At 40.4% G+C, this 72,089-nt stretch overlaps 1 pseudogene; it reads right to left on the bottom strand.

Moving 5' to 3' along the window:
- Window positions 1–37,190: 37,190 nt before the first annotated feature.
- Window positions 37,191–55,667, bottom strand: LOC137500474 (piggyBac transposable element-derived protein 3-like; annotated as a pseudogene).
- Between the last annotated feature and the right edge of the window lie 16,422 nt (window positions 55,668–72,089).

The following is a 72,089-nucleotide window of genomic DNA, read 5'->3' as shown; positions in this document are numbered from 1 at the left end:
CACCTTTACAGGATATGCTAAGAAAGGGGAACAGATGGAAATGGAATGATGAATGTGAGACGGCATTTAATAAGACCAAGGAAATGCTGATACAAAGCGTCAAGTTGGGATATCCAGACTTTGGAAAACCGTTCATATTACAAACAGACGCATCAGGTATTGGAATTGGAGCAGTGTTATTCCAAGAAAATAAGGAAGACCCCAGAAGGAAAAGTTTTCTTGCCTTCGTCAGCAAAAAATTGCGAAATCACGAAAAGCACTAGACGGTTACTTAATTGGAGATGTTGTCGATAATTTATGCCCTCAAATACTGGCAGAAGATAATATATGGTTATCAAATTATTATGAGGACTGATCACAAAGCTTTGACTTTCATGTTGAAAACGACCATGGCATCCGAACGAATATTCAGGTGGACGATGTTTGTCCAGCAATTTGACATCAAACTGGAGCACTGTACTGGAAAAAGCAATTTGTTAGCTGACTGTTAAGTCGTAACCCGAATGCCGATACTTTGGAAATCCATCAGATTGAATTATTTCCAGAGGACCACGAATTTTTAAGAAAATTACGTTATATCCAGCAAGCCCAGAAAAGAGAAAAAGATTTAAGAAACATCATAGACTTTTTGGAGAAGAACATCAAACCCGGAGAACCTAGTTATAGAAGATGTAAGAGGAAAGCTTCACGTTACCAATATTTGGATGGAATATTGTTTAAATTCATTGATTCTGCAAAATCTGAACTTAGAGTTGTGGTGCCTCCAAAATTACAGAAATCCCTTATCTGGCATACGCACAGAATAACTGGTCATGGTGGTATTGATAAGACGTTTGCCACTATTCAAGAGAAATTCACTTGGGAGAAACTTCGAACCATTGTTCGTAATGTAGTCCGCACCTGTGATACTTGTCAGCGAGTAAAACCTAGCTCCCATCTGCTTCAGCACAGTCCTATTCCCATAATACCTACAGGGCCTAAACAGTTATTCGCAATGGACCTATTTGGACCCGTCCCGATCTCTAGGAGGGAAACCCGACACGTAGTAGTCACTATCGACGTATTTTCTATGTATACTGCCTTGTATCCTATCCAAAAGGCGAATTCCAAATCTGTAATCCGTCGGATAATCCGCAACCTGATACCTCATATGGCGTCCAACGTGGGGCCAAATTTGTACTACCTGCCCCGTTTTGCCGGGCAGCTCAGCCGGTAAGCAAAAGTCCCAGAGGCGGAACGTTCGCTTACAGGCAACGCTAAATTATTGAGGACAGGGACAACCTAAGGACTGACGACAAATGAAAACACTAACAAAAGGGGTTTTAACATTTATGAAAAAAATTATTAGCACTTTCCAAATTCCATTAATATTTTTCAAAATCTTGAATAAAAAATAATTAGCTCTTCCCTGCTGGAATTCACCCAAAGTTCTTCATTAAATTGTATTCTGCAAAGATACGAAACTGAGTCTTAATAAATCGCATTAGGAAATTAATTAACATATTATCTGAGAAAATCCTATCTCAAAATATCAAAAATCTGATTTTTCAAATTATTATTTAAATTAACAATACTCTGCGATTTATTTTTGCAATGAGTCAAATTTTTACCTCACACAAAAAATCAAATAATCATTTCTATTAATTAAATATTATTCTAATTAATTACTTATGCTTCAAATTATTTAATTAAATTATTTTGAAGTCCAATATTCAACTCATTAGATTTTTACTCTTGTGTCAATTGACCTAGTGTTGTGCACAACTCACAATAAAGACTTAAACTTCTCGCATTTTAAAGTTTTGTGAGCTTAGGTCATTGACGCGATCCTTGCTTAAGTATTCTCCCTCGAAGCAAAGATCCTAATCTATCTTATTCCGTCATAAAATTGCTTAAAGATTTATAATTGAGCCAAATATGCTCGCCCCAAAACAACAAGAAAATCGAAAACTTTACGCGCACAGCGTACACATATCATGACGAAATATCACCACGAAAATCACATTTACAAAATATCAGTCATTCATCCATCTCACATTCAAGCTTTGGTCCACGGTAATATTATCAAATAGATTTATCGAAACCTATCTCTTGATTTTTAATTTTAAATTTTCTTTGAAATATGAGAGTTTCTCCCGATGACGATATGAGATATGGGCTACCATTACGATCGTTTTGCGTGTGATTGTAACAGGATTATCACTTTTCCAATGAAATAGATTCCACAACGATGTTCCAGGATAATTTTTCAGTAGAAATCATCACTAAAAATTCCATAGAATTGCCTACAGTCATAGATAAATAAGCATTCGCGCATACGGTCTATGAGTCACGACTACGTTATTTTTAATCTCCTACCATCTCAAATTATCGATCCAATGCTCGAATAAGAGCGCTTCCTGCATTACATATGCCAAAGGGCAGTTTTCGGAAGACGTAAGTCTGTTGGTTGAACATGAATCCAGTTAGGAGTCTAGATTTTACCTCCAGGAGAATGTGATAATATGAAGAAGTGAAGTCGACTGACGTAAAGAGATTCATCCCTCGAAATTTCCTCAAAACTTCTTTAATAGCAGGTGCCGGGTCTCTTTCAGGGATTAGCTTACGGTTTACCTCACGATCGTCCGAACACAAACGAAGGGACCCATCTGGCTTGCTTACAATGACTAAAGAACTAAAGAAAGGTGTACTAGCTTTCATTATAATCCCATCTTTCTCCATGCCTTCGATTAATTTTTCTACTCTAGAATGGAATTTCTCCGGGATTGGATATGGCTTCTTCTTGACAGGAGTCCAGTCAGTTGCCACCAATGAATATTTAAAATCTGGAATTTGTTCTGGTTTGTCATCAAACAAGTTCTTATATTTTAATAAATTTCGAAGTTCCTTTTCTGTATCAGTTCCCTGAGCTGCCCGGCAAAACGGGGGCAGGTAGTACAAATTTGGCGCCCAACGTGGGGCAGATGTATAACACATCCTCCCCCTCGTGAGGAGGACACATTTAGATACGTCCACCTGGTAGGAGAATTTGTTATCTATCTTTAAGATGTGAGCGACGGGGAATGTTAGGAGGCACTTTACTCCCTTCTCATAGACAATCTGACCCGGGAGCCGTTGAGGGTATATGTACTCGAAGAGGGAGCTCTTAACCGTGGGGTGGTAGACGCCGAGATACAGCAATCCTTCTGTCACGTTAAAGAAAATCTGCTGAATCTGATAGGGAACTGGGTCTGGGTAGAAGTCCCGGTATAGCTGTGGGTCGGTGGATTCCAGCATCATATCGAGGGTTTGCCCGGGGAGTATAGGGTCTGGTGTCCCCCCGTTAATCAGCCGCTGGATAGCGTCGATCATACGGTGGGTTTTTATCCCCACGGTAGCTGATATCCCGGCGAGCTGATCGGTCCATGTGCTCCCTTCTTCATACGCCCGGATAATATCCGCCCGAGCCAAGGTGACCTCGTCAGCGAGATGTGCTTGCACTAATGTTATTCTATCCGAGATGTTGCGGACGAGCTCATGGCGAGCTTGCATATCTTGCATGATGTCGTCCATGAGCTTGGCGTCTGGTAGCTGCCTGAACCAAAAGGTGTCTGCAACTTCATACAGCCCGTATAAACTGAGCCCAATCACCGCCAGCTTTCCAGTTGATTTCCAGGGATGATTGGCGAAAGCACTTCTGATCTTAGGGCCTCGCCTCCCTAGCCACGCAGAGAACTTCCTAAATTGGCCGCCCAGGGATCTCTTCCTCCTGAGCTCTGTATGTGATTTGCAGAGGGTGTCAAACTGAGTGAACGGTTTGGTGTTTGGCCTGGTCTTCGAGATATTGGTGGATTTTCCTGGTGCGTCGGGGAACCCTCTGCAATCTGCGTAAGTTGCCACGAGGTCTTCCTGTAGGAAGACTGTGGGGTCCGAACGCGCGACATGGGTATTCATGACCAAGAATTCCTCAAGGACTGCACGAGCGAACAGTTGCGCATGAGAGGCGTTTGTTTCCATCCTGCGATCTAACTCCTTTGCGGGTATTCCGGGTTGTTGATTCTCCATCACGCGACGGAGCGGGGTCAGAAAATCTGATGGCAAGTTGACTTTGACCACCAGAACCTTGGTCTCCATGTAGTCAGTTATAAGCACTGGCCCGCCCCATAATGTGGCGGAACGGACCGCGGGGACAGCCAACGTCAAAGCGATCGCAGCCAGGCAGCCCACGAAGAAGGTGTGCATCTTGACTTCAGTTGAAGAAGACGAAGAGTAAGACTGCACAAGGGATATAGATGAGTAGATATATGTCAGCTGGCGGAGATGGATTCAGACCTAACCCGGTCAAGATTGAAGCCATAAGTAAATTTCCAAGGCCCATAAGAGTGAAACATATAAGGCAATTTTTAGGGATGGCCAACTTTTTCGCCAACCATTGCCCTAATTTTACGCAGACTGTCGCACCTTTACAGGATATGCTAAGAAAGGGGAACAGACGGAAATGGAATGATGAATGTGAGACGGCATTTAATAAGACAAAGGAAATGCTGATACAAAACGTCAAGTTGGGATATCCAGACTTTGGAAAACCGTTCATATTACAAACAGACGCATCAGGTATTGGAATTGGAGCAGTGTTATTCCAAGAAAATAAGGACGACCCCGGAAGGAAAAGTTTTCTTGCTTCGTCAGCAGAAAATTGCGAAATCACGAAAAGCACTACACGGTTACTGAATTGGAGATATTGTCGATAATTTATGCCTTCAAATACTGGCAGAAGATAATATATGGTTATCAAATTATTATGAGGACTGATCACAAAGCTTTGACTTTCATGTTGAAAACGACCATGGCATCCGAACGAATATTCAGGTGGACGATGTTTGTCCAGCAATTTGACATCAAACTGGAGCACTGTACTGGAAAAAACAATTTGTTAGCTGACTGTTTAAGTCGTAACCCGAATGCCGATACTGTGGAAATCCATCAGATTGAATTAGTTCCAGAGGACCACGATTTTTTTAGAAAATTACGTTATATCCAGCAAGCCAGAAAAGAGAAAAAGATTTAAGAAACATTATAGACTTTTTGGAGAAGAAAATCAAACCCGGAGAACCTAGTTATAGAAGATGTAAGAGGAAAGCTTCACGTTACCAATATTTGGATGGAATATTGTTTAAATTCATTGATTCTGCAAAATCTGAACTTAGAGTTGTGGTGCCTCCAAAATTACAGAAATCCCTTATCTGGCATACGCACAGAATAACTGGTCATGGTGGTATTGACAAGACGGTTGCCACTATTCAAGAGAAATTCACTTGGTAGAAACTTCGAACCATTGTTCGTAATGTAGTCCGCACCTGTGATACTTGTCAGCGAGTAAAACCTAGCTCCCATCTGCTTCAGCACAGTCCTATTCCCATAATACCTACAGGGCCTAAACAGTTATTCGCAATGGACCTATTTGGACCCGTCCCGATCTCTAGGAGGGGAACCCGACACGTAGTAGTCACTATCGACGTATTTTCTAAGTATATTGCCTTGTATCCTATCCAAAAAGGCGCATTCCAAATCTGTAATCCGTCGGATAATCCGCAACCTGATACCTCATATGGCGTCCAACGTGGGGCCAAATTTGTACTACCTGCCCCGTTTTGCCGGGCAGCTCAGCCGGTAAGCAAAAGTCCCAGAGGCGGAACGTTCGCTTACAGGCAACGCTAAATTATTGAGGACAGGGACAACCCAAGGACTGACGACAAATGAAAACACTAACAAAATGGGTTTTAACATTTATTAAAAAAAATTATTAGCACTTTCCAAATTCCATTAATATTTTTCAAAATCTTCAATAAAAAATTATTAGCTCTTCCCTGCTGGAATTCACCCAAAGTTCTTCATTAAATTGCATTCTGCAAAGATACGAAACTGAGTCTTAATAAATCGTATTAGGAAATTAATTAACTTATTATCTGAGAAAATCCTATCTCAAATTATCAAAAATCTGATTTTTCAAATTATTATTTAAATTATCAATACTCTGCGATTTATTTTGCAATGAGTCAAATTTTTACCTCACACAAAAAATCAAATAATCATTTCTATTAATTAAATATTATTCTAATTAATTACTTATGCTTCAAATTATTTAATTAAATTATTTTGAAGTCCAATATTCAACTCATTAGATTTTTACTCTTGTGTCAATTGACCTAGTGTTGTGCACAACTCACAATAAAGACTTAAAATTCTCGCATTGTAAAGTTTTGTGAGCTTAGTTCATTGACGCGATCCTTGCTTAAGTATTTTCCCTCGAAGCAAAGATCCTAATCTATCTTATTCCGTCATAAAATTGCTTAAAGGTTTACAATTGAGCCAAATATGCTCGCCCCAAAACAACAAGAAAATCGAAAACTTTACGCGCACAGCGTACACATATCATGACGAAATATCACCATGAAAATCACATTTACAAAATATCAGTCATTCATCCATCTCACATTCAAGCTTTGGTCCACGGTAATATTATCAAATAGATTTATCGAAACCTATCTCTTGATTTTTAATTTTAAATTTTCTTTGAAATATGAGAGTTTCTCCCGATGACGGTATCAGACAAGGGCTACCTTTACGATCGTTTGGCGTGTGATTGTAACAGGATTATCACTTTTCCAATGAAATAGATTCCACAACGATGTTCCAGGATAATTTTACAGTAGAAATCATCACTAAAAATTCCATAGAATTGCCTACGTCATAGATAAATAAGCATTCGCGCCTACGGTCTATAAGTCACGACTACGTTATTTTTAATCTCCTATTATCTCAAATTATCCATCAATATGTGCTGCATAAGAAGAAATTATGTTCAAAGACACACTCTCTTCCTTAACTGACTCATGTAATGGACACACAAATAAAATCCTATCTTAAGATCCATTTACAAGTCTCAAAAATACCAATAACAGTAAATGCAAACTTTGTGGACATTCAAGCCACGACCAATATTCCAGGCCAACATCTACTTCAATATAGCACACATTAATCACTTATAAGCACAGTAATAATTACACTCATGACCTTTAAACATTCTATTAGACCGTAATAATGTCAATTATTATTATTATTATTATTATTATTATTATTATTATTATTATTATTATTATTATTATTATTATTATTATTATTATTATTATACGCGCGCGGTCGCGTCATCGTAGGCTATGGTTTAGTGAAATCATAGATGACTCTATCCTCTCTCGAATCTATGGTAAACCACAAAAACATCAAAGAAAAATCCTAAATTCACAGAACACGTTAATATTGTGTCCCAAATAATTCAAAAATTATTCCATCATTATTTTATAAATTAATAAATGTTATCGCGTGGGTCAAATATTTTTAACACTTTCCTCGACTTATCATGGGACAGTGAGAACATGTCACGAAGCATTCACTCAAATAGAAAAAATTATATGTCCCAAATACACTCTCACACACATCAAATGTACCAACACCAGTGAAAGAAGAGTGAAATTCCTAACTACAAAGACTATCTGAAATGATCTCAAATATTCAAGCAAGGACTACGTCTATATAATTTTTACAACAGAAAATAGAGAAAAGTATAATTTAAAATCTTAGCTGTAGTAGACTTGGCTTCTGGACTCGGTTGATGATCAGTGAATATTTAACCAAACTCCATCTCCGATATTATTCTCCCCTGGGCTGAATTATGCCTCACATTTTAGTTACACATGGCTGCAGCAGGCGAGGAGTTAGGACAGTTACAAACTCCGTCGTAATGTTGAAGTTCCATTCTTCCGAAATAGTTCAGGACTGCTAGTGATCTTCCGTCCTCTGGTGAAAGCTGAAACTAAAAGGTTTGCTTTAGTAATAGTTCCCAACACACACTCGATTCTCCAAGCTGGCACAGTTTTTACGTACTTTAAATTTTCCTCAGATTTATAAAATTAAGGAAATCTGAACTGCTGCGTTTCCAATATTTTCCGTTTCTCAAAATTTCCTCAGAAGCAGAAAAATATCATCTTTCATCAAATGAATGCTTGTAATGTTCAACGTCGTATATGCCGTCTCCAATTACACATGCGCTCTTATAACACGATGACTTGTACGAAGCAATTATTCACGTAGACGACTGAAAACACAAAAGAGCAAACGAGCAAGATTCCCCCAGATACATGGGTATTTATTTCTTCAAGACGTAGGTGTGTTTGTTAGTTGAATTTTATTGGCTGAGATTTAGCGATCGGGCTAATCTTGCGATCCAATTGGTTAAATATCATGACGTCAAAATCTCAAAGTATTGATCGCTTTTGGTCTGGTAGAGTTCGTGTCCACGTGCTACTCATCTGATGTCTACAATAAGGCACAAAGGAAAACCCAGACTCGCTTACACGGCGGGGGAAAACCTGTTCCGCTGCGGGCTAGCAGAGACAGTGCAGAGTTGAAATCTCCTTCCTGGATGATAACTTTATGCATTGTTCCACCCCAGTAATAAAATATTCTTTCCATACAAACCAATAACCTAATAATTTGAAAAATCAGATTTTTGATATTTTGAGATAGGATTTTCTCAGATAATTAATTAATTTCGTAATACGATTTATTAAGACTGAGTTTTATATCTTTGCAGAATGCAATTTAATGAAGAACTGTGGGTGAATTCCAGCAGGGAAGAGCTAAATATTTTTAATTCAAGATTTTGAAAAATATTAATGGAATTTGGAAAGTGCTAATAATTTTTTAAAATAAATGTTAAAACCCATTTTTGTTAGTGTTTTCATTTGTCGTCAGTCCTTAGGTTGTCCCTGTCCTCAATAACTTAGCGTTCCCTGTAAGCGAACGTTCCGCCTCTGGGACTTTTGCCTACCGGCTGAGCTGCCCGGCAAAACGGGGGCAGTACGAAATGGGTTTGTGATTAGTAGCAGCCTGGCCGGGGTGTTTCCAGTAACCGCGCGTCGTACCCATGTGAGCAACACCTCGGGTCTGGCGTTGCCTGTGAGTTGTACCACTATATGAGCGACACCGTGGGTCTGCGTTGCCTGTGATTAGTATCCACTATGTGAGGAAAACCACGGGGCCCGTGGGACCGGCACCCGTGCCTAGTACACCTAGGTGAGGAAACTCATCGGTTTGCGTTGGCTTTGAGTGGTGCCATTGTGTTTGAAACACCATAGGTCTGCGTTACCTGTACGAAGTACAATACTTGTGAATAGTACCGTCTTGTGTGGAACACCGTGAGTTTCGCTACTTTGGATTAGTACCCCAACATGACAAATACCATGGTTCTACTTTACTCGCGACATGTACCATTCTGTGGGGCCTTAGACGTGGATTTTGCACCCCTTTCGACATCAAGCATCCTCGATTCAGGATTCTGCTTTATGAGTGGTCCCTTGGTCAGTAATAAATTATATATGATCCTTTTTTTTAGTTGAATCCACTAATCATCATATCTCTCTCTCCCCCTCCCTCCTTTGAGCACGGCTGGTGGCAGACCTTATGAGTTGCAATGTTGGGCAATTGTTTATCTGCAACAGATGCTGGTTCGTTTTACATATTGCGACCATGGAATCCTATACCAACAAAGCGAGTAGAACTGTAAACAAAATTTAACCTAATAAACTAAATAAAAGATTAAATTTGTAAACATCGCGTGTACTAAATATTGCATAGTCCATCATTTTGTCCTATCCTTGTACCACATCCGCAAGGTACGAAACATGCCACCAGAATTTTTTTCTGAAATAAATCCTGCTAACTACCAGTGCACTAATTTGGAAAATCATAAGTGAAAAAATAAGAAAAGCGAATGAATGAAGCGCGTAACTGACGCTGAGGAAATAAAATGTGCCAGTTGGTGAGGCCTGTTGCACTCTGGACAATGATTAATGGGTGAAAAATGAAGAAATTGTGCTAAGTGTTGCAGGGATGAGAGATGACAGGAGAAACCTGAATAAAGTTGTTTCTGTTCCGCTTTGTCCAGCTCTAATCTCGCATGGAGTGATCAGTCTTTCAACCACCGGAGCAATGATGGGAGGCCGACGTTTTACCAACTGCGTCACAGAGGTATCTTGGAGAATCTTAAATCGTTTAAAATCTTTAAAATAAAAATGCAGGACCATTTTAAAGGAAAGGAAGTTATTGCACGATAAGAAAGATAATAAAACGAAACTCACCTCAAAGAAAAATTCTCAGGTTGTATTTCTCCTCGCTGCTGTTGTTCAGTGAGTAGCGTTAGTCTGCCGAGTGATGCCCAGAGGTGACCCATTTATCAGCGACGGTAGCTGCACCCCCTCCCCCCTCGCACCCTGGGCCCGTTGACCTGGATTTTGGACCCATATGGACAACAAGAACCATCGATTTAGACCTGTTCTTTGTAAGCAGACAATTGATCAGTAATACTAATGTTTCAATATAGTTTCTGGGAAGGTGAGGAATTGCGGGTTGGATCCACTGACTGTTTTAAGTTCATAATCATTGTTCATCGACATCTTTTTGAATTCTAGCCAGTGGATCGATTTTGAAATAATTCTTAACCTTCAGTATTATGAGCTGGCTCTGCTGATTATGTTGAATTAATATTTGTCCTTTCATTCTTCATCATCGCGTTTTAAATTCTAGTCAGTTTATGAATTGTGTACTTTGAAATTGTCATTTCGTCTCGTTTCGTACCATTAGGGTTCGATGACCTGAATGTTAGGCCCCTTTAAACAAGCATCATCATCATCATCATCATCATCATCATCATCATCATCAGACCTTAGTGTATTTCCCCTGCTTCGGTGGAATGTACACGCTGATCTCTGTAACAGTGGCCATATCGCTATTATTCTTACATTGTTGAAACAAAAATCTATCGAAGCTCCTCCTCGATGGAACATTCACATTCCGATCGTTGAATCTGATTTACACAAATTTAAACAAAAAGCTAATGAATCTTAACCTAATCGGACTACGCGTTATTCACGTCATTTTAATTACAATAGGTGTAAATACAACATGCCCTTTACCTTGTGCTGGGCTGCATTCTCTCAGTCCCCGCTCCGTATTCGAATTATTCCATTGTCGACATCGTAGTTATATTATACAATACATCGCACACGCAAGATGGATCCATTTTTTTAAATTACAAAGCACTCGCAGGTAGGTTAAATCACACGCAATCTTCAAGCTTAAACTAGGACACAAATTATATAACATGAACAGAATTGCACATAAAATTGGACTTCCGTTTGCATTCAGAACGACTGGGATCTTGTACGCCAGGAACCTGCTACGCTGGCGTAGCGGGGGGAGAGGTGATACTCCCACGTGGCGCGTCCCAGGTGGCGGATAGGGGGGTCCAAACCGGCTTGCCGGCGGACTTGAGGGAAATAAAATACCTCTCGCGGACCAAACACACTACCCCCTGCGGGTGGGAGACGCACATGTAGAATACACCCGCGGTATCTCCTGCCTGTCGTAAGAGGCGACTACAAGGGGCGACCAGGAACCATGAAACTACTCTTGATTCGTACCATCATGCGCGGAACACCATGGGTTGTATGTACTTGCGAGTAGTATCACTAAATTGGTACGAAATATGTTTGTGATTAGTTGCAGTAAAAAGCCTGGCCTGGTGGATTCCAGTACCCGTGCGTTGTACCCATCTGAGCAACACCGCGGGTCTGGGGGTAGCCTGTGAGTTGTACCGCTATATGAGCGGCACCGCGGGTCAGCGTTGCCTGTGATTGGTACCCACTATGTAAGGAACACCACGGGAATACCGGCGCCCGTGACTAGTACACCTAGGTGAGGAACCTTACCGGTTTGCGTTGCTATGAGTGGCGCCATTGTGTGATAAACACCATTGGTCTGCGTTCCCTGTACGAATTGCAATACTTGTGAGTAGTACCATCTTGTGTGGATCATCGTGAGTCTTCGCTACTTTTGATCAGTACCCCAAAATGACAAATACCATGGTTCTACTTTACTCGCGACATGTACCATTCTGTAGGGCCTTAGACGTGAATTTAGCACCCCTTCAGACATCAATTATCATTGTGCTTTATAAATGGTCCGTTGGTCAGTGATACTCTAATTAACTACCTTCTTTTTGAGTCTGATCCACTGTTTTTGTTTGTTTGTTTTGTTTTTTGTAGGGTTGATGTCCATCCATTCATTCTTCATGACATTTTATTATTATTTTAGTGGATGAATTTGAATTTTTTGTTATTTCATTTCGTACCATTAGGGGCCGATGACCTCGATGATGGGCCCCTTTAAACAACAAGCAGCAGGATCTTGCACCCGAGGTTTGCCTTCCGTGCTGCTTGTTACCTGCTCTCCCATTCCTAGTTTGTGTGGTGGATTAAATGTCATTCACCTGCTACCGAAACAGAAAGGATACGTCTTGGCATGCCTATGTCCCGTTATCTGCAGTTGGCTGTTAGGTGCCTGCCCTTAAACTTGTACAAACTGGTCAACCTACTTTGTCATTCCACTGGCACAGCTGACATTGTCTTTAATGAAACGTCGTTTATCTCGGGGACATTACTGATTACACAAACCCTTGTTTAGTTTGTCCTTCTGCGCTTGTGAATTTCCTCATATAATTTTTACTTGTTGCGATATCTATAAATTTGCAACTCCTACTACAAAATCTGCATATGAGCTTGTAGTTTGAAGCGAATATTAATGTTCTGAATGCTATCACCCTGGAACACAGTAAAGTTCATCTAGGTGTGTCGTGAAATTAGCAGTTGAATGTCTATTGGGGAGAAATAATACTGAAGATTCTGCGAAATTGTGAGCGTGTTAAATGCCCCAACAGTTCATGACCTACACTGGATCGTAGCACCTTAAGAGTCTTCTAAGATATCCATCTCACATTATAACTCGCCGAAATACTTGCGGCGTCTGCACCTACAGTGGTCGTTTTAAATACACTTAAACTTCGCTTTCCGCGGCCCGCGACTTCCGTCACGCTCTCATCTGAAGATAGACTGGACGCTCAGGAATTTGAACTAAGCTGCTTCTTCGGTACGACTCCACCGTTCGTTTTGTAAATTTTGGAAACCACACCTCTGGAGTGACTCTTGGGAAGGGGGTGGCGTAGTGATATCATACCATGACGTCAATTTTTTTAAGTGTCCGCAGGTTAATTAATCACTGAAAAAACTCTAGTGACTTCAAAAACAGGTTTGGTCTTAACGTTGCACGAAAATATAAGAAATGATCGTTCATTTTCCCACAGATTTCGAAGCGTCACTGGGATTATTTCACTGATGAATAATGGCGCTTTCCCGCCATGAGACTTGGTCTTGCGGTTCGAATCCATTCTTCACAAACTTACGACGTAAATGCCGATAATTCATTAATTATAAAATAACTTATCACAAAACCGCACACATTTTTTTCAAAATTTAGTCCAAGACTCATCATCATCATCATATTCTAAAGGCTAAGCCTTGTCGCTGCAGCCACAGTTGTCTATCTTGAGCCAGTCTTTTCAACTCATCGTAGGTCTTGCACTTCATCCTCGGAAGCAGTTTCTTGAAGTAAGACACTCTGGGTCGTCCTCTTCCTCTGTTTCCAGCAATTCTTCCTTCAATGATATTACAAAGGAACTCCTCGTGCCGCAGAATGTGACCAATAAATTTTATTTTCTGTTTTTCAATTTCAGTTATCAGATTCCATTCTTCTCTTCTCTCTAAGGACTTCGGTATTGCTCTTCATTTCAGTCCAACTTATCCTCTGCATTCTTCTCCAGATCCACATTTCAACTGACTCTAGTTTTTTTCTTTTCTTGCATTCCTAATGTCCAGCTTTCGCAACCATACAGAAGCACCCTCCATACAAAGGTTTTTGCAAAGGCCTTCCGAGTCAGAAAATCTATCTGTTTGTTGGCCAGCAGATGCTTTTCATCTTGGAATGCTCTCTTTGCCATGGCTATCCTCTTCGTGACTTCTGATATGCTCCGATTGTCACTCGTAATCAGGGTTCCTAGGTAGCAGAACTGTTTCACTTGTTCTATCTTATCAGAGCCAGCATATTTCCTTTAACTCTCTTCTCCCGATCACAAACAACTCAATAATATTTGCGCTACGGCAGGGCGGTTAAATTTTTCAATTTTCTGATTGGCCGAAAACTGCCTCCAGCTGTACTGTCGTACTTGAACAAGGACCTAACCATTTTCATAGAGGGGTATCAGGTGTACCTCTGTCTCATGGGCTGTCTCCGTCTCTCATTAATGTGTGGCAAATTCCAACGTCCCTTTTCTCTTGGGAAAGTTCGGCTGAGAGTTTCACATTGTCGGCTCGTAAACTTTATTGATGAGGGCTATTAGCCCGGGTCTTCCTGGGACGTGCTTTTAAGCAAGTTGAGGGGATATATCTTCTCTCTGTGAGGTCTCTTTGTTGCAAACTTGTGAAATATATGCACTGATTTTACCATCTGCAGTGTTAAAATGTAGAAATTGATAATTAATTTATACATCCGGCTACTTGTCTTATGGGTGCAATACATGCATGCATACATACATACATACATACATACATACATTATCATTAAAGACTGTTACGCCTTTCAGCGTTCAGTCTGCAAGCCTCTGTGAATTTACTAAACGTCACCACAATCCTCTGTTTGCAACTACAGTAGTGCTGTGGCCTCATGTAGTTCTATACCTCTTATCTTTAAATCGTTAGAAACTGAGTGTATCTATCGTCGACTCGGTCTTCCTCCACTTCTCTCACCCTCCATAACCGAGTCCATTATTCTCCTAGTTAACCTATCCTCCATTCGCCTCACATGACCCCACCACCGAAGCCGGTTTATGCGTACAGTTCCATCCATCGAGTTCATTCCTAAATTAGCCTTTATCTCCTCATTCCGAGTACCCTCCTGCCATTGTTCCTACCTGTTTGTACCAGCAATTCTTCTCGCTACTTTAATGTCTGTTAATTCTAACTTATGAATAATATATCCCATGCCCACCCATCTTTCGCTCCCGTAAAGCAAAGCAAAGTTTGACTGAAAACAGACCTATGTATAGTTAGTTTCGTCTGGGATCTGACTTCCTTCTTACAGAATACTGTTGATAGCAATTGCGAGCTCACTGCATTACCTTTACTACACCTTGATTCAATCTCCGTTACTATATTACCATCCTGGAAAAACACAACCTAAATACTTGAAATGATGTACCTGCTCTATCTTTGTATCACCAATATGACATTCAGTTCTGTTGAATTTCTTACCTACTGACATCAATTTATTCTTCGAAAGGTTAATTTCCATACGATACTCATTGCACCTATTTTCAAGATCCAAGATATTAGACTGCAGGCTTTCGGCACAATCTGCCATTAAGACCAAGTCGTCAGCATCGGTCAGACTGCTTACTACATTTCCACCTAACTGAATCCCTCCCTGCCATTTTATACCTTTCAGCAAATGATCCATGTAAACTACGAACGGCAAAGGTGAAAGATTACAGCCTAGTCTAACTCCTGTAAGTACGCTGAACCAAGCACTCATTCTACCATCAATTCTCACTGAAGCCCAATTGTCAACATAAATGCCTTTGATTGATTTTAATAATCTGCCTTTAACTCCATAGTCCCCCAGTATGGCGAACATCTTTTCTCTCGGTACCCTGTCATATTATGCTTTCTCTATCTACGAAACATAAACACAACTGCCTATTCCTCTGGTAGCATTTTCCGATTATCTGGCGCATACTGAAAATCTGATACCTGGCAGCCCTCTGAAACCACAACTTCCTCTGAACTACTGATCGCACACTCCCTTCCAAGATGCCAGTGAATACTTTGCCCGGTATACTAATCAATGAGATACCTCGATAGTTGTTGCAATCCTTCCTGTTCCCTTGCTTATAGATAGGTGCAATTACTGCTTTTGTCCAATCCTAAGGTACCTTACCAAGACTCCACGCTAATCTTACTACTGTATGAAGTCATTTCATGCCTGCTTCCCCACTATACTTCACCATTTCAGGTCTAATTTCATCTATTCCTGCTGCTTTATGAAAATGGAGTTTATTTACTATCCTTTCCACTTCCTCAAGCGTAATTTCACCATCATCAATTTCCTCATCCCCATGAGCTTGGCTGTTCGCAACACCACCAGGAAGATTTCCTTTTACATTGAGAAGTTGTTCAAGATATTCCCTCCACCTTTCCAGTGTTTCCCTGGGATCTATTATGAGTTCACCTGAATTACTCAAAACACTGTTCATTTCCTTTTTCCCTCCCTCCCTAAGATTCTTTATTACTGTCCAGAAAGGTTTCCCTCCCGCTTGACCTTGCATTTCCAGGTTATTACCAAAATCTTCCCACGACTTCTTTTTGGATTCAACAACTATTCGTTTCGCTCTGTTTCTTTCATCTACGTACAAATCCCTTTCTGCCTCGGCCCTTGTTTGGAGCCATTTCTGATAAGCCTTCTTTTTACGTTTACAAGTTTCTGTTTCCAACTCTCGCACTGAAATCACCCATTACCACAATTCTTTCCTTGCTGTTTATCCTGACCACGATGTCACTCAATGCTTAAAAAACTTGTCAACTTCATCCTCTTCGGCATCCTCACATGGTGAATACACTGAGACATTTCTCGTCCTAATTCTCCAACTGACAAATCTACTCACATCATTCGCTCATTTATGTGCTTAACAGAAACTATGTTGCGTGCAATGGTATTCCTGATAAACAGCCCTACCTCATACTCTGCCCTTCCCTTTCTAACACCCGTCAAATACACTTTATAATCTCCTATCTCTTCCTCGTTATGTCCCCTTACCCGAATATCACTGACTTCTAGCACATCCAGATGCATACTCTTTGCTGACTCAGCCAGTTCTACTTTCTTTCTTCCATAAGCCCCATTAATATTGATAGCTCCCCATCGAATTTCATTTCGTTCGCCAAGTTGTTTCCAAGGAGTCCCTCGCCTGTCAAATGGGAGTGGGACTCCGTTACTCTCATAGGTCCGAGGCTTGCTTGAAATGTTCTGAGCTCGGTAAATTCATGAAGCAGGATGCTACCCTACTTACACATAGTCCAAGTGAGGATCACTTCTCTAACGGGTTATGGACCACCGGTGGATTGTATAGACCTAGCCGCCTGAGCACAAGGAGGGCCATGACTCAGAATATGTCCGGGATGCCCACTCCCATTCCATAGCAACTGCTACCCCGACTCTCAGGACCACCTACTAGGCCACTCAGCCGTTGCCCATTGTTCACAAAGTAGGACGTGACTACAGTAACCCACCCCATGAACCATCAGTATAGTATTTATTGAACATAACAGGCGATTAGCCTCGCAACCTTTATACACAATGCCCCTTTCCATGCACAAACAGCAAACAACAAAAGAAAAGAAACACGAGACTCCATGGATATGCCATGATGTCCATCAGATATTCCCTTGGGAGTGTCACCACACGCCACGTCCATCGTCTCCCTTTAAAAATTAAGAAACAAAATAAATACAAAATAAAAAGATAATGATATTAATAATAATGTGAGAAAGAACAAGCTAGCTGCCTACTAATACTGTCCGGCCGCGCCATCACCCCTTGCGAGAAAAAGGCCACTCTCCCAGTGATGACACGACCCGCCCTACCCGTGGGGCCCAAAAGAGGACGCCAGCTAGCCCTACCAGATGACAGTGCAGTTTTCTCACCATTCCATTTGCTCCGGCCATGTGGGGCTGAAACCGCTCTCGTCCTGTACCCCGCCTCTCTCACTCCTCATCACACATATGTCTCCATCATTCTTTGGGGTAGCCCCGTCTTACCCCATCCTCTTACGAGTATGTCCTCCTCTTCCTTACCCATTTCCTATACATTAAAAAAACAGCACATGCCTACCGATATACAACTAAGTGCCATCCTACTAACGTACTACAATTAATACTAAAAATTAATAATAGTAATCAACAAATAATAATCACAAATAACTACCATACAAATAAAATAATAATTGAATTCCCTACAATTCCAGTCCCAAATAAATCCAATCTAACCCTTGTCTATGCTTAGATTCTACACGTAGCAATTATATAATGCCGTTGTTACAAAATTCGCAGACATCAGGTTTCATCAACTATTAGTACATGTCCTTGCCTACATACCTATTGAGTTCGCATTTCTTGTCCATTGGCCTACTCTGGCTGAATTCTAGAACACAGTTAGTCAACAGTTACACAATCACCTGCCGTATCACGATCGATAAGGCCTCCTACAATTACAAACTCAAATCAGCACCCGAACATAGAACATTACACTCACCTTTCTTATTTCCAATGACTTAAACACACTTCCATCTTTTCAGCCTTTACACAACCACTTATTCCTCCTATGCCTCTTCCTCTCTCAACTTTCTCTCACACTCTCTTTTAATGGCACATAAGGACCTTATGAACCATCAGTAGATACATAATGAAATTAAAATAATGGTCATATTTTAATATTTGCAGAATTGTACAATGGAATGATAAGACATAATAGCAAAAAATGACTGGATGAAAAATAAACTTCTTTGGCATGTCCAAGAAATCTTTCACACTTTATCCCCTCATTACGAGTCCTCATACTATAGATACATCATAAAATTAAAATTAAACTCATATTGTGGGGTTTACACAACTATACAATGAGATGATAATATATAATAGCATAGTAAATGACTGGATCAAAATAAACTTTGTTGCCATGTCCAAAAAATCTGATCCCCTGCGGGTGGGGGACGCACATGTAGAATACACACACTCATTTATTCATTCATTATTTATATACCATAAACCATTTCCGTATCTATGGAAAGCCAGGGGAAACGGACAAGCCCCCTACACGTAGTGCCCCCTGACCTTTGAAATAATTAGCTAAATCCTAAACTAAAACAGTCATATACACTATTTACAGGTAAAAAAGTATTGCCTAATGTATACATATTTTTCATTTATACAACCTTTCACTCCCTCGTTCATTCTTCCACATTTTCACATGCATTTTCTCACTGTATGGGCTTCCTGTATTTAACTATATTTACATTTCTACATTTAATGTTGGTGGGTAGGTCGTTCCAAACCCGCGCTGAACGAGCAAGGAAACCTAGTTTGTAAGGCTTCTCGTCCACTGGAAGCGGAAACCTGCGAACTGCGAGTTCTGACGAATCTGGGCGAAGTCTGTTCGTCCGAAGTCGTGCGTACGCTATCGTCCTTTGGCTGCGTATTCCGCCGAGTTACTTAGCAGGTGTATGTGTGAGAAGATGGCCTCTACTGACGATTTGTGTGATCTCTATGCATTAGATACACCTCTGCTAGCGAGACGAAGAGCTCAGAAGAGGATATGGGAGTGGGTAAATCATATGTTATCGAAAAGGCAAATATTGGTGAATTTTCACATATATGGGCTGATCTGAAAAAGAACGAAAGGCAGTGCTATGGTTATGTTCCAATGACACATTTCGATATATATTAAACAAAGTACAAGATCAGTTGAATAAGTACTTTCGAGAAACCATTTCACTTGAACAACGTCTAGCTGTAACTTTGAGGTAAGCAAATGCTCATATTAAAGGGGAAAGTTGGGATATATCTCCACTTCTACTTTTTCCCATTTTAACATTCCTTTCGTAATTCCCAACCAAGTAAAGGAAATCTTCTCTTTTCCCAGAGAATGTCCATTGGCATTGGGGATTGAGTATGTTTTTGCAACAGCGAGACGTAACAGAAATAGCGGAAATGACACTTTGTCATCAGTGCGATAAGGCTTGACTCGAGTGGCCACGGCAATCGGGAGTATGTGTGAAGTTTGATTGTCAAGTCACAGAATGATAACATTTATCTGAAATGAGAAACTTCATCTAGATTTTATTTAATTTGAACATTGGAGGCAATGATTTATGAGGCATTAAATATTGACATACTTCGAGTTTACTTTACAGTTAGGACAATGATGACTAAAATATATGGCAGTACTGTTAGAACCAACAGATGATTCAGATGATACTGGTGAAATATTACGCGTAGCCATCACACTACCGTTTCGCTCTTCCTGTTCGTCAACTAGCACATTCATCAGCTTCATGCGAACACGCAACTTTCTTTCTGGAGATTCATCCTGTAAAGATGGTAACAGGCTCATTAGAAACTGATAGTCGCTGTCTTCTTTCAGTTTTGAGCTCTGTTCAAAGTATCTTAAATTCTTTGTTTCTATTTCCATAGCTTGTCTTCATAATTTGTTCTTTTCTTTCCCCTTTTGTAGAGGGCTCTTGAAGGGTTTATTCTGTTGTTTATGTACTGTGGTGTAGATTGAGTGACTGTGACGTGTGACGGTTGGTAAGGGTAGGATAGGTCTGTGTCGTATTTAAGGTAAAGTATGCACGCTCAGAATATGATCTCGCCATGCACCAGAATGGGAATGGTAAGACAATGCACCAAGAAAAACACAAGGCATAAACCAGGATATTATGTGTCCGTCCGTGCACAAGTTCTCAGGTAGTTTTCAATTTTCAAGGTGAAAGGTTTTCAGCAGAGCGCATAAATGGAAGCTTTTTCACTGAGTCCATAAATTCAGAGGAACCGAGGTAGGTACAAATTTCGTGAGGACAAGGAAAGGCGCACGACAACAAAAAAAAGGGAAAGAAGAAATAGTTTTTTATAATAACAATATATTAACAAAAAACACCCAGAAGAAACATTTACAAGCCAAAGAAAACAACAATCATCCAAAGGTCAGTTAGTTCTGACTTCCAAAAGAGAAAAAGCAGATGGGACAACCATGTTAATTTTCAGATCTGTTTTTCAAAGAGAACAGTTAGACTCGAAACCTTCAATAATAATACAACCTCTTTTACATGAGGAGTGTCCTACACAAGGAAAACAGAAATTTACGTATGAACACGAAAAAAACATTAAAATTTGAAAGACATATGGGCCACTGTACAATAATACATGTAGAAGAAAAAAAAAAAGGGGCGGAAGGGATGCGGAATAGGAAGGTGGGGAAAGGGGAGGGACGTGAAAGAAAACGGTACGAATGGCTGCCAACGGGGATTTTGGAAAATAGGACCAGCCAGTATCGATGAAATTCCAAAATAGCAAACAGAAGCTAGGCGATAGTTCAATTGATTCTATTCATGCGTTTGCTCGGGAAAACAGTTGAGTTTCAATGGTTCATATCGCAGCAATCACTTGACGTATCACAAAGTCCAACTTCGGAGTGAGATGGTAATGTAATTCCAAAGTAAGGTACCGCTATCAATAGCTGCAGTTAGCTTATTATCAACATGAACTGTCATTGGTAGCCAGTAACGGCAATTTGAAAATTAAGGAAGTGCAGCATTAAAAGAAAGTTCAAAGAACAACATGGAAATGAAATAAATTAAAGTTTTCGCTCACCCGTCCAGCAGTCGTAGCTTTTCAATGGTACACAAAAGCACATTTTAAAAGAAACATTGCACACAGTCCAGCTGGTAGCAAAATAAAACCAAGTCCTCCCTCCATACAAATCGTCGTGTTCATCCGAACTCTCTGCTCAAGCCCAGAGCAGGCCAATTTATATTCAAGTAGAAGCGTCCAGAAAGGACGAGAGCATACAGTACCCAATACGCAGCGAAGCGGTAGGGGTAGGAAAGAGGGAGGGTAAGCAGCACGAGCAGTTGAAGCTGGACGGGCGAAGAGAGCACAGGCAGGTTAGTAGCGGCATATGCAGCGTAGTAAACGTAGAATCCATAAAACAGTAGAAAAATTCGGAGCACGTTATAGTACCTGGTGAACATCATCATCGTCATCATCATTATTTTCTAGAGAAGGACCTGCAATATTTTCCACGGAGTGTGGAGTGAATAGTGCCGCAGTAGAATCAATCTCAAACTGGGTACCTGCAGCGTCCACCTCATTACTACCTGTATCTTCAGAAATGTCAGGAACACTATTGGACATATTTCGAGGTCTAGTAGTGTCTGATAAAAAACATAGTTGGTTGAAGAAAGACCACTTCGGTTCATTTATCGTATCTCCTCCACTTCCAGATCTCTTGTCATTATATTTCTGTAGTTCCTTTCTGAACGTGTTCCTGAGTCCCCTTCATCTCTTTTAATGTCCTCAACTGAAACAAGAAAAAAATGTTTGAATTAATATTAGAAAATCGCAATAAATGCATAGTATTGAATAAGAAGTTATGAAAATTACAATAAGAACTTTCTTTTCAGGTGCCTAGCAACTGGTTGGTCTTATTCTTTTCGATTGTCAGATGTAACCGTTGGAAGTATTATTCACGAAACGTGTAGTGCAATATGGGAATCATTACACAATGACCATATGACATTCCCTTCTGAAGAACAAGGCGATAAGATAGCTGCCGAATTTTGGAGGGAATGGAGATTTCCAAACTTCGTCGGCAGCATAGATGGAAGACATATTCAAATCAAATGCCCAAAACAGTCTGGTAGTATGTACTTCAATTATAAGAAGTACTTCTATATCGTATTGCAAGGAGTGGTAAGAGCATCCATGTTGGAGCCTAAGGAAAGCAGAGTGACAGTGGCATCTTTGGCTACTTCAACTTAGCCAAACAGCTGGAACGTGGTGCACTTTAAAGTGAATTGTGAGAAAGAATTACCTGGTTCTGAATTACGTGCATCGCATGTTTTAGTTGGGATGAAGGTTATCCACTGAGAACGTATTTGATGCGTCCTTACCCTCAAAGGAGCCTAGGACCTGAAGAAGAAATTTTTAACAAACGTTTGTCACATGCAGGACAAGTGGTAGAGTGTGCTTTCGGCATACTGAGTAATGAATAGCGAATTCTTCAGAAGGCGTTGGAAGTAACCCCAGAGCGAGCGGAACAGATTGTAAAATGTACATGCTTATTACACAACATAATTATATACAGAGAAGGCATGGGAGAACTAGGAAGCACAACAGTTGAACCAAGAAACCCTCACTTAAATAGATTTGCTACCAGAGATGAAAACAGAAGTACTGCTAGAGCCTATGATATAAGAAACACCTTTAAAACCTATTTTGTAAATAATAGTGAGATGTGGGCATGAAGTGATCGGACAGGAAAATAAAAGTAGCCTAACTCATAATGCTGTCATAGTCAATGATGTAAGAGGCAGTTTTGAAGCTTAATTTGCACATAACCTTTAAATGTAGACCTAAACACAAAATGACGAGATGGGAAAACAAATACTGCTAGAGTTTTTGATGAAAATTACACTTCGAACTTGCATTGTAAATAATCTTAAATATAAGAATCAAGTGAAGTGGTATAAAATAAATAAAATACCTATATATAATGAAATTTACCTGGCTCATCCATTTCTGTCGCTACCTCACTCCACAATTTTTACTGTACATCCCGCATATGGTAACTGGACTCTCGTTGGTCCCACAAATACCTCCTATCTTGCACCGGAAGTATCAGCTTTTCAACGTCCATGGCACAATGCAGCTCTTCGGCCGAAAAATCCAAACCAATCTGGATAGTTCGCAGTTCCTTGGTATTCGTGCGTTCACTGACGAACAACGCCGGTGCCAATGGACGCGGTCATGCTTGACATCAGCGGTTTGGATCGTTCGGCCGTTTCCGACCATGTTCGCACGAATTCGTCATCGCAGGTTTTCGCATGTTTCCGCTTCAAGTGGACGAGAGCCCTAGGACTCAGTTCGCGGAAAGAGGGCTATAAGACACACCCCTTTGCCTTTGCGGACGGAGCTGTAGAATGAGAATCGAGGGAATGGTGAAAGTGAATGGCCCGTGTGAGAGACTTGTGTAAGAAGGTGACGTCGCTTTGTTTACACAAGGAGGCGATTGACGGGAGGGAAGGCAGGCAGCTGTTCTTGTTAATTAGTCCAAGACCAACTCCAATACTCAGACCACAATGCCAAAAAAAAAACATGGCTGCCGTACCAGGCCAAAGCTGACATGGCGACTTATAACCTAATAGTCGTAAGAAATTTGTAGTACGAAAATATTTATCCATGGTTATCAAACACGCAATATTTGAAAGATAAAATAGCAGTTGTAATTTAAATTGGGTTTTTTGTATGAGAGTATGTCACATAGAGCGGACTTTGAAAACTTTACAACAGACTGTAAGTTATAAGTACCACTTCATTTAAATGTAAACACATATTCAAGAAAATTACAGACTAGGCTAAGTAACATAACACCAACAAATAAATCAGTTTTCCTTCTCTTAACACTAGCACAATATACCTATTAGGTCATTATTCACCCTTCACCAAAATATTGCAGTCAAACAAAACTAGTAGTGCACACTTCCAACAAACAAATTACAGACTCAGTGACATAACACCAAGCACAGAAAAAACTATGTTTTCCTCCTAACTTATTAACACTAATACGACATACACATTAGCTCGTTATTCACCCTTCACCAAAATATTGCAGTCGAACAAAACTAGTAGTTCCCATATCCAACATACAAATTAGGCCTACAGACTAAGCAACATAACACCAAGCAAAGAAAAAAAATCAGTTTTCCTCCTAACTTCCTAACTTAATAACACTAACACAACATACCCATTCCACGAACCTGCTACGCAGGCATAGCAGTGGGAGGGGTGATACTCCCACGTGGCGCGTCCCAGGTGGCGGATAGAGGGGTCCTAACGGGCTTACCGGCGGACTTGAGGGAAATAAAATACCTCTCGCGGACCAAACACACACCCCCTGTGGGTGGGGGAGGCAGACCAATAATACACCCACGGTATCCCCTGCCTGTCGTGAGAGGCGACTAAAAGGGGCGACCAAGGGATGATTGGATTAGAACCATGAAACTACTTGTGATTAGTACCACCACGTGGGGAACACCATGGGTCATTACTACTTGCGCGTAGTACCACTATGTTAGGTACCAAATAGGTTTGTGATTAGTAGTAATCAGGAGCACCGTGCGGTCAGGCTTTTACGGTACCTGTGATTAGTAGCACTATATGAGCGACACCAGGGTTCTGGCTTGCCTATGATTAGTACGCACTATATAAGGAACACCACGGGATAGTACGAGTCCCTGTGGTTAGTACAAGTATGTAATGAAAATCATAGGTTTGCGTTGCCTGTAAATGGCGCCGCTATGTGTGAAACACCATAGGTCTGTATTATCTGTGCGAATTTCATTACCTGTGAGTAGTACCATAATGTGTGGAATACCACGAGTCTACGATACTGTTGATTAGTACCGCACCATGTCCAGTACCATGGTTCTACTTTCCAAGCGATAAGTACCATTATGAGAGTGCGATGACCTATATTTTCGACCCCTTTAGTTTGCAAGCGTCATCGATTTAGTACTGAGCTATAGAAGCAGCCCCTTGGTCAGTATTACTAGTGTTTTCCGTCAGTTTCTGAGACTGAGGCATTGCGGTTCGTCTCCACTGATTGTTTTAACTTCATATCCATCCGTTCATTTTTTCGTCCTCACGTTTTGAATTCTGGTCAGTGGAGGATTTTGTGTGTATTTTTATTTTGTCATTGCATTTCGTCTCATTTCGTCCAATCAGGGGCCGATGACCTCGATGTTAGGCCCCTTAAAACAACAAGCATCATCATCATCAACATACCCATTAGCTCATTATACACCCTTCACCAAAATATTGCAGTCAAACAAAACTAACACTGTGCATATCCAAAAAAACAAAATTTAAAGAAAGTTTCTACACGAAAAAATAAACATTATTTAATGACCCAAAATTAATTAATTTATTACCTTAAAGTTACTTGCTGCTGAGTTTCAATTCTTTCCTAATGTACTGTTTCTGCCTGAGAGTTGTTTCATCAGTCTTTCTCTTGGCACCCTGCTTTTCAAGTTTCTTGGCAATTTCTTGGGAGATTTTCTTTTCATTTAAGACCTTTGTGTAATTGTTAATAAAAATATTGGCCAGAAGTTTCACACACTTCTTCATAATTCTGGTCAAAGGAACACCACACTTGCATACATCACTCGCATTATCAATACTACTTTCAAAGGCTTCAACTCCTAAAGCAACTATCGCATCCCTTTGGTTTTCTAATTTTGAAAATTCTGCTTCATTAGCACTATTATGAGGACCTGAGAGAGCATGAATATTTTACAAGACATAGAAACCATGATCGGTGATGGGCACTTCAAGCCACCTCTGTTTAACTGCCTAAAATGTGAGAGCATTTGGTCAACATCACAGTGTATCACCATTTCCTCTTCGGACTGTAGCATCTCAACACAATCAGCACAGTTATTATACTTCTTAAGCTTCTCAATAACCTTCATACTAGTATAGCTGGCAATACAAATGAGAATCCTCTGTGAGTGTGGTGGGATTGTTACACACTCTGTCACCTAATGCTAGCTCAATCTTGTCTAAATTCTGAACTTGTTTCTTCTGGACATTGTGTAGTTCAGTTGAAAAATCATCGAGTGTGAATTCACCAAGTTTACAAGATTGCATTTTTAGTACGCTCAGCACTTTCACTTTTCTCTCCGACTCAAGAATCTGTTCAACTGAAACATTATAAGCACACCCACTTAACCTTCTATAGGCTCCAAACCTTCCTTCCAAACTATCAGTTTGTAACTTTGCTGTAAGTACATATGACCAGTTAAAATTACTAAAAATGTACCTACACAACTGAACAATTGCTGTCAAAGTATGTGTCAAAGCAAGGTAAGTCTCATTACTCAGTGTCCCTGCAGCATGCGCCATGTGCCAAACATCAATGTAAACTTTGAAACTTTTTAGGAAAGTAAGCTTAGGACCATTAGGACCAGTAATGGGATTGGAGTCATCATTTTTGGTATATTTTCCCTTCATATGATGCTGAACATTGGATATTGCCCACCACCTACCAATCAACTTCAAAAACTGTATTGTGCCAATAGAAATATCAACACCTTCACTCTTCAACACTTTTAGAGCTGCAATATTCTTTACATCAAAAATATTTACTGCCAAGGAAACATTCTGCCGTTTCTTGATAAATTCGGTGCCAGTTCCAAAAGCATGTTTCTTTCTGAGTGGAATACATCTTTCAAGTCTGAAAATCTAGCTTCAACTGTAGAATACTGACAGGTAGCAGTACCATCAGGAATAGTGAGCATGTTACTAATTACTGGAAAAGTCTCTTCAACATTTGGAATAGTGAATGTTTGATTAGACCTATTGAGCCAGTTATTTCTGATACACTTGTGTATGTGAACACTTATCAAAAAGAAGATAAATGACACTCGATGAATTAAATGGGTTTGGAATACAAGGATTTAGAGAACCACCACACAACAATTCAAACATTCTTCTGTTTGTACTATGATTGTCCGAAATCATACACACAACTTCAAACTCTAATTCATTCATAAGTTTTAAAACCTCCATTGTGAGTTTCCAAAGTGTTTCTGCATTTAGTTTTGTTACCGGGAAGAGACCAATAACATCTTTGTGGTCAGAAAGTATTGAAGAGGACATATAAACTTGAATGGTGGTAGCTGGATCCAGCTCAGAACTATTTTCTGCCACTCCTAAAATCTTTCCAGCTTTATATGTCAGTTTAGAACTGACAAAGACTTCATCCAACATCAATGTCACAACTTTATCATTGTGTTGGAGAAGTTTAGCCTTCTCCTTCAAAAATACTTTTTGAGAAGGTCGAATACCAGTGCTATTTGGACCTATTTTTGTCAAAAAGTGTCCTAAATAGACAGGATGTGATAAAGTCATCACATGTGTATTCCTCAACATGTGATAAGCCCCAGGAGAAGAATAGTAAAATGTTGCTGCCCATATTAGCAACTCAGAAGTATATCTCACTTGCTTCAGTAAACTAAGTTCTAACTGATCTACTGCAAACTTAATTTTATTGTGTTTCAGTTTTTCTTTTTCACAATCTAAAATAAGGGCTTTTTTCAGAAAGTTCACCAAAATAAGTACTCTATCACTCAGTTCAATTCTACTTTCTTCATAATTACCAAGATGACTTACCAGAGTTTCGAATTTGCTCCATCTGTCACACTTCAGGCCATCCTGTCCTTCACATCCTAGTAAAAATCTAATTTTTTCTGCAGGTAAAGGAATGTTTTTAAAATGTGCTTTCACTTCTAGGTCACTCATCACTTTAAAACTCACCACTATTGATGGAATATCTTGGTCTTGAAGTTTTAAGAATAGAACACTATCATCTTTTACAATCACACTGAACGGGCTCACGTTTCTCTTCTTCACTTCTGTTCTGAAAGCCTGAAAATTATCTATCTTGTCCTCTTCACACCAACGTTTAAACGCTTCTTCCTCTCTCTGTAGCAATTGCTGTTTACGCACCTCAGGGTCCTTTCTTTCTCGAGGCAAACGTACGCTATTATACGAAGGCTGATTGTCAAATATAGTTGGATAGGCATCAGGTGCTAATTTAGGATTCTTCCTAGGGATGCGAATCGGTTCACCATTCTCAACGGGGAAAACATCTTCACGCACAATAAACTTAGGGTCAAAATGTTTGATGCAGACAACAGTCTTATTATTTACAGTGAAATTATCACGATGAATGCACCGAATCCATTTCTCTCGTAAGACTTTATCCTTCGGAAATGTGAAGGCAGAAATTCCCGAAGAATTGCCATAATTAGACTTACAGAGAGGTACACAACACGATCGACCCATGTTAATCTAAAATATGTACATTGCATTCTAAAACGACACTAATAATATTAACAATTACACACGAACACAAAGATAAACAAACACATAACCTATACGTGACCACGTGTAAATAGGAGATAACCTATACTTAGTACCTATACTAAAGTTCCAGGAAAAAAAAGAATCCGACGACTCCTATACTTCCTTGTCACTATTGAAAGCTATTAAATGCAGCCACAAAAGTAGATCCGAAATACTTCAGTCGCAACGATTACTTTTTTTTTGCTAGGGGCTTTACGTCGCACCGACACAGATAGGTCTTATGGCGACGATGGGATAGGAAAGGCCTAGGAGTTGTAAGGAAGCGGCCGTGGTCTTAATTAAGGTACAGCCCCAGCATTTGCCTGGTGTGAAAATGGACGATTACTTTAAACTGGCATTTTCACGATCACACTGATTTCACTTATGGCCCGCGCTCACCGCCATCTTGCCAATAATCGAAACCTGCCTTGAGGTCTGAGGATTGGAGTTGGTCTTGATTAGTCGTTCAGCGCGACGTTGGATTCCTTCTAGTTTGTGAATGTTAGCTGCAGTGGTACGGTGCCAGGCAGGTAGACCATATGTTAGTATAGGTCTCACTAGTGTCAGGTAAGCCGTCCGTACAGCATTCGACTTGCACCCACGGAGGCTTCTGTGCATAAAACCGAGCACCCTGGCAGCTTTGCATCTCACTTCCTCCATTTGTGTGTTCCAGTTTAGTTGTTCAGAAATGGTTATTCCTAAGAAATGCATGGTTTTAACTCGCTCAGTATGTTCGTTATTAATGTTATATATACATTCTAGTGGGTGTCGAGACCTACTTAACCTAATGTATTTACATTTACCAGTATTAATGTTGAGACCGTTGACGTAACACCACACCGCTATAGTGTCCAAGTCCGACTGTAGCTTCAGACAGTCATCTGCTCGTTGTATATCCCTGTACATTACAGTGTCATTAGCGTACTGGGCTGTGGTTGAGGGCACACATTTAGGTAAATCAGAGACAAATGCATTAAATAATAAAGGTCCCAAGACGGTGCCTTGACATACTCCTGAGGTTACTTTAACGGTCGAGGATCGAACTCCATTAAACACAACACGTTGAGTTCGACCCTCGAGAAATGACCACAACCATGCCAGTACACTTCCCCTAACATTCATCTGTCTTCATTTTAACAAAAGTCATTCATGAGGGATTTGGTCAAAAGCTTTAGCCCAGTCCAAAAGCCATGCAGTCTACCTGAACAATTTTAGATTTCTCCAGGGAGAACAGCCACTCATCAATAACGTTTGTTAATAAAATATTACAGGATCTTCCTGGAAGAAAACCGTGCTGGCTTTCACTTAGTAGATTACCTTCCCGGAAGTATGCCCGTATATTAGAGGCTATCAGTCGTTCCTTACATTTACATACGTGGGATGTGCGAGGCACTGGCCGATAGTTGTCATTGAGTGCTTTGTACCCTTTCTTGAAAATCGGAACTACATCAGCACACTTCCAATCTTGAGGCAGTGATCCACAGTAATGCGACCGGTTGAATAGTTCGCAGAGAGATGGTGCCACTGACTCAGCGCAGTCATGGAGTATATGGCCGGGTGTTTCATCAGGGCCGTCCGCCGCATGGGGTCGAATCCTCTTCAAACTTGCTAGTACCAGAAGTTCCGTGAAGTAGAGGCTGGCGAGAGGGAGGGGCGGTACGGGTGTATTGGTTATATACATGTCTCCAGCTGATTGTGCCTGGGAGAAATTCTCTTTAAATTTTTCACTGAAGACTGAGGCAATGTTTGCGGGCGTGGAGATGGATTTCCCGTTAGCTTGAAAGGAGCTTGGTGCAGCGCTGCCACAGTTCCTTTTTAGTAGCTTCCACAGCTCTTTGGTATCTGAGCAAGCCTTGTGAAAATACTGATCGTAAGCCTCCTTGATCCTATTCTTAGTGTCTTTGCGTGCGGATTTGTACTTTTCCCACGCTTGTTCCGTTTGGTACTGTTTCCACTTTTTGTATAGATTGTTCTGTTTCCTTATTAACTTCAAAAGTTCTTTTTTAATCCATGGAGCTTTCTTCTCTCTTTTTAAAGTGCATTTTGATACAGTTTGGTCAACGCACCAGAAAAATGTATTTTTCCAGGCGAGCCACAAAGAGTCTACGTCACAGGTTGATAAGGAGGTTGGAGTGGGTAGGTGGTTCAGTAGTAAGGTGGAGAGGGATTTCCATTCAGCTTTCCTGAAGTTATATTGAGGCCTGGATTTGTGTATGAGAGGTTTTATGCAATCTAGGTTTGCTAGAGTCGATTGAATGGCGTGTGGTGATCACTGAAGCAGGGTATGACTTCATCTCGAGATACTGAGGAGGGATGATTGGTGAGAAATAGATCTAATATAGAACGGGATGTTGTGGTGATACGTGTTGCTTCTAAAACAAGGTGTTCCAGAAGGAGATCGTAGAACGCTGTTAGGAATGTGTCTGCCAATGGATTTCCAGGGATGGGAGTGGAATCACGGGTCCATATTATGTCCAGGTTAAAGTCGCCTGTGAGGTAGACGGCATTGTACTTGTGCTGAATGAGTTGTATTCGTCTTAGGCCCGGTTGTATAAAGACATCTGACCGGAGATCAATTTAGAACCTAATTTTAAAAATGAACTGGGATTACGACTTCGTTGCGTTGTATAAAACTGAACTCGGTTTACACATGTGTAGTTCAAATGTAATCGGAGTTCAAAAAAAGTGGACGTTGCGACACCGCAAAACAAATGAAAAACGAAATAGCTTGGCCTGTTGGATAATACTTAAATGGTGAGATTGACCTGGCTGTGATTGTCGAGGGAGGAGAAGGAGATAATATTGTGATCTCGCGAAGTAAACATGGAACAAACTTCAAAGAAGCGTTCTGCGAATTTCACACCGAAGGAGAAGGACGATCTGGTAGATATTATACTATCAAGGTACAAGCATATAATAGCAAGTAAAAGAACCGATATGGTGACATCGAAATTGAAAGAGAAGGCCTGGAAAGAAATTGAAGCCGAGTTCAATTCTAGTAGTATGGGCGTTCAGAGAGACTGGAAAAGACTCGCAAATGAGAAGTTAAGTGTCAAATACTTTTGTTTTATTTTGTGGGAAGAGTAGTTCATAATAATTCATATTCATGTCATCTAATCAACGTACATCCGTATGATACTCATTGTAACGAATTTGTTTTATGTTTTCAGACTGAACTACATAAAACAGGCGGAGGCAGTGCTGTTATTTCCACACTGAGTAGTACGGAAGAAGAGTTTATTGGTGCACTACAGCAGCAATTTTTGCCATTACCAAATCCTTTTGATGACGACCAGAATTTCCATCCTGCGATAGATGACTCAGGCAGGCAGCAACCAGAATTGTTAGTAGAGGTAGTAGAGGATGTGGAAGTGGGTGAGGAAGGTGTGATAAAGAAAATTCCTGTTGATAGCAGTACGCTTCCTCCAAAAGAAAGTGTTACCCGTCATGAAGCAGCGTCCGGACGGAAGAGAGGCGACAGTTTGTATCAGTTAAAACAAGAAGTTTATTCTAAAAGGTTAAAATATTTCGAACGTGAACATGAACTTAAGGTACGGAATTTAGAAATGGATTATAAAATAAAATAAATTAAGCATTTCAGGTTGTGAAATAAGTCTTCAAAATTAAGCATTTCCGGTTGTGAAATATGTGAAATTAAAATGGAAGGTTATTAGTTAATTCCTCAGTTGATATTAATTTACATGGTACATATTACGTTGTTGTTCACTTCCACTATGTTCTATTTCTAGGAGCAGTATTTGCAATTATAGCCGGATTTATTCAATGATATCCTTTATTTACAGGATTTACACTAAAATCCAATTTACAACTATATTTGTAGGTATAAATTTAACATTCTTTCCCCAACATTTCTTACGATTAGCTGGTATACTACAACGTTACTCTGATTATCCAGATAGTAATACTTCAAAGAAATATTGTTTCAAGATTGATCAACAATCTCATTTATCGGAATTATTTTCCTCATTTTCATTATATGAGAAAGTATAATTTCAAACTGAACTGTATTATTCCCTATAAACATGGTAAGCTCATAATTTCATCAATTACAGATCCATATGCGTACCAAAAATACAGATCAATTATCTATTGATCTAACAACCAGTATTTTAAGTACAGAGGCTACACCTCACCTTATCAATTTTTTAATAAACCTAATCACTTAATTAAACTTTAATGTTAGGAAACTACTTAATTCTCACTTTAATTGTAAAAATCACAATACGCACAGTAAAATGTAAATGTGTTGTTAATAATAGCAAATTTAGAAATGGATTACAAAATAAAATTACTTCAGTTTAATAGTTCCCAAAATTAAAATTAAGCATTGAAGCTTGTGAAATGTGAAGTCAAATTGGTACAACTTTATCTAAGGCTCACCAGCGCGGAACCGCTGTTGAATGCTCATTTGTCATTGATTAGTTTCTAGTATGACGTACCAATGTATTCGTTGCTATGGTTATCAAGTTACTGTTGATAATGGACGTCGGTGTTTGTGGAGATAGCAATTTCAAGGTACGTTCTATGTTGGTATAAATGTTTCTTTTTTATATATCCTTCTCTCTCTCTCTCTCTCTCTCTCTCTCTCTCTCTCTCTCTCTCTCTCTCTCTCTCTGTGTGTGTGTGTGTGTGTGTGTGTGTGTGTGTGTGTGTGTGTGTGTGTGTGTGTGTGTGTTTGAAATAATTCTTCTAGTGACAGAGCCATTGGTCTCGATACGTTAGGTCCGGCTAGTGAGAAAATCATTGGTCTGGATTCGTTAGATAAGGCTAGTGACAAAACCATAAGAATGTGATCAAGGAAAGGGGGCCCCAAGGTTAGAAATGGCTTTAGACCTCTAATTTTTATTCATATTACAACCGGGCGAGTCGGCCGTGCGGTTAGGAGTGCGCAGCTGTGAGCTTGCATCCGGGAGATAGTGAGTTCGAATCCCGCTGTCGGCAGCCCTGAAGATGGTTTTCCGTTCCCCATTTTCACACAACGTAAATGCTGGGGCTGTACCTTAATTAAGGCCACAGCCGTTTCCTCCCAATTCCTAGGCCTTTCCTATCCCATCGTCGCCATGAGACCTATCTGTGTCGGTGCGACGTAAAGCCACTAAAAAAAATCATATTACATCATAAGTCGCATTATTCCAAGGTTGTAAAATCATGGCTGCCCACGAACCTGCTACGCAGGCGTAGCAGGGGGAGAGGTGATTCTCCCACGTGGCGCGTCCCAGGTGGCGGATAGGGGGGTCCTAACCGGTTTGCCGGCGGACTTGAAGGAAATAAAATACCTCTCGCGGACCAAACACACACCCCCTGTGGGTGGGGGAGGCTGACGAATAATACACCCACGGTATCCCCTGCCTGTCGTGAGAGGCGACTAAAAGGGGCGACCAAGGGATGATTGAATTAGAACCATGAAACTACTTTTGATTCGTACCATCACGCGGGGAACACCATGGGTTGCCTGTACTTGCGAGTTGTACCACTATGTTCGGTACGAAATGGGTTTGTGTTTAGTAGTAGTCATGAGCGTGGCCTGGGGGTTTCCAGTACCCGTGCGTCGTACCCATGTGAGCACCACCGCGGGTCTGGGCGTAGCCTGTGAGTTGTACCACTATATGAGAAACACCATAGGTCTGCGTTACCTGTACGAAGTACAATACTTGTGAGTAGTACCGTCTTGTGTGGAACACCGTGCGTTTCGCTACTTTTGATTAGTACCCCAACATGCCAATACCATGGTTCTACTTTACTCGCGGCATGTACCATTCTGTGGGGCCTTAGACATGGATTTTGCACCCCTTTCGACATCAAGCATCATCGTGCTTTATGAGTGGTCCCTTGTTTGAGTCTGATCCACTGTATTTTGGTTGTTTGTTTCCATTTTTTTTGTTTTTTTTGTTGGGTTCATGTCGATCCATTCATTCATCATGACGACATAATTTTTTTTTTGGTCAGTGGATGATTTTGACATTTTTGTTATTTCATTTCGTACCATTAGGGGCCGATGACCTCGATGTTAGGCCCCTTTAAACAACAAGCATCATTATCATCAAATCATGGCTGTCGGTGGCACGAATGGATTCTGCCACTGGCTGAAGATTTACTCTTTGAAACGTCACTCACATAATTCAAGACAGTGAGACGTTCTGCCGTGAATTAAGGGAACGACGTTTCATTGGCGTAATCTTCAACTAATGGCAGAGTCCATTCGCCCTCATGATTACTATGTTATTTATCCTTTCCGTGCTGAGGTGCTACACATTAACTGTGCCATTGTCATGCTGTACATCGCATAATTAATGTCAATAATTTTAGGCGAGTGTCACTCATGGTCTTCTGAGTGAACAATATATTTTAAAAAGAGTGACTACTTAAGTATTGTTAAATCGATGTTCGCCAATTACAATAGGCTTATGAAATAATGTCACTAACCGGTAACACATGTAAACTTTGCAGAGGTCACAAAATATAAAAACAAGCACAGTAAATAAACAGCCAACCATATGCAGAAGAAACGACCATCAGTTGTCGTTCGGAATTCACCAACATAGACTTCGAAGGGAGAATATGTCATTGAAAAAGAATGACATGCAATGTTAACAAAATGTCTACAAAAGAAGAACTGCAGAGAAAATTCTTTCTAAGTAAGTTACTTTGGTGTTTACGTATCGGCAAATCTAGTCCAAATTATGGTATTAATTCAGAGCACACAACACAAACAGTGAATATCCTGGGTACATAGTATTACATGAATAAGTTGTTAATAATTGCAGTTCGCGCTGCAGTATTTTCTCCCCTCCGTCCTTCATTTGCAGCCACTTCTGAGAGGTCTATGTAAGGCATTTCCTCTCTTGCACCATGGTGATCGATATCAGATAAGTCATCATTTTCACATTGCTTTAAACGAATGTAGCTACAATAATTGGAGGAACTCGAGGTAGTTTGAATTGAAGCTTCATCCTCAAGCATGGAAATCTTCTCTTAACCATTCCGAAGGCCCTTTCAATTGCAGATCTAGTTCTTCTATGTGCACGGTTGTAAGCACGTTCGGCATATGTTTCCTCATGTAAAACAGGATTCAGTAGATAGCGACAACAACAGTACCCACTATCGCCTAACAGTAGGCCCTGTTGAAATTCTCCAGCCTCAAAATGTGCACGAATTCTGGAATTCTTAAAAATGTTACTATCATGGGCCGAACCTGGCCATCTCGCAACCACATTCCTGAATCCGTAACTTTGAGTCACAGATGCCTTGTACGTTTAGAGAAAACCACCCACGACGACTCCGAAAAATTTCAGCATCATTACCACCAGGAGATATTATTGTCATATGAGTACAGGGCAAATTGCCGATTTCGTGAAAGTGTCTCATTACCTGAGCTGCTTCATGACGTTCGGTAGGGATGGTTATGAATTCTGGTCTCCATGAAGCAATTTGCCTGGTCACTTTATGAATTGTTGTGGAAGCCGTTGACTTGTCAATGTTAAAGAGATCTCCAACAACCATTTGGAAACTTCGTGTAGCATAAAACCTAAGAGTTATTAGTAACATACACATGGGTGACAGGGGATGATTTCTTTGAGTAGGTTTTTGTAGTGAGTCCCTTAACTTTAGTTCCAGTCGTTACACAACATCTTTCGATAAACGAAATCTCATTTTGAACATTTGATCACCCATTCCAATCATCGGATTCCGTCTGTGCCGAAAGGAAATGTTTGTATTATCTGAATTGCCAGAGCGTCGTCATCAGGTCCAATTTCTTCATTCCCGTTTTCACTTATATCACTGTTATCACTAAAGTTATTCTCGTCGATATGTTCATCAGTCACTAAAAATTCACTTCTGCCACTACTCAATGATTTTGTCACATTCTTCGCATACATTGGGCTCAGTTTCAATATCCGCAGTACTCAATGACGTCATGTTTACGAACGAAACAGCTGCCCGGCGCTCGCAGAATTCCAAGCCAAATTATTGCTCCTCTTTTATTCTTCTTTCATTTCCTTTCCTAAGCATTGTAGATAGTACTGCGTTTTCATATTAAAACGTCACTGCTGAAAAAAGTACAAAACTATTGGGTAGATGGCAGACGTGAGGAAAGCAACGGGAAACTACCTCACTCCTCATTTCCCTAGTACGCCTCTTCAGTGATGCCTAGGCCATCTATGACAGCTGATGGCAGAGTGTTGAGGATCCCATCAGCGGCATCGCTGACGGACTGCACATACATACAGATGGCAGACGCGTGCAGATAATGTAGCCGGGCGGTGGAGGCAGGAGAGAGATATGCTGCCAGCTTCTCAGAAAATGCTTTCACTAAGAGGCTAGCAAGTTAAATCGTTATTTAATCAACTTGGCCGTCCTGGGATACAGGTACTGCTTTCGCCTCCACCATGAAAGTGGATCTTAGTCTCTCTGCCAGCAGCTATCATTCTGAAATATGTATATTTCTACTCATGTTGGTGTTGCTGTAATTGTATTAAGACATATTTAGTAAAAACATTAGGAGAGAGTCGTCTATGGCGAGACATTAAGACTTTCTAGCATTAATTTTCTAAATTTTTATTATACGTAGAACGTACTACGGTATATTCTATTACCCTTATTTTTTTCTACCCAAATGAAGTACATTACACATCAGTAGTAGAGCAATGTATGTTCTAAAACAATGGCCGCTAAGTCAGCATTTCCCCAAGAAGTCATTGGCCTCTAGATGAGTAGTTAGCCTACGTGCATTTTTACACCAATCCGAGGTAATTGACCCTTGGTTGAGTAGTAAGCCAAGGTACTTTCTAAACCGAGCTTGCGTACGTGAGCAAGCCTAACCTCACAGACGCCATTGGAGGGGCCTAACCCCACAGACGCCATTGGACAGGCCTGATTGATGATTAGTTAGTCTAGGTACGTTCTAAACCGAGTAGTAAACCAATGTACGTTCTACACGGAATAACGTCGTATCCTTGCGTACATGAGCAAGCCTAACCCCACAGACACCATTGGAGGGGCCTAATTGATCTGGGGTGCTTCTTGGTCCCGAGGCTAGTCGAGTAGTAAGCCTAGGTACGTTTTAACCCGAGTAGTAAGCCTACGTACGTTCTAAACCGGAGTAGTAAGCCAATGTACCTTCTAAACCATTGTACGCGGAATAACGTCATATCCTTGCGTACGTGAGCAAGCCTATCATCAGAGACAGACATCATTCGAGGGGCCTAGTTGATCTGGAGTGCTTCTTGACCCTCCTAGGGGAGGATATGGCATCATACGAGGGCAATGCTAACCTCGCGGGACACTTTGGAGAAGCCGAATCGAACGGACCCCCTTGGACGAGCCGAGTCACGGACCCGTGAGGGCAATGCTAACCTCACGGACCTCCTTTGGAGGAGCCGAATCGATCGGACCCCCCCCACAAATCGGTTAGGTGAGCTTCAGATAAGGTTAATACGACATTATGACGTGTGAACCTAACCTCGCACACAGGCAGAGTCCAGTCGGTTAACCTCTCCTAACCTCAGACGGGTTTCTCCTTGGAGGAGCCGAACTAGTGAGATGACTTGTAGGTGTAACCTTGGCCACGAACGGTAACCTAACCTCACAGTAGTGGGACCTAGCCTTCTTCTGTCGAATAGCATCTAGAGGTCTGCTCAAGTCTTTACGTCTCCATCCGACAGCGTTATACGCCCTCACTCCATATGAGCACAGCGGAGAGGATCGAGAGGCTTTCTTAACATGCAGTGATCACAATAAAGAGAGGTGGATGATCCGCCTAATCAGTACCATGTGTTTTTCTTAATATTTACCTTCCACCTTAACATTATGTCTAGTACATGTTTTGAGAATATGCGCATTCTCTTCTTCAGTTAGTTAAATTAAAATTCCCGTATACAATAAGACCTAGTGAAAATGGGGGCCCCCATTAAGAAATCTAAAACTATGACCAGTACAATGTAACATGTTCAAAATTAAAGTATGGAGGCATGGAATTAAATTCCATCTTGTCATATACAATAAAACACAGTAGGATGATGTCTGTATGAATTAAAATGTTGAGCACTGCGTCCTGTCGTGATGTGAGGTCACTGTGTCCTTAGTGTTCCAATACTTTCTTGTAAAATTTATGTGGGGTGGTATTAAGAATAATATACAATACAATACAATGGATTTATTTTGTCTGGCAAGATTAAGGCCATTAGGCCCTCTCTTCCATCTAACCAGACAAAACAGTATCTACGTGTGCAAAATTGAAATAAATACACTTACAATTGAAACATCTTGCAACTACTAAACAATACAATATTATGATAAAAAATAAATAAAAATAGGAAAAATAGGAGAATGATGATGATGATTATTATTATTCTTCTTGTTTTCGAATAGGTCTACTATGGACCACGTTAAGCATCATTCATTTAGGGTTCTTCCTCTTTCGATAGGCCCAGTACTTCTTCATCCTTTCGGAGTGGGCTTCTTTACGTTCTCGTGACCAGTTGTTGCCGGTCCGTTTTTTGCTACTTTGATCTTGGAATCCCTTAATTTTGTTGATGATTTTTCTGTATTCCTGTCTGTTGTATACTGCCTGCTGTGATATATTATTTTCCTCCATATCCTCCTTGACCCCTTTAAGCCAGCTAGTTTGTGTCTTCCTGTTCTCCATATATTCCAGAATTCGCTTGGCTGTTCTCTCTGGTGGCATTCTTTTAATGTGTCCGTAGAAGCAGAGTCTTCTCTTCTTGAAGGATGTTGTGATTTTTTCGGTCCTTTTGTATAGTTCCTCATTTGGTCGCAGTCTAAATTCTTGACCCACTTTCCTGGGCCCTAGTATCTTCCTCAAGATCTTCCTTTCTGTCTTTTCAATGTTTTCTAGTAAGCCCTTCCTGTTCAGTGGAATACATTCGATAGCATATAGACTTTCTGGTTTGATGACAGTGTTGTAATGTCTGATTTTTGCAGTGAATGAAACTGATTTTTTTTATTGTAGACATTTCGACATAACTGGTATGCTGCTTCCATCTTTCTTGCCCTTTCCTGTAATGCTATTCCTGGTAGTCCTGTTGGGGTTATCCATTCCCCTAGATATTTAAACTTCTGTACTCTTTTAATTGTTCCATATTTGGTGACAATATTTTGTGTCGGATCCTTTTTGTCCTGAATCATTAGTTCCGTCTTTTCGAAGGATATCTGAAGTCCCGTCTTTACAGCAGTCTCTTGAAGTGTTTCAATTTGTACCTTGGCTGTTTCAGTGTCTTCTGCCAGTATTGCCATATCATCTGCGAATGCTAGACAGTCAATTTTGACTCCAGATCTTCCCAGTGATATTCCATTTTTCACCCCTAATTCCATCAGTCTCTTCCTCCACTCTCTGACCACTTTTTCAAGTATAACATTAAACAGAAGTGGTGACATCCCGTCCCCTTGTCGGACACCTGTTGTGATGTTTGGGACATCACAGAAGGTTTTTAATTATTGAACTATATATTTAATTGATAAGGTGTATATATTTAATCATTGATAGGTCATGTTTAAATTAATATGTATATATATATAGGGTCTTTATCATCCATTTCAATCATCATTTCATTTCTTTGTATCGCGGCTATAACGTATTCTGAACGAACAAATTATTGGGTAAAGTATTTCAACATCACGCATATTTATAACTTGCAGTAAATTTTCCAATAGCCGTTGTGAGGTGACCAGAGTCAGCAGGCTAATTTCAGCCCAATTCCAGGAAAAGTACGTCATCGAGATTACGAGAGACCTTACCCTCTCCACCTCATGAAGATACAGTTGATACATTATTAACACCCACTTTTCAAACTCGGCTTGGGGACGCTTTATTTCAGCGGGAAAGTTCAGCCTATGCGAATGAACGTAATGAAGCAACGTGATGGATTGACAGCTATACATCGGAGAAGGGATGAGACCTCGAATCTTACTGGACCATGTGATATGGATGATGGAAGGAGACTTGTGAACCGATAAATACCACCGACAAGGGCTGGAGAGGACATTCATTCTCATTTAGATACTTATTCATTCTACGTCTACACATCGGAGAAGATTTTAATTTAGTTCACTTCGCATCTGAGTATATTCTACTCAAAAGTTACTCTCATTGGGACTTGTTATCTCAATGACGAGAGGTAGTCAACGGGAGACCGGTTCTGACTGGTATAGGGGAGCAGAGATTTTATTATGAGTTTAGCTACGCTACTTTTCCGTAATAAGGAAGAATACAAGTGTATTCTCTCCATGAACATAAACCATGGTGGTTTTGCACTTAAAATTAGGACTCATTACGACTTTATGTAAGGAGTACAGTAGGAAGTGCTAAGGACAGGAAATGTGGATGTAGGACTGGAATTCAACAACAGATGAGGCAGCCTGTACGAGAGATCAACCCATCTTCAGCTTCAAGACAACAAAGTCTACATTTGGTGAGCTTATGGCATAAGTTACTGCAAGTCTTCGCGCAACAGTTCATTTTCTTAGAGTTAATTTCATTCACTTTTTCTTTTGCTTCCGTAAGTTCAGATTTCGTTAATACGCCGTTACGTCACGTTTTTCATCTTAATAAATAGCTGTTTTAATTTATATTTTATGAAATGATTATTAATGATCCTTAAATTCCAAGTTAGTGTACTTAATGATTTGTGTTCCGTTCACCCCACCCCTGGGAGTTTTTTGAGTCTCATTACGTAATTTTATTTATTATTATTATTATTAATTATCTACTTTTGTTTTCAACCCATAAGCTTGAAGACTGGCGGCCTTGGGATACTGTTTCTGGAGAAACAATGACATATCATTTATTTATTTAATATTAAAGTGACCCGCCACGCTATAAATTTGTCATACATCTGTGGGCAAAATGGGTACGTCACACTGTTTCGATCTTGAATGGTTTTGACAACATACCCGTAAACTTAACCTGTGATGTAGTGTCAGTGATGGTTTCTTTGATTAAATTTCTAGTTTTTTTATCTATCCCAAACTCTTCTAACGTGCTTATCAAGGTTGCTCTGTCGACTGAATCATAGGCTTTCTTAAAATCCACAAATACAATCACTAGATTTTTGGCTGTGAGTGCACGTAGTTGTATTATGGAGATTAGGTTGAAAATTTGCTCGCTGCATGATCTCCCTTTCCGGAATCCTGCCTGGTATTCACCAAGTTCTTTTTCTATTATCCCTTCAGTCCTGTTTTGTAGTGCCTTGGATAGAATTTTAGAGGCAACTGGTGGCAATGATATTCCTCTGTAATTGTTAACGTTTGTTCTGTCTCCTTTTTTGTGCAGCGGGTGTATTAATGATGTCTTCCATTCCTTTGGTATGCTCTCCGTCTGCCAAATCTCCTCAAACAGTGCTTCTAGCTGAGTCACTAAGTGTTCTCCGGCATATTTCAATAACTCTGCAACTATTGAATCTTCACCTGACGTCTTATTGTTCTTCAATCCTGTTATTATTCCCCTGATTTCTTCTTTATTAGGTGGTTCTGAGTCCGGTGTCTGGTTCTTGGGTTTCTCAAACATTAGAGTTTCCTCAGGTTTTTTACAGTTCAGTAGTTTCTGGAAATAATTTGCAAGGTGTTGGCAATTCTGTTCATTTCCAGTGATTAGATTTCCTTCGTCATCTTTGAAGCATAGGGTTGGCGGTTTGTATCTTGTTAAGTTCCTCCTGAATGTCTGGTAGAAATTACGTGTATTGTTTTTCACAAAATCTTCTTCTAGTTTCTTTAGTTGCTGTGTGTCATAATGTTTTCGTTCACCTCTTATGGTTTTAGCTGTTGTTTTTCTTTGTGCTTTGAATGACTCCCAGTCTTCTGGTTTCTTAGTTGAGTTCCATTTCTTCCATGTCTGAGCCCTTCTTTGTAGTGCTTCTTCGCAAACTTCATTCCACCACGGATGTTTCTTCTTTTTACTTCGTAGGATTGTTTGTTCCGCTGCTTGTTGTATTGATGTTGCCATCTCAGTCCAACTGTGACTTTGAATCTTATTTATCCTGTTCTGGTATTCATTCACAGTCTGCTGATTGAACTTCAGATCTTCTATTCTGTATCTTGTAATTTTTGTACCACTACTTTTTCTCCTTTCTGGTGTTAATTTCATCTTAATTTTTGTCAGATAGTGGTCAGAGTCGAAGTTTGCTCCTCTAGCTACATGTACATTGCAACCGCTCCGGGTTAAACATTCTTTGCCCGATACCTCCATTTTTTAACTCGTCGTTGGGCAGCCTAAATTGACGAATGGAGTCGCTCAGCGGATACCTCAGGGTTTACTTATGGCAAGTAGGACATGTAATCCTACTGTAGAATTCGCTTTACGTGAGTCCAAGAGAATTCCAACTCACGGGTGTCACCTATCGTTACTCACGACATAATGATAATCATTGCCGACAACCTTATCAGAGTTAGACCTTGAGAGAACTTACCATGGTTGTATGAACTTTTTAATATTCGGTACCTTACTTAACTAGTAGTTAACTTACAATCTAGACAGTAATTAAAGAATTCATGACACCAGCAATTAGAAAAATCACAAGATATTTATTAATAAAATATTAAATAACTAATTTCATATAATGCAACGCATTATTCAAATTAACTGAGAATATGTAATGAAAATGAGTCAGGGCTGGCTCGTATAATAAAATGAAATAATATTCAGTATTTAAATTATTTAAAATGATCAGTTCCTTTGTGAAGTTGAAGTTCAATATTTGCTCATTTACAACAGATCACTGGACACATCTGAGGTCCACCTCGCATTTGAATTATAAGTATAACATCGACACAATTAACTCGTTCCGAAAGTTCACTTTCTTTAGTCGTATTTAAACAATCTCACTTGGATATAATATCCAGCCGCAATACATCACAAATAGATTAATAAATTAAGTGTGAATTAATTGGAATTACTTTTAAGTAGATCTGAGTGAATTATAGGAAATCGAAATTAGAACTGAATATATTAAGTTAGGTTTTAATAAAATCCGAAAACATGATTTTGTTGCAACGATCTCGTTGTGCATTGAAACTCCTTACGAACTAAGGCATTCTTTCCTAGTGCCAGTTAAATACGGCTCCTACTCTATCCTTTCCCTAGCTGAAGTTCGTTAAAGAAATGTATGTTCAAAACGGAGAATATTAACCAATCTAGCTATCTATCTAACTTCAGCGTAATCTTTGGCTTTCTCACACATGCCCTAATAGGTTCAATGTCCTTTTTATTAGTTATCTTACAATAACATTCAAACACAATGCAAGCTACTTTATTCTCTTGCAATTAAAATGGAAGCGCTAAGCTGTGAGGTTTGGAAAACATAATCTCATATATATATCGGTGTCGCAATACTTCTGCTTAACTACAGCTATTCAAAGTCGTATTATTCTATATTCATAATAAGTCATCTATACTGAGATACAATTTCGTCACGAGCATACATCTATACTAATAAATCCAGTTCGTACCTTGGCTTATGTAGCTCTCGCGGTGTGGGCACTCTTACGCAAATAAATCATATAATTCACTTGTAGTGTGGTATAACTTGAATGGCAGGTACACGAAGACCCTGCATCGCGTAAAAACCTTCTCAAATCACTATACAAAACTCGAAACTTTCATCTAATTACCATATTCATTTTCTCATAACAACATCAATCCATTATAAACACCGTAGCCTCCATAAAAATATATCGCGTTTCCCAACTTGACGTCTACGATAAAATACCACATTGATTCATAATAATAATTACAGGTCGCAGATTCTCATAACTTACATATGAAGTTCAATGCCCTTTCTATGAACCAAACAAATGCGTAATTCCATGTTTCTTTCTACACCGCGCACAACCATACGTGACGTCAACTTAATGCATTACTTCAATGAAATCTCTATACACTCCCAGTATGTCATTTCAATCAGCTGTTTCATATTTCTCTACAGACCTCACGCTTCTTTCAAATGTTCAGGTCGATATAGCATAAACTATTGCTATATTATTAAATCGTAACTTCAAACTGAATTATCTTACACTTTGTTGGTAATCATCACTTGCATTGCTATATTATCGGTCTACAATTGCCATCAGCACATACCTAAGGTACATGTATAAGCAAACCAAAAATTATGCCAAAAAATGTTATGAATGACTTAGCTCGCTCATGGTTGTCTCTGGTCCAGCTGTTCCATTCCCATTGGATGTAGATGGGTCTTCGGTTCGGTCACGGGTTAGACATCTGGAACGTCATCCGCTCCTTCATTCTGGTAGTACTTTCTGGTTACCCGTCTCCTTCCTTCGTCATGGTTCGGTCGGATGGTTACCCGTCGCCTTCCTCGTCATTTCCAGGTCGTATGGTAAGATGAATTGTTCCCAGGTCGGTCCATCATTTGAATTTAGCACATCATCTTGATCATCTTCTTGATAGTCTCAATGTTGAAGATAATAATGCTGTATACAGCCATTTCAGTATTCTTCTCTGACGTCGTTTATCCTTAATTTAACTTATTTTTATTTTTCTTCGTATCTTCGTTGTATCCGCACTTTCTTACGTAACGACTTCAGAACATTTATTTTCGTCTCAACTGATTTTGAATTCAGGCGAAGACTTATATTTTATTCTTATTCAATCGTTGTATTCTTTCTTTTCTCTTATACAATCCTTTGCTTCTCCAAAAGAAATATCCGATGACGGTAATTGCGTCCGCTCTCGATGTCGTGAAAATTCAAGATGAAGATTATATAATAATAATGTTTTTTCTATTTTTTTGAAAACAATACTGTAGACCGTCCTCTGTCCGTTTTACTCGAATACATGACCATTCCGAGAAGTATATGGGCCTCTGAGACATCATAGCAGGTGACTATTCCTTGCTTGTTTTAGATTACAAGGCCCATACCTTCGGTCGGCGCCATTTTGTAATCTGTCGTGGACGTGCGAACGGGCACAACATCTTGAATTTCTCTGGAGTTTTCATAACTGATTGCAACATGGTCAATCTGAAATTCGCCCAATAATTTGTTAGGTGATATCCATGTTGTTTGTTTCTTTGGCTTCTTCTGGAACTTGGTGGTCATGATGTTCAAATTGAATTTTTCACACAACTCTATCAACCTCTTACCATTCATGTTTGTCTTGCTGTGAGCCGTGAATTTTCCTGTGGTTCTTGATGGTTCATTCCTTCCAATTTGTGCATTGAAGTCTCCTAGCAGAATTACAACATTTTTCTCTGAAGTATTTCCTAGAATTTCTTCCAGACCTTCCCAAAATTTTTCTACTTTCTGTGGATTTTGTTGGTTGTCCTTATTTATTGGTGCATGTGCATTTATTATTGTGTATTTCTTGTTCTTGTTTTTGAAAGTTAGTGTTGACATCCTTGGTGAGGTGGATTTGAATTCCGTTATCTTGTCTGCCATTGAATTGTGTACTACAAATGCTGTTCCAAACATCCAGAGACCTTTAGTGTTTTGTATTTTCTCTGCTGGTTTACCTTTATAAATCCTGTAGTTGTGTGTTTGTACCGTATTTGTTCCATTTGTTTCCCTATTTTCAACATCGAGTTTACATTCAGTGTCCCTATGAACGTTCTGTGTTTACATTTGTGATTTGTCTTTGGGATTCTAAGACCCTCCGACTGGTCTTGACTTGCGCAATGCTGCTGGACCCCCGGATCCGAATGCCCAGCTTCGGTAGCTTCGCCACCACGAGGATATGAGTTACTCATTGCACCTTTCATGACTGATACTTGTTTAGAGCTTGTGCTTCTAGAAATTTGCATTTCCATCTGCTACGACTTGGTTCGCTGCACCAAGAAGTTTTCCAGGCCGCCCCTAACATGGGGAACAGACGTTAGGGGAATGGCAGAGTGCTTTTTAGGCGGCACTCACTCGCCTTGTCACATTGCCGTCACTGGATATATGTGGCATTTTTTAGAGACTATGGTGCCCTTCATAGTCCCACCACATCCTGGTGGCAATGCCGCTGTTGGTCCGGGACTGCTTATTTGTCAGGTTTCCCTGCTTATATCGCAGCTGCCCTCCATATCTGGAGGGATGCCCACTATCCGCCACCTGTGGACCCGCCTGGTCGCAGTCAGCTCTGCGTCCCATACACTGGGCAGGATGATGATGATGATGATGATTATTATTATTATTATTATTATTATTATTATTATTATTATTTACACAATTACGACACGATTAGCTAATTTCTATTATCCTTGGTAATAACAGTGGGATTACGTAAAGTCTATAATTTGAGGAAGGCTAAATCTACAATATTTCCATAGCATTACTTAGTAGGTAGCGGTGACAAAGTTGCCTAAAACTAGCAGGTGAGGCTCCTCTGACAGAGGCGGGTAGTGCATTCCAATGTCGTGCCGAAGAAATAACAAATGAATTTGTGTATCGTGTGGTGCGGTGAGGTGGAACGGATAAGAGTGTATCAGATTTTGACCGTGCTCCGAAACTGTGATTGGATGATAGGTGATGAAATTGACTGTACAAGTAGGGAGGTGAGCACGAGGAGAGTATTCGACGAAGAAGGCATAAAGCATGAAGATTACGGCGATGTTTGAGTTTTAGCCAACCGAGTTCATCGTAGGCAGGTATAACATGGTCGAAGTAACGTAGGTCACATATATAGCGAACACAGGCGTTTTGCGCGCGTTGTAGTTTGTCGGTAAGAGTAGCAGTCAGGTCGTTGTACACGGCGTCACAGTAGTCGAAATGAGGTAATACCAGAGTGAAAATGAGGCGTTCTTTTAATACTGGAGAAAATATGTTGCGGAATCTTTTAAGTGAGTTAAGTGTCGCAAATACTTTCCTGGAGATGCTGGTAACTTGCTGCTTCCAAGAAAGATGTTCATCTATCATAACGCCGAGATCTTTGACAGATTCACTGTAATCATTGGGTGAATTTTGTAGGTAGAGTTTTGGTAAAACGAAGTTGCTTATGGTTTTTGAACAAAGCCGAGGATGTGAAGTTATTATAGCTTGAGATTTTACGTTATTTAATCTAAGTCCATGCATGTCAGTCCAGTTACAGAGTTCTTGTAAGTTTCTATTGAAATTTTAAATTTCATCGGTTAGTCTTTCCGGTTCACAGTGCAAGTATAATTGTATATCTTCAGCGTACATGTGGTGTCTGCAGCTGTTTACCGACGACGTAATATCATTGATATAGACAGAAAATAGAAGCGGTCCTAGGAAAGACCGCTGTGGAACACCAACCTCTACGGATCCCCAGGATGAATATTCATAATTGTTATTCCTTACACATTGCAGACGACTGCAGAGGTAGGGATTCATCCACTGAATACTGTTTGTCGAGAACTGGAGTTTAAATAGTTTGGAAAGTAGTATGTCTATGTCAACTGAGTCAAAAGCTTTAGAGAAGTCAAGAAGAGCTAGGATGGTAACTTGTCTTTTGTCCATCGCATTGCGAATATCGTCTGTAACCTCAAGTAGTGCAGTACTAATGCTGTGGTTACGTCGAAAACCAGACTGATGTTCGTCAAGAATGTCGTGCATTTGCAAGTAGTTGGAGACTTGTTGGTGTACAATGAATTTTAGGGCTTTTGAAAGGACCGATAATATGCTCACAGGTCTATAGTCAGTTAGTCTTCAGGCGGTGATTTTTTAACGAGCGGGACGACAACGGCAGCTTTCTATAAGGAGGGATACGTGCCAGTCATTAGTGAATGGTTAAATATATGAGTTATAGTAGGTAAAATTATGTCAATTATTGCCTTAATAAGTTCTATTTCTATGTTGTCTATCCCTTTGGACTTCGATTTTATTCTAAATATGGCTTGTTTAACTTGCGAGGGTGTCACATGTGAAAAGTAGAATTTTTCTCTGTCAGGTGCAGGGGAGTTGTAATTGCTGTATAGTGCCCTATGTTTCCTTTCTCTGCCAAGGGTGTGTTCGGGAGTGGTAAAATATGTATTGAGGGAGTCCAGGGATATGTCAAGAGGATGATCGTCTCTTTGCTTACCTATTCCCATGTGTCTTAGGTCTTTCCAAGCCATAGCAGGTCTAGTATTTTGTTTTAGCAGGGTATATCCATGTCTAATTCTAGTGTTGCGTACTGCCTGCGATGTTTTATTTCGTAGCCGTTTAAATGCGTCAAAATTGTCTCGTATCGGATGTCGCTTAAACTTTCTATGTGCGGCATCTCGTCTTGCCATTAACTCCTTTAGCTCTAAGTTTAGCCACGGTGTTGGGGTTCGCGTTACCCGTACTGTTTTCGGCGGGGCGTGTCGATCATAGAGCGCTGTCAGATATTCGTTAAATATATTTACTTTAATGTCAATGTCGTCAACTGTCAGCATATGGTGCCATGGAACATCTAGTGCGTCTTCAGTGAACATACTGTAGTCAGTTTTAGAGAAATCTCTGAATGTAATAGTCCTTGGTTTTGTCTTTCGGGCCTTTAAAGCGTAGGATATGTATATTAGGTCATGAGCTGAAATTCCTGGTACAGATATCTGTCCGTGTTGCAGTACTTTGTCTGTATTCTTGACAATCATTAAGTCGATTGTCGTGTGTGACGTGGCGGTGTGGTGAGTAGGGAGTGTTAGCAAAATGCTCGTATCGCAGGATGTAGTCATGCTTATCCTCTTCAATCCCGGACTGAATACTCCGGAAATGGAAATTTTATACATGTCATTTCCGAGAATATGGGTCACTAGTAAGCAAACCATCCAATAAAAGTTTTCTTCGAAACGTGCCCAAAGGGCATAACTGAGGGTCCTCATATGTGGACCTCAGGTCTTTGTTAACACATTATGGATTACAGTTCTCTTGATTTAGCAGATGGGTTTTTTGGAAGCAATATGTGTTTTCATTCCAATTATGTACTTTAATTACTTGAAAAGAACCCAAACCAATTTTAAAACACTCTCATAACATGGGAAGTGTGTATTTCCAACGTAAAATAACACCTATTTTAAAACACTCTCATCATAACATAGGAACTCTGTGCATACATAGAAACTAAATATATACATAATTGAAGAATTTTTCACTACACAAGTTATTCTACTCATTACGTGGTATGATAATGCCAGAAGCAGTTTTTTTCAGAGCGCAAAGGTACATACCACATTTTTTACAGACTACCCTCGTTTTGGAACAACATCCAGGCCTTCTACATTTCGAGGCATTCTTTGCATCAACAAATTTTGGAAAGTGGCCTATATTGTCAAAACGAACCTCTGGAATGAGTTGGCTCTGAACTCTTCGTACTTTCACCATACCTTGTTTGTCCCTGTCATCCTCAGAGTCATCATCTTCATCAACAGGGTTGGTGGGTGCTGAGGGAGGCCGTCCTCGTTTCCTAATGTTTATATAACCAATGTCCTTAAAAGTTGTCAATGCCTTTCCTACGTGCATTTTGTAATCCATTAATGAGAGTCATTTTTGTCTAACAATACCACTCCCTGCACACCATCTGTGATACATTATCCAATAATTAACAATTATCAGATCAACAAAGTGGCTGAACATACGCACTGGCCATTTGTTGGTACGAATGTAACACGTATAGTATGATATGAATCTATCACAAAGGTCTACTACACCCATATTTTCATTGTAGTATTTAACAATCAATGGCTGAGGAATAACAACCTTTTTCGCTTCCTCCTTCGACCATCTTTTTCATGTTGTAGGTGGCTAACTGCCGACACATGAAGACAGAAGAAGAACACTTCTGTTGTACTTCCACTTTACAATGCACATTTTTCATCTTCCCTTACCCACTCCTCCCATTCTCCCCTTTTCAGTTCCTTATCAGTTTTCAGTTTTTGTGACACTGATCCCACCCTGTTTTTCATGGCAGTCCCTCTTTGGTATATAATTCTCTGCAGTAGCATGTATATTGATTTTACACTGGTAAAAAACCTATCAGTGCAAACACAATGAGTTTTATCTTGTGGAATACTTTCTGTCAAAACCTTCACAATAGCACCACAAACACCATATTCTTGGGCTGGGAAACCATCTCCCAGCCCGTGTAAACCTGAAAAAAAGAAGGGGAAGAAGAGCGCCCGTCCTGAGCGCTCTCGGACTTCCCCTGCGAAGGAGAAGGGGGCATGAGTCTGCGCCAGGAGGTACTCCTACTCCAAAACCTGCGCGCTCTCCTCGTAGGGGACCTACTCGCCCCCTAAAAGCATCGAAGTTCTGGGCGGTACCCTGCCATCTTTTGATGACGGGATGGATGTCGCCCTGTCCTCTGCATCTACGGATGTAGAAGTAGATAGTGTTTAGGCTTACGAGCATTTTGTCGCTCATAACCTAACACTCCTTTTATAGTCCACACTACGGCACTGTTACAGTGGAATTGTAACGGTTATGACAGGCATCTTGCTGAGTTACGTCAGCTCATTAGTGAGTACGCAGCGAGTATAGTCTGTATTCAGGAGACCAACTTCAGACCTGATCATCATACGGTCTTGAGAAATTTCAGAATATACTCGACAGAACAGTACTATGCTCACCGGGCTTCCGGTGGTGTTGGCATTTTTGTCCGTTCTGACACCTACAGCGAAGAGGTTCCATTAAGAAACCCACTTGAGGCTGTCGCTGTTCGCGTTCCGCTGACTGTCATAGCAACAGTGTGTAATGTTTATCTTCCACACGGCCAGCATCTGAACATAAATGATGTCGCTGATCTTATAGCTCAGCTTCCACCACCCTTCCTCTTATTGGACGATTTTAACGCCCATCACCCCATATGGGGCTCTGAGACGCCTTGCCCCCGAGGAAGAGAGCTGGAAGCACTACTAACAGATCTGGATTTATGTATTTTGAACACAGGGGATCCAACTCACTTTAGTGTACGCTACGGCACATATTCTCGCATAGACGTAAGTCTATGCAGCCGAACGTTGGTTCCATTTTTCGGTGGAATGCACACGATGATCTCTGTGACAGTGACCAATTTCCCATCATCCTTACTTTGTCGAAACATAAATCCGTCGAGGCTCCCCCTCGATGGATTCTTAAACACGCTGATTGGCCAAAGTACACATCACTAGCTGTCTTTAACGATGATATCATGCGAACTGTCGGCGAGGAAATAACTTACGTCACCCGAGTTATTCTTGCTGCTGTGAGGAGTTCATTCCGTTTTTCTCGGGGACTCCTCGCCGATAACTGGTTCCTTGGTGGAACGATGAAATAGCAGCAGCCATCAAAGAACGCCGTCGCGCTCATAAACGTTACCGTAGACAGCCTACTCTGGCCAACTTGGTAACATTTAAAAAACTCCGCGCTAAGGCGCGAGTTCTTATTCGACAAAGTAAGAAGGCTTCATGGGAGAGATATGTGTCGTCTATGACGTCACATACTCCATCATCCCAAGTGTGAACTAAGCTTCGACGGATTTCGGGTATCCAAAGATCATCTTCTATAGCGGGAATTTCCATTGCAGGCAATATCGTCACTGAACCCCTCCTGATTGCTGACCATCTCGCTAGTCATTTCGCGGATGTATCTGGCTCCGGGAATTACCATCCTGTTTTCTTCGCTGTGAAGCGGGAGGCGGAACGTCATCACCTTAGTTTTGCCTCTCAAGCTTCAGAGGACTACAACGTGACCTTTACGGAGTGGGAACTCCGCAGCGCCCTAGCGCTTTGCAAGGACACGTCTCCTGGACCGAACAACATCCATAACCAGATGTTGAAACACCTTAGTGATGATAGTCTACTCTATCTCCTTCGTGTGTTCAACCGTATCTGGATGGAGGGTGATTTTCCGTCTCAGTGGCGAGAGGGCATAGTCATCCCTGTCCTCAAGCCTGACAAAGATCCTAAGTATGCAGGAAGTTACAGACCGATTTGCCTTACAAACTGCCTGTGTAAGCTGTTTGAGAGGATGGTAAATCGACGACTCGTGTGGTGTCTGGAGAAACAAGGACTCTTGTCCGAGTACCAATGTGGATTTCGAGCCGCTCGATCCACCACTGACCACTTGGTACGCCTGGAGAGTTCTATCCAGGATGCGTTTCTCCGCAAACAGCACTTGGTAGCTGTTTTATTTGACTTACAGAAAGCCTATGACACCACATGGCGATATGGTATCCTTTCAGTCCTGCAGCAATGGAGATTCCGAGGTATCTTGCCGGCGTTTATTGCGAATTTCTTGTCCCTCCGTCTACTCCGTGTCCGAGTAGGGAGGACATATGCGCAATACCATGTTCAAGAAAATGGAGTACCACAGGGATCGGTCCTTAGTGTCACTCTGTTCGCGATTGCTATAAACGGTATTGTTGCTGCTGCTGGTCCAGCAGTTAGGGAGGACATATTCGCAATACCATGTTCAAGAAAATGGAGTACCACAGGGATCGGTCCTGAGTGTCACTCTGTTCGCGATTGCCATAAACGGTATTGTTGCTGCTGCTGGTCCAGCAGTTATACCGTCGCTATATGTGGATTATTTTGCTCTGCACTATAGCTCGAGTAATATGGCAGTCGCAGAGCGACAATTACAACAAGCTATTAGGAGGGTGAAGCAGTGGACCTTCGAACATGGCTTTCGGTTTTCTGCCGCAAAGACCTCTGTTGTCCACTTTTGTCGTCAACGTACTCTTCACCCTCATCCGGAGCTTTATTTAGGAAATGTCGTTCTTCCCGTTGTTGACACTTACCAATTTCTTGGGCTCCTTTTCGACAGCAAATTATCGTGGCAGCCACACGTGCGGCAGCTAAAAGTGCATGCACCAAGAGGCTTAATCTCTTGAAGTTTCTTAGCAGCACTAATTGGGGAGCGGATCGCACGGTGCTCCTGCGATTCTATCGGGCACACATTTTATCCCGGTTAGACTACGGCAGTGCAGCATATGGCTCCGCAAGACCAAGCGTTCTTGCGAAGCTCAACAGTATCCACCACAGCGGGTTTAGGTTGGCGACGGGAGCTTTTTGAACAAGCCCCATCGCTAGTCTGCTCGCTGAGTCTGGTGTGCCGCCTTTACACCTGAGGCGCCAGCAACTTCTACTTACGTATGCTGCAAATTTGCGACAGATGCCACTTCATCCAAGCTATCCTTGCGTGTTAAACAATGGCAACCGTTTGTTGTACGCTGCTTGTCCTCGTGCGACGCGGCCCGTTGGGATACGGTTGGATAGCAGTTATGAATTATTTGACGTACCTTCGATTCCTTGCCATATCAGACAACCAAGTGGGGTACCTCCGTGGGTTGTACGACGACCTGAAATCATCCTGGCTTTGCACACTGGCCCGAAAGGGGACACGGACCCTTCGATTTAACCGAGGCTCTACCTGTCCGTTGTTGGCCGCTATCCAGGTTCAGTCGTCGTTTACACGGATGGTTCAAGGACAGATACGTAGGTGGGCTGTGCGTTCGTTGTCGGCAATGATCGGTTTCTTTTTGCTCTCCCGGAAACCTGTAGTGTGTGCACAGCAGAGCTTTATGCTCTCTGTGGAGCTCTGCGGTACGCACTGTACAATGAGCGCCGACACTTTCTTGTGTGTACTGACTCCTTGAGCTCGCTCCAGTCTATTGATACCTGTTTCCCTCGGCACCCTTTGGTGCAGCGGATCCAGGACCTGCTGGCCGGGTGTTCGGAATCCGGCACCAGAATCACGTTTGTGTGGCTCCCCAGCCACATGGGCATAGAGGGAAACGAGTTAGCAGATCAGGCTGCCAAGGAGGCAGTTACACTGCCTCCGTTGCCTTTCAAGGTTCCAGCAAGTGATATTCGCTCTCAGCTGAGACATCTTGTCATGTCTCATTGGGAGACGGAGTGGCATACCATTCCACTTCCCAATAAGCTGAGAGCGATAAAAGGAACAACGAAGGTTTGGAGGACTTCCCTTCGGGCTTCGCGGAGGGAAGCCGTGGTATTATGTCGCCTTCTGATCGGCCACGGAATCTTGACGCATTCCCATCTACTGAAAGGAGAACCCCCTCCGGTGTATACCTGCGGCGACCATCTTACCGTGGTACACATCCTTACCGAGTGTGTGGACCTGGTCGATCTGCTCCGTAGTCTTAACCTTCCGAGTACAATCTCCCTTATCTTGCGAGATGACGAGCAGTCAGCAAACCTCGTCATCCGCTTTATGAGGGATCGTGGTCTGTTTTATCGTGTGTAATGTTGTGTTTTTTGCTAGTGTATTTGTGTCAATTGCGCTTTTATCCCATTGACTTGATTTTAGTTTGTGTTGCGCATTTTAATGTGTTATTTTACCGTCTAACGTAAATTATGTATATACATTTGTACTACCAGGCAATGCCTTACTCCTTTGTCTCCTATATTTTCTCTTATTTTATCCCAAAATAAGGCATTGCGAATTAGATCCACTGATTGTTTTAATCTCATACTCATTTTTCATCACCTTTTTTAAAACTCTTGTCAGTGGATATGTTTTAAAATTTTTACTGTCACATATCATGTCGTCCATCTCGTTTCATTAGGGGCCGATGACCTTCGATGTTGGGCCCCTTTAAACAACAAGCATCATCATCATCAAACCATATTGTTTTTGGTCCTCACTCGATACTGTACCTGACCCTGTGTAAAACATAAAATCTAAAACTATTCCATCTGGTGCTGCAAAAATGAAATTCTCCGATCTTAATGGGTTTGGGTTTGAAGGGACAAACTGCCTAAAGCCACACTTCCCTGAGAAAGACACCATCTGTTCATCAAGTGATACATGCTTTGACCGTGGAAGAGATATGCATTTTTGTTTCACGCAGTCAAGAAATTGTTTCACATTCCAGGGTGCCCCCTCATGTTCCCCTTGATTGTCAACAAAATGCATAAAATTCCTCAGTTCGAAACAACGATCCCTGGACATACACTTAGAAATTATCGGCACCTCAGTATCATGTTGCCAGTACATTTTGGTTTGTGGATAACCCAGCACACCCATCATCACATGCACACCAGCCAAATGCATCATTTCTTCCTTAGTAGTATTTACCGATTTCAAGTCACGCTTTTGAACTGAATCGAGGTTAGTTTGTTCCGCGTGTTGTTCCCAGAATCTAAGAGGTAGATATTCTCAGAATGAATCTAAAATTCCCTTTTCATTATCATAGTCTGTTAAAAATACTTCATTATTGCGGGGGTCCTGTAAGGTCATAGATTTCTTTCTCCATTTCATATCGCGGGTCTTAGGAGTTGGATGTGTACGCGCCTGAGATACCACCGATTCAGTAGATTTGTTTCCTTCGTCTTCATTGTTGCCAAGCACCTCATTTTCTCTATTTATGATACATTCATTTCCAAGACCTTCATTTACATCACCGTCATTATCGTACACAGAAGATGAGTCAAAGTTAGTAACATCAGTAACTGGGAATTCGTCAAGCTCGTCCTCGGACAGACCCGCATCACTTTCATCCAGAAAAGCCCATATATCTCTTTCCTCAAGAAATCTTCCTTCTGTAAAGATGGAATAAACATAAAGCAAGTTATTTTGGCATAAAACAACGTATTTCCTGTAATGCCATTCGGTAATTGTAAAGCTATTAATTATCACTCACATACCAAAACCTATAGAAAAAAAATAATACACCACTCAACTGAGGTCCACAAATGAGGACCATCACATTATGCGATAAATATCAGAACCACTTAACTATATTGATAAACTGAATTAATTCACAGACTCTACAAGTGCTACAAAACACTGAAAAAATCAGCTTAGCAAGAATATTAGTTATTTACTGGGAAATATATACTTACTTTCAGCATGATGGGAGGAAGTCATCTTCTCGCGCACCGCTCTTTACATTTAAACCTATCGTGACAGTTATGAGTACCGGTACTACAGTGTTCCTATGCCAACAAGGTGAACTAAGAAGTCCACAGACGAGGATTGCGGTCGCAACGCAACAAATTCCGCATTAAAACCCACGAGAAATTAGCTCACAACTGAGGTCCACATGTGTGGACCGTCGGAACGTACAGGAAAGCTGCCGACATTCGGCATTGTTGTTTCCGGTGTCTGTGTTAAAGTTGCCCATGACAATTACATGTTCATATTGCGGGAGTACGCGTAACAATGCGTTCTCTACGTCCTCCAAATGTCCAATCGCAGGTGGCTTGTACACTACACAGACAGCAGATTTCTGATGGGCTACGATTGTTTCCAAGAGCAGGAACTCGGGTCGTCTATGGTATTCGCTATCTGAACCTGCAATTATCATAGGCTGTAAACTGGTTTTGACTATCGCTGCTATACCTCCTCCCCTCTTTCCAGCTCTGTTGTTCCGAAGTAAACAGTAGCCAGGTATGTTGAAATTCTTCGAAGGTATCAGATCATGAAGCCAGGTTTCAGTGAGAAGGCATACATCAAATACGTCCGGGACAAGTTCTTTAAGTTCGTGGAAATGGGCAAACAATGAATGTACATTTAGATGAGCTATATGGAGACCTTTAGGGAAAGAGGAAACTTTAGCTAGGAGCAGGTCTCTAGTTGTGAGAGAAGGAACGGGGGTAATTCCAGAAGGGGTCAGTGGACAGTTGTCACAAGGTCGTCTTCTGTTTGTGGAGAGTGGAGGGGTGAGTGAGGCCTTGAAAGGGATTGTGGGTGGGAAGGAATGTCCCGTACTGTCAGAGGAGAGTGACCCATTAGTTCTCGTAGCCACCTTATGAAAAATTAATTATTAAGTGAATGAATAAACTAACTACAGTGAGGTAATCTAATTACCTTAAGAAAAATTGAATGAAATAATCTAACTAGAGTGAGCAAATCTAATTAAATTACACTAAGGTGGTATTTAAATAAAATGAAATATAATACAGTAAATAGTGATCAGAACAGTCAAGTGAATTGTCCGTTTAGTTACTATCTCTATCCTCCGGTAAGTCACACAGCCGGTTAATGCGCACTTTGCCCCCATCGGGTTTCTTAATGATGATATCACCGTCAGCAGTCCAACAGTTGCTTACATGGAAACGGTGAATGGCGGCCTTCAGTATCGAGAGTCTAGTGGACGTGAGGTCTTCCCGGATGGTAACATGAGTGCCCTTTAGTCTCCTTTTTTTATGGAATACTTCTTGTCGTGTACGATAGGAAGTAAACTTGACAATGATAGGCCGAGTTTTCCCTACTGATTTAGGCCCAACACGGTGACTTCTATCAATATCATTAATATTTATATTCACGTCTATATCTCTGAAGACGTTTACGGCAAGTTCGTCAGTATTTTCTTGTGAGCTCTCCTGCACTCCAAATATTCTAAAGTTATTTCTCCTACTATATTGTTCGAGAGAGTCGCTTCTAGCTTCGAATTCTGACCTAAGTGCCTGGATTTCCTTGTCTCGACACTCAAGTTTGTTCTTTAAATACGCTAAAAGTTCAGCATTGAACTGGAGAGATTTCTCTAGTTCCTTAACGACAAGTGTGGTCCCTCGCTCCGATATCGCCTCTGGAATTCTGTCCAGAAACTTACCCGAGCTGAGAGTCTCATTCAGGATCCTCGTGACGGTCTCTTCCACGAGGTTGGCTCTACCGTTCGCTTCCTTGCTATTGCGCTTGTTGCTCCTGGTCATCTTGTTTCACAATGGAATATTTTAATGAACTGATAAAAATATGACCACGACAGGCAGATATTTTCACTTTAAACACTTTCATACTATGTTTGCACACTTTAACACAACGTTTGATAAAAATTACTAGGAAATAACACCTGTTAATTCACTTTGACTCAGGAACTGATTTCACGCACGTCCGTCAGCCATGAAAGCTCAAAATGATATAAAAACGTCTTGTCACGCCGATACCCGCCGTTAATAGGTGTGTTATGCAGCCAGGTTGATATGAACATAATATGGTCTGTAAGAAGGAAAAGTAAAATAGGAACTGTAACCGGAAGACTCTAACATGAACAAAATGAGAATACAACTCGTAATAATATTAAAAATTACCGATGTTATAAGTAGTGCGTATGGCTGTCATGCAACTGTCAAGGAGATATAAAAGCAACTGAAATTGTTCGCCGACTGATTGCGGAGTTGCAGTGGGAGGCACGGTGGATGGAAAGAGGGGTGGAGGGTACTGTCACTGATGCTATCGTCATACTTCCCCCCTTACGCGTTTTTCCTCATTCTCTTTTGCCCTCTTTCTAGAATATTGGGTCATCAATTTAAACAACTGATAGTCCTCTGCCATGTGCTCATTAAGGTTACTTTAACTATCAAATTATTGTAACTTGTAAATTTCTAACTTCTCAAGGGCATTCATTTTTTACCTTTGTTTAACGGGTGTAATAAAACCATGTCCCGTTCAATATTAGTTAAATGATGATTGTTTTCGTGCATATGTTCGCACATGGCAGAGTATGCTCTTTTTAACGTACTAACACACTTCTTCCCGACTGTCCGACATACTTTTTTCGTAGTATTGACAAGACCATTTGTACAGTATACTCCCGACTTACTGAAAATACTAGTGGTGATTTGCTATTGAAATTGAACCAAGAATTATTATTATTATTATTATTATTATTATTATTATTATTATTATTATTATTATTATTATTATCTGTTCTAAAGGATACGTGGATATTGTGTTTCCCTAAAGAGTTTAACCAAGCCATATGATTGTTTATTAATATAAGTGAATGTAGTGAATTTCTTCTCTTCTTTCCTATTTACAAGTAGAGTGTTTGGTCTATTCATGACCTTACTCTTTATCCTATTGACATAGCTCGTAGGGTAACCATTTCTTCTGGCAATATCGTGGATGGATCTCTAGTTACTGTTACGTCTAGGTAGTTTAGACTTTTATTATCCTCCGATTCGATTGTAAACGTTATATGTTTATCTAAGTTATTTAACTGGTCTAACAGCTCGTTTGGTTTGAGATCCCGTTCGTTCATGATAACGAACGTGTCATCAACAAACCTCAACCATAAATCTAATCCTCTTATTTTTCCGAGTATTTTATTAGATTCCATATGGTCAATATATATGTCCGCAAGGATACCAGATGCTGGTGATCCCATGGCCAACCCCTTAACTTGTTTATACACGTTGTTATTAAAAGTAAAAAAAGTTGTTTTCTAATGTGAACGTTAATAAGTTGATGAATTCTTCTATTTCTACTCTACTCAACGGGCTGTATGTGTTTAAGTTATCCTTATTAATGGTGATAGTCTCCGTAATCGGGATGTTCGAGTACATCAACATCAAAGCTATTGATAGTATTCTATTGCGATAAAATTACATTTTTGTCCTATACAAAAATCTGTAGTATTTAGGAGGCTAGTGTCTACATTAAATATGTAATATTTGTTTACAAACGTGTGTATAAATTTGGGCGTTTTATATGTGGGACTATTTCTAAAGTTTACAACCGGTCTAATAGGTACGCCTTCTTTGTGTACCTTAGGCATTGCCCTCAATTTAGGTAACCCTGGGTTCATATTTAGCAAGCATTTTGCTTCTTTCGAATTCATCAAACTCTTAGTATTGGTTAAAATTTGCTTTAATGTCTTTTGTATATTGTTGGTGGGGTCCTTCTTTATCTGACGAAACTTATCTCCCTTCAAAAAACCATTCGTTTTACTAACGTAATCTTCTTTATTCATCAAAACTATAGTATTACCCTTATCAGCCTTCGTAACAATCTTGTTATCTTTGATCTCCTTGTTATTCATTCGGATATTGTTATTCGTTTTGACGTCTACGATAGTCTTGTATTCCATTATTTTACAAATGTTCTTTTTGGGCTCGAACCTCATATTCTCTTGTTCATCTATAAGGACCTCTGCAATTGTTACTTCAGATTCCGCTAACAGTTTCACTAATTCCCTGTTTTGAATGGTCTTACCTGTGTGGCCAGTTATGTTTAGGACCTTTACTTAAGATCTCAACTTCATCATTGATGAAATCAACATTGGTCAGGTTTTTAAATGGCGGATAAAATGTGTGTGTTGTTGTGTATGTTACATTGTTACGCATTTCCTCTCTTGTGATGCGCTTGTCATCAATGAGCTTCTGGTATTTTTTTGTCCACAACTTCTTGTTTTTTCTTTAGTATTGTAAATAATGAGAGGTGGATGTTATATTCCGCCTCCTCCCACTCCAAAACGGAAATTTGACTAGTGATGAGTAGGTGTAATTCATAAAGTGTGTTCTTCATCGTTTTTGAGGTGTAAGAACCTAATTTCATCTTTAATCCACAAGTGATTTACTTTCCGCTGTGTTCTCATTTCGTGGCGCTGCAAATTGCCCCCCTTTTGTATTGAATTCAAATTGTTTAGGTATGACATTACTTTTAATACATTTCTTTAGAAAGTTCAGGTCTTTTTATATACAAAGAATTTTAACCATCGTATTCTTAAATTTATTTATCATTTTTCTTGCCTGGCTGGCATAATCACAATATCCACGTATCCCTTAGAACAGATAATAATAATAATAATAATAATAATAATAATAATAATAATAATAATAATAAAATTTTGTTCAATTTGAATAGCGTAAACACCAAAAGTATTTTCAGTAAGTCGGGAGTATACAAATTGTCTTGTCAAGACTGCGAAAAAAATTGTGTAGGACAGTCGGGAAGAAGTGTGTTGGTACGTTATAAAGAGCATGTAAATGCACGAAGATATTCTAGATACTCTGCCATGTGCGAACATATGCACGAAAACAATCATCATTTCACTAATATTGAACGGGACATGGTTTTATTACACCCCTTAAACAAAGGTAAGCAAATGAATGCCCTTGAGAAGTTAGAAATTTACAAGTTACAAAAATTTGATAGTGAAAATAGCCTTAATGAGCACATGGTACAGACATCATCCTACTGTGTTTTATTGTATATGACAAGATGGAATTAAATTCCATGCCTCGAACCTTTAATTTTTAACATGTTACATTGTACCGGTCATAGTTTTAGATTTCTTAATGGGGGCCCCCATTTTCACTAGGTCTTATTGTATACAGGAGTTTTGATTTAACTAACTGAAGAAGAGAATGTGCATATTCTAAAAACATGTACTAGACGTAATGTTAAGGTGAAAGGTAAATATTAAAAAATTAACACATGGTACTGATTAGGCAGATCATCCACCTCTCTTTATTGTGATCACTGCATGTTAAGAAAGCGTCTCGATCCTCTCCGCTGTGCTCATATGGAGTGAGGGCGTATAACGCTGTCGGATGGAGACGTAAAGACTTTAGCAGACCTCTAGATGCTATTCGACAGATTGTGATTAAGTCAATACGGACCCAATACCGGCCATTATGTTTAGACTTGTTCGTTATCAAGGTCACTCTCTAGTAAACTCCAGCCTTTATAGATGCTGTAAGTGAGAATATTTTCGATAGGTGTGAGGAGGCAAAGGGAATCCATTAAGTAGAACATTTTAAATTTAATGAAATGTTTATTGGATAATTACTAACAAAATTAAACAGACTACAGGGAAGTGAGAAATGAAGTAGATTCCTGTTATTTTCTTTACCGAAACTGAAGTTGCTATTACATATCAGTCTCCCAAGCCCACTGAAATGCATGCACCAACCTTTTATGAAGAGGAAAGTGTTGCGAATAAACGGAAACACGCATCACGGAGCCAGAAGAATTATTCAGTCGTGAATAACATCTCTAACCCCAGACAAGAATCGAACCCGGGAACCCCTCCTTGAACGAAGGCTCAACGTTGACTATTGAGCAAGGGAGATGGATAATATTAATAATAATAGTAATTCTTTATTTTTTCTCATACACGTATGGTTAGACTGCATGGCAATATAGTGGTGAATGTGGAGGAGGGTGCATTGAGGTGGAGGTGGAGGAGGAGCCCGTTTGCCGTATTATGAACACTCCTCCCTCCCCTTCCTTTGATCTGAGACTATAAGCGAAAGAGAAGGAAAAGTATAGCATACGCTACTAGGTTTAATAGGTGGATGAGGAAAAAGAATAGTATTGATTGAATTTTGTTAAATTTGCCCTTACCTTTTTTTCATTTTCAGTCTTTCATGTGAGGAACATAATATTTTCTATCCTACTTGTATACATATTTAGATGCAAGTTTTTTATCATATAATATTAAAAACATAATTCGAAGGATAAACTAAGAGGGATAGAAGTGTGATTATTGCCAGTAAAAAAATAAACTATTACGGTAAAGAAACAATATAGCATTTTCATTTTTTTATTATTCATCATTATCGTCGTCGACGTCAAAATCAACAGATTTTTTGTATATTGCAATCAAATGGAGAAATGTTATAATTTTTTGATTATGTTTTACATACATATTCAGTATTTCAAATATAAAGCAGAACATAATGTTACATATTCAATATGTGAATGAAAATAGAAATTTAAAAAAATAATTGATGTAATACCATCCACCCCATCAGCGATTTTGTATAATGCAAACATATATATTTAATATAGAAATTAAAAATGTATTTCCGTTGTATTTACATACATATTTTTACCACCAACCTGCTACGGAGGCGTAGCAGGGGGAGAGGTGATACTCACACGTGGCGCGTCCCAGGTGGCGGATAGGGGGGTCCTAACCGGCTTGCCGGCGGAGTTGAAGGAAATGAAATACCTCTCGCGGACCAAACACAATACCCCCTGCGGGTTGGGGACGCACATGTAGAATACACCCACGGTATCCCCTGCCTGGCGTAAGAGGCGACTAACAGGGGCCCAAGGGACTCTCAACTTGAGATTGTGGATTGGCGACCACGGGGCCCTTAGCTGAGTCTTGGCATTGCTTCTACTAACTTATGCCAGGCTCCTAACTTTCGTCTACCCTATCCGACCTCCCTTGGTCAACTCTTGTTCTTTTCCGACCCCGACGGTATTAGAGCATTCGAGACCTAGAGCGTCTTTCATTTTCACGCTCTTCGTGGCCCTTGTCTTTCTTCGTGCGTTACTTCATTTTTCGAAGTGAAGGATCCCTTCTTTTTTCTTCTTTTTCTCTCTCTTTGCCCCCTGTGGGTGGGGGACGCAGACGAATAATACACCCACGGTATTCCCTGCCAGTCGTTAGAGGCGACTAAAAGGGGCGACCAAGGGATGATTGAATTAGAACCATGAAAATACTTTTGATTCGTACCATCACGCGGGAACACCATGGGTTGCCTGTACTTGCGAGTAGTACCACTGTATTCGGTACGAAATAGTTTTGTGATTAGTAGCAGCAAAGAGTGGGTTCTCCTCTGGGTTTCCAGTACCCGTGCGTCGTACCCATGTGAGCAACACCGCGGGTCTGGGCGTTGCCTGTGAGCTGTACCACTATATGAACGACACCGTGGGTCTGCGTTGCCTGTGATTAGTACCCACTATGTGAGAATCACCACGGGAATACCGGCACCCGTGACTAGTATACCTACGTGAGGAAACTCATCCGTTTACGTTGGCTATGGGTGGCGCCATTGTGTGAGAAACACCATAGGTCTGCGTTACCTGTACGAAGTACAATACTTGTGAGTAGCACCATCTTGTGTGGAACAACGTGAGTCTCCGCTACTTCTGATTAGTACCCCAACATGACAAATACCATGGTTCTACTTTACTCGCGACATGTACCATTCTGAGGGGCCTTGGACCTGGAGTTTGGACCCATTTTGACATCAAGCATCCTCGATTCAGGATTGTGCTTTATAAGTGGTCCCTTGGTCAGTAATACTATTATTTACCACCTTTTTGAGTCGGATCCACTGTTTTTGGTTTTTTTGGGTTCTTGTCCATCCATTCCTTCTTCATCACATTTTTTTATTTTGGTCAGTGGATGATTTTGAACTTTTTGTTTTCATTTCGTACCATTAGGGGCCGATTACCTCGATATTAGGCCCCTTTAAACATCAAGCATTATCATCATCATCAACTCTTGCAATTCATTTAGCAGCCATGCAGTACAGTTTTCTCCACGATACATCTTAAAATGATGAAGATGAATCGTATGAAGAAACCACTTTGTATGCAAGAGAAAACCGCGTATGCTTCCGTATATAATCAGTATATGGTTCAGTGAAGTCTGGTTGGCAACGATGATAATATGATGTAAACATTCGAAATCTGCATAAACAGTGAACGGAACAGGTTCCTGACGATAATAATTCTCAAAATTTATTTCTGATTTATAACTGTTAGGGTGTGGTGTACAATCAACTAAGTGTGTAGCTAACAACCTTCCTGATGAAAAGTATTGCAAGCATCAGTCATTAAACTTCTTTTCTATGTCTGATGAAAGTTATGAGCTTAAGGAACGTGAAAGTTTTATTATAAGACATTAGTGGCTTGTGTTTTCATCACAAACATACAAAGGATGAATATGGTGACGTTTAGGTGAAGAAGCTGTATAAAGCGGTCCTACAATATTCTCTCCCTTTAACCGTACAAAAAATTAAAGATCAGGATTGTTTTTCTGAAATTTGGAAATGTTTGTTATGTCTATTGGAAAAGTAACATTGTCAAAATTTAACGTATTTTGCAACTCATTGAACGTATCCTCACACTGTGCATTTCTTGAAAGACTAGGTGTTACTGATTTTATTGCCATTGCAATACACCATAAAAATCAATAGTCATCCTTATTACGAATATTGATAACAGCTTTTCTTATCTGTAATGGCTTTTGGAAGTGGGATATATTGTCTTCCTGAATTTAATGGATTGAACTTACAGACATTAAGCTGAAGATGTGATATACCTTGTAGTGCTTCACTTCTTGCACTCTCTTCAAACTTTTGAAATTTAGTAAGCAATTCGTCTACAATGTGTTTATGAAACCATTCTGAAATATTATCGGAACATGACAGCTTTGACATTTTCGATGTTATATAAAAAGTTTCGCGAATTTCATCATTATCCTGAAATGAATAAATAAACATGATAATGTTGCATTCAGCTTAAGTGCAGGTTCATAGCATTATATGAAAAAACGAATTTGGAGCTAAAATATTCTATTTTTATAATACCACTTGTAATGTGTGAAGAAAAACAGTTTCCCAATCAGAAAGCATGACATACAGAAATAAATTAAGACAACTAAATATCCTTAAAACTAACAATACATATGTTATTTTCTATACCATGATGTGACATTGTAATTGTTCGTTGGTTTATACCACTGAGATCAGAATCGGAAAGTGCATTAAATTTATGTGGTAAAACACTTTAAAATTCTCACGTGTACATACAATTTTCTCACCGAATCTTATTGATATTGTTTGTAATGAAATAACACGGAATTGTTGATTGACAGGACGATCTGAAAGTCTACCTGTTGGATATCCTGCGAATCAATCAATACTATACTGATCTGCATTTAGGGCAGTCGCCCAGGTGGCAGATTCCCTATCTGTTGCTTTCCTAGCCTTTTCCGAAATGATTTCAAAGAAATTGGAAATTTATTGAACATCTCCCTTGGTAAGTTATTCCAATCCCTAACTCCCCTTCCTATAAATGAATATTTGCCCCAGTTTGTCCTCTTGAATTCCAACTTTATCTTCATATTGTGATCTTTCCTACTTTTATAAACGCCATTCAAACCTATTCGTCTACTAATGTCATTCCACGCCATCTCTCCGCTGACAGCTCGGAACATACCACTTAGTCGAGCAGCTCTTCTTCTTTCTCTCAATTCTTCCCAACCCAAACATTGCAACATTTTTGTAGCGCTACTCTTTTGTTTTGTCGGAAATCACCCAGAACAAATCGAGCTGCTTTTCTTTGGATTTTTTCCAGTTCTTGAATCAGGTAATCCTGGTGAGGGTCCCATACACTGGAACCATACTCTAGTTGGAGTCTTACCAGACACTTATATGCACTCTCCTTTACATCCTTACTACAACCCCTAAACACCCGCATAACCATGTGTAGAGATCGGTACCCTTTATTTACAATCCCATTTATGTGATTACCCCAGTGAAGATCTTTCCTTATATTAACACCTAGATACTTACAATGATCCCCAAAAGGAACTTTCACCCCATCAACGCAGTAATTAAAACTGAGAGGACTTTTCCTATTTGTGAAACTCACAACCTGACTTTTATCCCCGTTTGTCAACATACCATTGCCTGCTGTCCATCTCACAACATTTTCGGTGTTTCTGCTTACCTTCAGAAATGCTGAGCTTGTTGCAAGCTGCTCTACTTGATAAAGAAGAAGGGGGAATCGATCGCATGCTGATATATATACACGTATTGTTCAATGTTCACCTACCATCATCATTTTTAAAACAGTGATGCGCGCACCGGATGTAGGGGTTTACACTATGCTTTTCTGACGCTAACTTCAAAGAACAAGTTCAGTTCGATAGTATTCTAATGTAGAAAAATACGACAGTTTTGTGTTATTAAAATGAGACAGCATAGAAAAAATTATAATGTTGACTATCTGCAGTATTGTCGTTCGTTTCTGGGTCTGTTCAATTTTCAACACCTCTTCTTCACAGAAAAAATGGTAATAACATTCTCATTATTAGAAGCTTACAGCTACCGATGATCATTTCTTAAACTCAAACCTGCCTACATAATGTCAAATGTGGTACGAGGGCTGTGAATTGACAAATGAGTAGAAGTGGGTACGAATCGCACAACAGCTATCCGCGGTTTCTCACTTCACCACCATGCAAAATGCAGGATGTTATCTAACTTATGTCTACGGTCGCTTCCTTCTCTCTTTCATAACTTTCCTTTCTAAACTTCCCATCCCCCCAATTATCCCCTACATAGAAGCTGACCCTCCTGGGTGAGGTACGTAGGCTTACTACTCGGGTTTAGAACGTACTCAGGCTTACTGTTCGGGTTAAAACGTACCTAGGCTTACTACTCAACTAGCCTCGGAATCAAAAAGCACCCAGATCAATTAGGCCCGTCCAGATTTCACTCGTACGCAGCGATATGACGTTATTCCGCGTACAATGGTTTAGCACGTACATTGTCGTACTTGTCGGGTTTAGAACGTACTGTGCCGTTTTCACATGAGGTTGATATGGGATAATCACTGTAAAACAGCACAAGTACTGGTGCATGAAACCAAGATCTGCTGGACTCACAAACACGGCGCTGGAGTACCTTGACGTGACAATATATATATATGTTACGATTGGAAAACCTTAGTCGCGTGAAATGGACTTTATTAATACTTTAAAATTCAATATTGTAATATTGTATATAATGTTAATCCTAGGTGTTTTATCTACTGTAATTCGCTTATACCATAAGACGAAACCAAGGAGATTTACGTAAATAAACGTCACACATAGTAAGGTATCGATGTCATGAAAACACAACGGTGGCGGTATCTATGTCGTAACTAGCGATGTACAATTCCTTGAACTAGTAATAGATGTTATTGAGTTTAAGATTCCGTTGCATGTCACTGTTAGGATGAAAAATGGTATTGCAGATGATTATTGAGAAGTTATTAAGATAGAAAAGGCTTTCAAGTTGGCAATGCAAAGATTTACGACAAGTAGAAAAGTTGGAATTATCCAGTAAAACGTACTCAGTCAAGATTGTTACAGGCTCATTATACTCAAGAAGAACGCATGTATGTTTGGAAAATAAGCCGAAATAAAGAGATGGAGGGCTAGTATGTAAGAGTCCACGAACCTGCTACGCAGGCGTAGCAGGGGGAGAGGTGATACTCCCACGTGGCGCGTCCCAGGTGGCGGATAGGGGGGTCCTAACCGGCTTGCCGGCGGACTTGAGGGAAATAAAATACCTCTCGCGGACCAAACACACTACCCCCTGCGGGTGGGGGACGCACATGTAGAATACACCCGCGGTATCCCCTGCCTGGCGTAACAGGCGACTAAAAGGGGCGACCAAGGGCTGACTGAATTGGAACCATGACACTAATTTTGAATCGTACCATCACGCGGGGAACACCATAGGTTGCCTGTACTTGCGAGTAGTACCACTCAATTCGGTACGAAATAGGTTTGTGATTAGTAGCAGTAAAAGCCTGGCCTGGTGGATTCCAGTACCCGTGCGTCGTACCCATGTGTGCAACACCGCGGGTCTGGGCGTAGCCTGTGAGTTGTACCACTATATGAGCAGCACCGTGGGTCTGCGTTGCCTGTGATTAGTACCCACTATGTGAGGAACACCACGGGAATACCGGCGCCCGTGTTTAGTACACCTAGGTGGGGAACCTTCTCCGTTTGCGTTGACTCTGAGTTGGGCCATTGTGTGAGACACACCATAGGTCTGCGTTACTTGTACGTATTGCAATACTTGTGAGTAGTACCATCTTTTGTGGAACACCGTGAGTCTTCGCTACTTCTGATTAATACCCCAACATGACACACACCATGGTTCTATTTTACTCGCGACATGTACCATTCTGAGGGGCCTTAGACGTGGATTTTGCACCCCATTTAGACACCAAGCAACATTGTGCTTTATAAGTGGTTCCTTGGTCGGTAATAATGTTATTTTCGATCTGTATTGAGTCCGATCCACTGGTTTTTGTTTGTTTGTTTTGTGTTTTGTTGAGTTCCTGTCCATCTATTCATTCTTCATGCCATATTTTATTTTTATTTTGGTCAGTGGATGCCTTCGCAATTTTTGTTCTTTCATTTCGTACCGTTAGGGGCCGATGACCTTTGATATTAGGCCCCTTAAAACAACAAGCATCATCATCATCATCATCATCATCATCATCATCATCATCATCATCAATATGTAAGAGTAAGCCCTGACCGCTGTAAATCATGCGGATACGAAGAGAAAATACCGGACCATGCGCAACCCTAACCTTGGTCCACAAGTCAGTTAATCTTTGTATATTACTGTGAATTAATGTTCTTTAGCGTAGTTTTTCTTTCTCTTTTATGCACGTAGTATGCAATTTCATGTAGATTCAGATGTTCTGAAGTAGTTCGATCCGATACGGAGCAAACGCATAATAAGCAATGGCGAATATTGTTATAATTTAATATATTGCGACATGTATATATTCGAGTGTGGAAGTTCTAAATTTATATTTAAGAAGCGTGTGCGGGATTATTTATTGAGATAGTCCAACATCGATGGTCTTAATAACGGCTAGTATTATTTCTCGGTGAACAGTGCAACGTAAATACGTGTGGTGTTCAGTGATTTGACGATAATTTATATCGATATTCCTTAAGAAGTGCTAGCAATATAGGAGGAAATGATGATGTGCCTTATGATATGAGTCATTATATGAGGTGTCCAATTGCAAAACTCGTTTTTTCCATGATAACAGATTTTTCAGAAACCAGGAAAAACTGTCATTTGCTTATGCCTAGTGTTAGAAGGATGAATCCGTAACCTTTATCATTAAAAATAACTCCTAGATATTCCAGCTTCCTTACCTGTTCCAATCTTTCTCCCTGAATTACCCAATTCCCTTCTATCTTTCTTCTTTTGTTCACCTGTACTACCAATATTTTAGACTTATTTCCATTAATTTTCAATCCCCATTTCCTCGCAAATAGCATCACTGACTCTAAGGCCCTATTCATCGCCCCTGAAGTTAACGTCATCAATAACACATCATCCGCAAATATCAGTCCTGGCACTTCCAAACCATTAATTACTGGTACAGCCCAATTTTCTGCCCCAAACCCCTCTAAAATATCGTTGATAAATAAAATAAACAGTATGGGCGATAACTTGCATCCTTGTTTTAAACCCACCTTGGACTCTAATGGTCCACTCATTCTCCCTTCTCCCAATTTTACACAAAACCTGACGTCCCTATATATTCCTTCCACTGCCCTCAACATCTTCTCCGAAATCCCTAACCTTCCTAATTTCTCTAGGAGGGCCTCTCTATTTACCTTATCAAAAGCTTTCTCAAAATCTATTGCTGCTACATAAACCGTACTTCTAGCCATATTCTTATACTTTTCTAAAATAGTCTTTACTATCATTATATTATCCACTGTTCTTTTCTTTTTCCTAAATCCCCCTTGGTAATCTGTCAAAATTTCATTTTCTTCCGCCCACCCGCTTATTCTGTTCGCTAGCACCCCAGTATATATTTTACTCAAAGAATCCAACAGAGATATACCCCTATAACTGTTCACATTGTTCCTACTACCCTTTCCCTTGTATATAGGGCATATAATTCCTGTTTCCCATTCCCTAGGGTAATTTCCTCCCTCGAATATCCTATTGAATAGTTTCACCATGCCCTCTATCATTATCTCATTTTTACTAATTTCCTTCCAAAACTTATTATTTATACCATTACACCCCCCGGCCGACTTCGCTCTGGCTCTGCTTATCACTCCCCGGATTTCCTCTCTTGTGATTTCTTTATCCAAGTCATAAATTGCCACTCCCCTATTCCTCCAAATTACTTCTTCTCCCGAACCTCTCCATCTATCACCCCCCTTTTTTCCTAGTAATTCATCGAAGTGCCTGACCCATTGCACTTCCTCAATACTCGTTCTCTCCATATTCCTTCCACCCTTAATAATTCTATTAATCTTATCCCAGACTCTCTCAAAATTGTTAGTCTTGCAGTCATTATTTATGGCTTCCATTTGTTCCTCTAACCACGTCTTTTTTGTCTCAGAGATTTTCTTTTTATACTCCTTCCTCAATCTACAGAAAAACTCCCTTTCTTGGCTCCCACCTTTCCTTCTATATTCTCCTAACGCGTCCATCACCTTTCTCCGCAATCCTTCACACTCCCTATTAAACCATTCTTCTCCCTCTTTCTTATTTCCTTTTCTAGCTTTCACCTTCTGCGCTATCATCTTTATTGGATGTAGCAACAATTCCAAGGCTTTATCAGTATTATTCTCTTCTAACGCCCCTTCCCACCCATATTTCAGAAGATGTAGCTCCTCCTTTACTACCCTATTCCAATCCCGGCCCACCTTCTCTGTCCATTTATACTTATTATAACCCCTCCCTCGTTTATCCTTTGTCTCATTTTCCTTCATTGTACACTTCTCTTCCTCTCTTTTCAGCATAACCCTCACCGGGAAATGGTGTGACTCAATCCAATCTTCTATTTCCATACTTACAACTTCCTCAATCATCCCTTCCGAGCTCAAAACCATATCTATCACACTACCCCCTTTCTCCGTAACATATGTCAATTTCCCCGTCCTGTCACCCTCTATCCACCCATTCAGAATATACAAGTTTCCCACAGCACACATCTCTAGGAGCTTCTCTCCATAACTATTTGTAATTTTGTCCTCACTCCTTCTGCTTTCTAACAAACACATTCCATCCTCCCTACTATAAACTGGGCTCTGTTCTCCTATTCTCGCGTTCCAATCCCCAAATAACAACATATCCTCCTCCCCTGGATACATTCCCCTTATCCTACCAATATCCACCAATAACTCTTCAAAAAAATATTTATTTGCATATTCTGAATTACTAGGGTGGC

Source organism: Anabrus simplex, chromosome 4 (genome assembly GCF_040414725.1).
Source record: "Anabrus simplex isolate iqAnaSimp1 chromosome 4, ASM4041472v1, whole genome shotgun sequence".
Lineage (NCBI taxonomy): Eukaryota > Metazoa > Arthropoda > Insecta > Orthoptera > Tettigoniidae > Anabrus > Anabrus simplex.
Note: the sequence above shows the minus strand (reverse complement) of the source record. Positions and strands in the feature narration are given on the sequence as shown.